This window comes from Xyrauchen texanus, chromosome 18 (genome assembly GCF_025860055.1).
Source record: "Xyrauchen texanus isolate HMW12.3.18 chromosome 18, RBS_HiC_50CHRs, whole genome shotgun sequence".
In the NCBI taxonomy this organism is placed as follows: Eukaryota; Metazoa; Chordata; class Actinopteri; order Cypriniformes; family Catostomidae; genus Xyrauchen; species Xyrauchen texanus.
This window is the reverse complement of record NC_068293.1, coordinates 1,912,194-1,973,141: the sequence shown is the minus strand read 5'-3', so window position 1 is coordinate 1,973,141 and position 60,948 is coordinate 1,912,194. Positions and strand designations below refer to the sequence as shown.

The following is a 60,948-nucleotide window of genomic DNA, read 5'->3' as shown; positions in this document are numbered from 1 at the left end:
ACCTTTTTATTCAGATAAGCTTTTAATTAGAGCTCTATGTTTGGATTGTATTGCATGTCTTTTCTACCGTTTTTTTATTACTTTCTGATGTTTTCTTTATTGTGATTTATGTTTTGTTTTTTGTTTTATAGTTTTATTTCTCTATAAAATTGATAATAAAAAGAGTGCATTAATCAGTATTCATAAACTACTATGATTGGCCGATCCCACCCGGCGCTATGAAAAGTAACAATTATCACGTGACAACACCATATGTTCTGCTTTAGCAGTGGTCTGAAAACGAAAATGACAAACATTAATAGACATTGACGTGAAAGTATGCAGTGTAGAAATAAAATAGGAAGATTATAATATAAAGACAACGTCTGAAGTGCTAAGCCCCGCCCGTTTTTGAGGCCGTGCTTCATGAGAATAGTCCTTCAGTGTGAGTGGTCCAGACTGACACGCCCTGCCTCCGCCGCATCCCTCATGAGTCATGACAACAGCAGTATCCTCCGCTATCACATCACTGCGAGTGCCGCTTCACAACAACAACAACAGCTATTCGATTTACAGGAAAATCCTCATAAATATCAAGAACAATATTTAATAGCTGTAAAATAGTATTAATCAAAAGATTTCAGGAGCATTACATTCTTGTTTCGACGATCAGCCGCCATTTGCTTGAGTTTAGGCCTTTGCGCTATCATATTCTGCTTTAATATATCTTATGTTTAAATAGTCAGATAATATAGCCCATCGAACAAGATCATGACGGACGCAGTGTCTGAGTGTAATATTAAAGTGCTCTGTCGCTTCAGGCCCTTGAATCAGGCCGAGGTCCTGCGCGGGGACAAATTTCTACCCACATTTCAAGGAGACGACACCGTCATCATCGGAGTAAGAATGAGGCTTTATCTCACAATATAAAGACATATGCTGGCTTGCTTAGATTGAACGAATAATTACAGTGATGATAAGCAGGTTGTGTCACAGTATGACATCAGCACAAATAGAGGCTGTGAAGGGCCCGTTTCATATTATAAAAGAATTATGCTTCTAAGGCTATTAGGCTGTTTTCTTTGTGATTGATATGTATTAGCGTATAGTATAGGGTATATATAATATAATTTTAATGTATAGATGTGGATGTAATAGATATCAGTTAAGCTGTGGCCCCAACAGACCTTTATACATACATCATCTGTATGTCAGATTTACATGGCTGACTTTTTGCTCTGACCAAAAATTTAATAAGCAGTTACACAGAGTAACACATTGCCTAATAAAAGAACAATATTAATGGTAAATGTCACAAAACCTGTCTTGGAGATATTTGACATATTTAAAAAATATATATATTTATATATGTTTTTTTTTCTGAAATATGTTATTGAACCCCATTTTAAATCCATTAACATTACATAATTGTAATGACAATTATACATAGAATTGCCCCCCAACCCAGAAAAAAATCTATCTAGTTATTTTTACTGTAATGTTCATCATAAGATGTAATCATTGTGTGTGTGTGTGTGTGTGTGTGTGTGTGTGTGTGTGTGTGTGTGTGTGTGTGTGTGTGTGTGTGAGCGTGTATTTATCACTTTGTGGGGACCAAATGTCCCCATAAGGATAGTAAAACCCGAAATTTTTGACCTTGTGGGGACATTTTGTCGGTCCCCATGAGGAAAACAGCTTATAAATCATACTAAATTATGTTTTTTGAAAATGTAAAAATGCAGAATGTTTTCTGTGAGGGTTAGGTTTAGGGGTAGGGTTAGGTTTAGGGGATAGAATATAAAGTTTGTACAGTATAAAAACCATTATGTCTATGGAAAGTCCCCATAAAACATGGAAACACAACTGTGTGTGTGTGTGTGTGTGTGTGTGTGTGTGTGTGGTGAGATCATGGGTATACTTTGACTAAGGTGAAATGTGTAAATAAATCTACTGTAAAAGGTTTTGGTGAATGCTCAGTAATTTGATTCTTGAGTTAAATGTTTATAGTGACAGGACACATTGTGGATAAAAAGTTGATAAATCTGAAATAATGTGTCAACATTAATATTCAGTGTTTTGTGGGATGGATGATCACAGGGTGTGGTAGATGATGATGATATTTACATTGATTTGCTTATTATAAACTTTTGAATATTTCATTATGTATAAGGTGCTAATATCTGTTTGGACAAATAGGTGGAAATAGGCTACTGTATATACAGTAGATATAAATTTTATATTCTTTTTTTGTGTACTGTAGCATATATTTTAGGAAAGTGTCACAAAGTTTGAAAGTACTGTAGATAAATTGTAGCTATATAAAAATAAATCTAATAATAATTGATTACCACAAATATACATTTTGGATAATTTTTACTCTCCTTTTCTACAAAAAGAAAAAATCTGTCAAATTGGAAGTGAATGGGGTCAATCTGTAAATGTTAAAACACTCACTGTTTCAAAAGTATAGCCACAAGACATGAACAATATGTGTGTTAACATGATTTTAGTGTGATTCAGTCGCTTGCTAAACTTTTCTGTGTAAAGTTATTACATTTTACAACTTCACAGTCATGACGACGTAAAGCTGTAAACCCTAAAGCCCTAAAATTACCATTCAAATGATTTGAACATGAGTTTTAAAAGAAAAAATTATGTTTTATAAAATTATAAGCTTAACATATCTGACTTTAAACCCTCCAAAAATTGTCCACATTCACCTACACTGTAAGTGCCTCACTGGAACCTCGATTTTTGCCTTTTTAAAGAAAATGAGGGACAATTCTAAATTAAGTTTTGTGGTAATAAACATTATGCCACAAATGCTGTCAGTTGAGCTTAACTTGTATTGAACCCAGAATATTCATTTACATAGGAGTTTACTGATACAATTGTAGCAGGTTTAGCCCTGGATCAGCCATATGTATTTCTGTGTCTGTCTGTGTAATATACAATATCTGAGATATTAATATTAATGTTGTCTTTTAGTTTTGTCCTCCCCCAACCCTGTCTCTATCTCATTATCTAATTTCACCCAGCTCTTCCCGAGACCCAGAAACAACCTTCTCATTTCTTCTTCTCATCTTCTGTGTGTGTGTGTGTGTGTTAAATATATCTGCTTTTCGGCCGCAGGGTAAATCTTTTGTGTTTGATCGTGTGTTTCCCACCAACACCACCCAAGAGCAAGTGTACAACACCTGTGCTAAGCAGATCGTCAAAGGTCAGTTTGTGAGGCCATATCAAATCTGAGCAATAATCCACTGTATATAAAACTTTTTTTGGCTGTTTGAAGTTTGGTTACATTAAATGTTTCAACACATTAATGAATTTGCATATCAACATTTGCATACTTGTCATTTAGCAGAATATTTTGCTGAGAAATTAACTCACTGTTCCCCTTCTGTCACTCACTCGACATTATGTCTCATTGGCCTTTTCTCAAGTTCAGAGGTACGCGAGACTCCCAAGGAAGACCCCTTGTGTCTCCTTGAGTCTAGTTCCCTCCCTCTGGGAACGGAGGTTACAACAGTAACCGTGACGTTGTTTACTGCATGTGTGTGTGTGTGTGTGTGTTTGTGTGTGTGTAGATGTGCTGGGAGGTTATAATGGCACAATCTTTGCATATGGACAGACCTCTTCTGGAAAGACCCATACCATGGAGGTAAAAGATTTCCACTCATCTCCTGATTATATTTATTTTATAGTTTTTCATGAAATTGTATAATGACATTACGTTACATTTATCTAGTGCTTTTCTGACACTACACTCAAAGCACTTTACACAGTGAACAGGGGGTTCTCCTCAACCAACACCAGTGTGGAGCATCCAACTCGATGATGCAACAGCAGTTATAGTGCACCAGTACACTCATCACACACCAGCTATTGATGGAGTGTAGAGAGTAGAGTTAGAGTTGTAGTGCCAATTAATGGATGGGGATTATTAGGAGGCTGTGATCAATAAGGGGCTAATTTGACCAGGACACCAGGGGTTACACTCCTACTCTTTATGAGAAGTGTCCTGGGATTTTTAATTAGGACCTCAGTGTAACATCTCATCTGAAAGACAGTGCTTTTTTTAACAGTATAGTGTCATTATCACTATATTGGGTTATTATGACCCAGTGAGCACCACCTGCTGGCCTCCCTATTACCTCTTCCAGCAGCAACCTTAGTTTTCCCCAGGAGCTCTCCCATCCAGGTACTGACCAGGCTCAACCCTGCTTAGCATCAGTGGGAAACTGGTCTTGAGTTACAGGTTGATATGGCTGCTGACAATGATGTTCAAAGGTAATTTTTAATGGACAAAATGACTGATATGGCAAATAGCTAGAGATCAACCAATACTGATATATATATATTTTTTATTATAGCCAATCAGGGGCGATTCAAAGATTTCAGTCTTTGAGGGGATTAGCCCCCAATGACACTATAATAAGTGCACATTGACGTATTCCACTCTGTTACATGGATCGTGTTCCCTATCTGTCACTCACTCGACGTTGTGTCGATGAGTTGACACTATAGGCGTCACCCTTGGGAGCCCAGACATCTCTGATCTTTGAGGCAAATGAGAATTTGCATGCTGCTCCTCCGGACATATGGGTATAAAAGGAGTACACAACCGTAAGGGGTCTGGACATCCACAGTGCGGCGGCGTGGGTATTCTCGTTCCCATAGCGCTAAATCAGCGCAGCTTCAAAATGTAGCTTTTTGATAGGGAACGTCTTGGGTTACTTAACTGTAACCCCTGTTCCCTGATAAAAGCGGAACGAGATGCTGTGCTTCATTGCCGCACTGAATGCCCCAGGACTGCTCTTCAGACAAAATACCTGATGATGCACCTGTGGTGCATCTATTTATAGCCCCTTTACCGGCGCATCCTGATGATGTCACCGGCAGAGGCTATAAGTTTCGTCAATTTCATTGACGTGTTGCACACATATTCACAGCGGGTCACTCCTAAAGACGTTCCCAAAGCGCTAAATCAGCACAGTATCTCGTTTCGCTTTTATCAGGGAACAGGGGTTACAGTTAAGTAACCCAAGACGTTACTGATGTAACCTCCGTTCCCTGATGGAGGGAACGAGCCGTTGTGTCCCTCTTGCCACAACACTGAACCAACCACTGAAATGGCTGGGTCTTTGGCTCGGTTCCTCAGAGCGAAATGTGAGTGTGTTTTTGCAAGCGGCACTCCTTTTATAACCGTATGTCCTGGGGAGTGGCATGCAAATCCCGCACGCCAATTCTCACTGGCCTTTTCTCAAAGATCAGAGATGTCTGTGCTCCCAAGGGTGACCCCTAGTGTCAACTCATCGACTCAACATCTCATCCCTCCATCAGGGATCGGAGGTTAAATTAGTAACCATGACGTTTTGTTTTTAAACTGTGTCATTCAAAATAATTGACTAATTATTATTGCTAATATTAATTCAGAATAGTGCCATTTGTTTTTATAATAAACACACTTATAATGTTGTAAAAAAAATACTTAAAGAATATTTTTCATTCTCTTTTTATTAACAAAACATTGCTGAACATGAATCAATAATTTCACAAATTCTATAGACTAAATGTATATCAAATACCACAAAAATCTATCATTACAATACATTTCAGATCTAAAAATAAGTTTAAAGCCTATTAATATCTTAATAAGAATCATAAAAGAAATGCCATATACTATCGGTCAAAAGTTTTGAAACACTTTTTTTTTTTTTCACAATTTAGAATAATAGTGAAGTCATCATAAATATGGAATAAAAGAAATGGAATTATGGGAATTATGTTGTGACTAAACAAAATGCAAAATAAATCCAAACTGTGTTATATTTTAGCATCTTCAAAGTAGTCAAGCCTAGAATTTGCAGACTTGAGGTATCACCCTGAGATGCTTTTTAAACAGTATTGAAGTAGTTCCATTCTATGTTGGGCACTTATTGGCTGCTTTTCTTTATTATTTGGTCCAAGTCATCGTTTACATTTTTTTTTTTTTATAAAATTTTAGTTTTATAATGAAATAAATGAATATGGAGGCACAATAATATTTTTGTCTACAAAACTTTTAAGCATAGGTCTTCAGATCAAAATATTTTTTTAAGATCATGAGAAACATTTCAGTCAAGTGTTTCAAAACTTTTGACCGGTAGTGTGTGTGGGTCGGGAGGGTTACATTTGAAATGTATTGCAGTACTGATTACAAAATACATGCTGTAAAATGTAATTTGTAATGTTAGATTACTCAAGGTAATTTGTAACGTTAGATTACTCAAGGTCAGTAATGTATTCTAAATACTTTGGATTACTTCTTCAGCGCTGATAAAAATTTAAAAAAAATTACAAAGGGGGACTCCATAGTGATGCTGGGTGACTTCAACGCGCACGTGGGAAATGACAGGGACACCTGGAAAGGCGTGATAGGGAGGAATGGCCTTCCCGTTCTGAACTCAAGTGGATGTTTGTTATTAGACTTCTGTGCTAGTCATGGATTATCTATACCCAGATAGCAATGAGTCGGCGGGCCGCTGGTGGTGCTCCGGAGGCAGTAGAAGCAGCACGTTTGACGGCGCACCGCCGGCGGCAGCCACTTTTTAAAAGCGGCAGCTGCCTTCCTACCGCCTTCGTTCCGCGGCCAGCCCGCTGGCCATCCGCCGTTCCGCCGCCGTTATATCGAAGGCGGACCTTCCGCGGGGCGTCGGAGGCAAACGCTATTTTCGAGCGATCTGCCGCCGCTTATTGTGTATATATATATATATATATATATATATATATATATATATATATATATATATATTTTTTTTTTTATATATATTTATAGCATGCAGTTTATCAAGAATAATGATTGATCAAACCAGACAAATTTCCATTTGTCATTTTAATTCCACATTTCAAAGTACAGTAACTGTCATTGAAACAAGATGTCAGATCACTGAAATATAAATAACAGAAAAATACAAACATTATATATATACACACACACACACACACACACACACACACACTAAAGAACATGCAGGTTTCCAATTCAATTTTGGTAAAAAAAATTATAAAAAACACTATTGTAACAATTACAATAATTGTTAATAATATAATCTGTCATTAAACATAAAGTCAGCTCTGTGATGAAAAGAATTACCAGTAAACATAAGCAATGAGGATATTTGGTACCAAATAAAGTGCAGGATACCAAATAAATTGAGGTATAACATCATATTTACAAGTCATTTCTAACAATAGGATAAGTGGCAATAATTTAGAGTAAAGCTCTGGAGTAGAATATACCATTATAACTGCAATACTGACCTGTGGCACAAGGATTTACAAGCTATACAGGTGAAACTCGAAAAATTAGAATATCGTGCAAAAGTTCATTAATTTCAGTAATTCAACTTAAAAGGTGAAACTAATATATTATGTAGACTCATTACAAGCAAAGTAAGATATTTCAAGCCTTTATTTGATATAATTTTGATGATTATGGCTTACAGCTTATGAAAACCCCAAATTCAGAATCTCAGAAAATTAGAATATTGTGAAAAGGTTCAGTATTGTAGGCTCAAAGTGTCACACTCTAATCAGCTAAACACCTGCAAAGGGTTCCTGAGCCTTTAAATGGTCTCTCAGTCGGGTTCAGTTGAATTCACAATTATGGGGAAGACTGCTGACCTGACAGTTGTGCAGAAAACCATCATTGACACCCTCCACAAGGAGGGAAAGCCTCAAAAGGTAATTGCAAAAGAAGTTGGATGTTCTCAAAGTGCTGTATCAAAGCACATTAATAGAAAGTTAAGTGGAAGGGAAAAGTGTGGAAGTAAAAGGTGCACAAGCAGCAGGGATGACCGTAGCCTGGAGAGGATTGTCAGGAAAAGGCCATTCAAATGTGTGGGGAGCTTCACAAGGAGTGGACTGAGGCTGGAGTTACTGCATCAAGAGCCACCACACACAGACGGGTCCTGGACATGGGCTTCAAATGTCAAACGTCTTACCTGGGCTAAAGAAAAAAAGAACTGGTCTGTTGCTCAGTGGTCCAAAGTCGTCTTTTCTGATGAGAGCAAATTTTGCATCTCATTTGGAAACCAAGGTCCCAGAGTCTGGAGGAAGAATGGAGAGGCACACAATCCAAGATGCTTGAAGTCCAGTGTGAAGTTTCCACAGTCTGTGTTGGTTTGGGGAGCCATGTCATCGGCTGGTGTTGGTCCACTGTGCTTAATTAAGTCCAGAGTCAACGCAGCTGTCTACCGGGACATTTTAGAGCACTTCATGCTTCCTTCAGCAGACAAGCTTTATGGAGATACTGACTTCATTTTCCAGCAGGACTTGGCACCTGCCCACACTGCCAAAAGTACCAAAACCTGGTTCAATGACCATGGTATTACTGTGCTTGATTTGCCAGCAAACTCGCCTGACCTGAACCCCATAGAGAATCTATGGGGCTTTGCCAAGAGAAAGATGAGAGACATGAGACCAAACAATGCAGAAGAGCTGAAGGCCGCTATTGAAGCATCTTGGTCTTCCATAACACCTCAGCAGTGCCACAGGCTGATAGCATCCATGCCACGCCGCATTGAGGCAGTAATTAATGCAAAAGGGGCCCAAACCAAGTACTGAGTACATATGCATGATTATACTTTTCAGAGGGCTGACATTTCTGTATTTAAAATCCTTTTTTTTTTATTGATTTCATGTAATATTTTAATTTTCTGAGATTCTGAATTTGGGGTTTTCATAAGCTGTAAGCCATAATCATCAAAATTATATCAAATAAAGGCTTGAAATATCTTACTTTGCTTGTAATGAATCTATATAATATATTAGTTTCACCTTTTAAGTTGAATTACTGAAATTAATGAACTTTTGCACGATATTCTAATTTTTCGAGTTTCACCTGTATTTAACAATAGAATAACAGTTAAGCATTGTGATGGAATGAAAGTCGACTTTTTGGTACTAGTTAATGTGCAATATCAAGTATCAGAGGTATGAAATAGGATTTACAAACTATAATAGAATCGTTAAGCACTGACGGAATGAAATAAGCCAATATTAAAGTCACGGTAAGTAGAATATTTTATAGCAGGTAATGTGCAGATATCAAGTATTAGATGTATAATCTAGGATGTACAAGCTATATTTAAAAATAGAATAGTTAAGCACTGTAACAATGAAATAAGCAGTAAATTGTATATTAAATAATTGGGATCTTTGGTATCAAAGAATATGCAGGATAACAGGTATAAAAGCCATACAAACCATCCCATATTCATCCAAGGAGCTGCCCTCAAAGCAGGGTCACGAGAAAAAAAAAAAAAAGAACAATTTCCACAGTGAACGGTGTGGATTGGGTGAGTGTAGTCTGACACTTTTAGCAGTGGGTCCCTCTAAGCAGTGGGTCCCTCTAAGCTGTGCGGCGCCTTTTTCCACCTTCACGTTCAGATGCTCCTTTCAGGTAACGCGTAACGCCTCATCAGTTGCATCCTGGGTTGCCGGGTTCTTCCAGATGGCTCCTGTAGAAAATAAAGATCTGTCATTCCATTTGAATGGCATAAGGTCATACACATCTACTTAAATATAAAAAAAAAAATATCCAACTTACTTTGAACAATGGTCTTCAGGAACATGTCTCTAAAACATGCTTTATCCCCTACACCAGTCCAGGTTGTATTGATGGAAAGGTGATTAGAGAAAATACTCTGAAGCATTCGCCACACGGTTGTCTTTAGGTCCCTCCCACATTTGATTGCCAAAAACCGAAGCTGAAAATACAAAAGAAAACGTGTTACAAATTACATTTCTCTGAAGCTTCTCATAAATTTAAAATGTGACAGGCTGTGGATTCAGACTGTAGAATATGCAGTGTACAATCTTAATTTTACTTTTTAGATTACCCTATGGCGTTATAAACGAAATCGGCACACTTACAAATCGTTGCTGGAGCTCTTTATCCTGCCTCAAACTGTTGTCAAGCAACGCCAAATCTTCCTGGGTGTCTAGGGGGGAGTAACAGATCCCCTGGCAGGGATAACTCTTCAACAGACACATTGGCACTGAAATGTTGCAGCATAGCTTCCATTTTGTTGTCCATGCTACGCACAACATCGCCAAACTCTCCAAGACGCTGCAGCATTAGGGTCTGACCTGCTCCTACACGGGTTCCCAGAATAAAAGAATAAAGTAGTCAGTCCTGGTCCTTCAACTACTAAACTATGACATTTATATCTAGGTCTACTACATGTACAGGTGGCCCCAGTGGGAATTAAACCAACAACCACAGGTGTTGTTTGCAAGTTGTACCTGATTGCCCAGTGCAAGCAAACGTCTTCAACATTGTCCCAACTTGCGTCACCTGCTCTATAAGTGAGCCGCTGTCACCTGGGAAGTAACAATATATTGATTAGCAATACACTAAATATAATAGTAATATAATATAACCACAATTATCATACCAGTAACTTTCCCTGTAATTTCTATCCACAGTATGTTATGCATGGCATACAAGTTCATAATGAAGAACCCTTATGATAACATCAATTTCATTTTTTTTTTTCTTTGAAGCAGAATATTTGTTTGTAAAAGGGGAGGGAAAAGAAAATAATGAAATATTGGTATACAGATTTTTGGTTGATATATCATACTGTACAGTGAAATTTGCTATTGTTATATCCCTACTCACCTGAAGGACGGATAGATCAGGCAAATCTCCAGTCAGGCCTTTGTAGAGAGTGTGCTCCTTTGAATAACATAAAACTTTCATGAGTGGGAAGTTGCATATCCACAGGTATTTTAATTCAAACATGCAACATATTGTAATAAATCTACAATATTCAGCCTTTACCTTACACCCTAGGTTGTTTCTCTACACTTTTATTATATTAAATACTTATTTATATAGCTTGCTCACTGTATAATCATGATAGCCTAATACTTATAACACAAGATTGCATCTTAAACGAATGACTGAGTTGAAAACTTGAATAAGAACTCATTTTACCCGGAGGGGACCAGCTAGGGAAACTTACCTGCCTACAATAACTGTTTTCATTTGAGTTTCATTAAACATGAATAACCTTAGCCATCGGGCTATTAAAGTAACAAGCCTATAACTGAGGTCTTATCAATTCTAGCTTCACCATACACTCAAACTGTGAGGTTTCTCCGTTTTCCTCATGGACCTGTAACACAATGCCCTGCCGGCACACCACATTAGATTAAAATACTTACCCTTGTACTTGTGCAGATAACTTGATATGTAGAGTTTAAAGCCCTTGTCCCTCTTGCTTGTCGGAGCAGGGGACCAGGCATCAACAATGCGATGAACATCGCTGACGCTAATTTTCAGAAGATCATGGGAGACATCGAGTAAAAACACATTTTGGGCGACGCGCAAGTAAACCGTAAAAAGATATGCCGACTTCTGGCGACAGCGGAAGTTCGTCACTAAGCTTGTGCAAGTAGGCTATTCAGTACTCCACAGTCTTTGTAATGTGTTTTAGCTATTTTTATCCCCTTTTTTAAGATTTTTTTTTTATTGCCTTTACAGGGACTTTAACACTTTCTTAAACATTTGTACAGGTCATAATTGCAAATGAATCCCTTACCTGTAAAAGGTAAAATAACTAAAAAAAAAAATCGAGATTGGAAAAAATTTAAAGACATAAACGAAATTTCTGCGCAACTGTGAATCCAGAGGATAATTTAGATTTTTCATCGAGTTTATCCTTCACGTCAAAACGGGGCTTTTCATGTTTATGATAGATATCACCATGATTGCGAATTAATAAAAAAATATATTAAGTATACCCAAGATTTTGGCCATGTTGCAGATGTCTTTCACTGTTCACCGATACAGGCATTGGTGAAAAGTCTAACTTCATCAATTTATTCTGCTAAATTGTTCATACCATGGATTAAATATCTATTTTAAAACCTAATCAGAATCAGAAAGATATTTATTGCCAAGTAAGTTTTACAAAAGGAATTATTTTTGGTTTATTGGTGCATGTCTCAAATGTGCATCAATCAAAGAAATGTAAACAATTTTCACCTATGTGCATAACATAATTCAATATATTTGACATATATTACTGTATAATCGCTTCAGAGTTTCAAAGTAATTTAAATGTAATTTCCTAAACCTTACCTTATCATGGAATCAAGAGTCAAGACTATGTTATAAACCCTAATGGCTTTGGAGCAAAAAATAATAATAGCCAACATGGCTGGTCGATTTTGAGAGTCTAAGCTGTCCTTGTATTTCAAAGCGGCTTGCCGCCAGCCGGCCGCGGTCGATTAGCCCGAGGCAACCGCCAGAGAAAATGAAGCAGGCGGCCCGCCAGCTTTTCGCGGGCAGCATCTCGCAAGATATGGGAGGGACGAATTCGGCAGCGCTCTCAGTGTTCGTGACAATAAATGTTTTCCATCTAAAAGGAATAAATATTAAATTAAACAAATGACAATAAAATGCAAAGTAATCTCTTCAGTAATCAAAATACTTTTTGAATGTAACTGTATTCTAATTACCAAGGATTTAAATTGTAACTGTAGTGGAAGTTACTTATATTTTGTATTTTAAATTCGTAATCCTGTTACATGTATTCCATTACTCCCCAAACCTGTATACAGTATATATATATATATATATATATATATATATATATATATATATATATATATATATTCAACTGATAACAAAGTATAGTCAGGACATTACTGGTGTAAAAAAACAGCACCATCACTGTTTGAAAAAAGTAATTTTTGATCAAATCTAGACAGCAGCCATCACTCCAACACCTTATCCTTGAGTAATCATGTTAAATTGATAATTTGGTACTAGAAAACTTGCCATTATATCAAACACAGTTTATTTGGTTCATTAAATTAATCTTAACATTGTCTTTGTGTTTGTTTTTGAGTTGCCACAGTATGCAATAGACTGGCATGTCATTAACGTCAATATTAGGTCAAAAATGGTATCTCTAGAAACTCGTCAGTCAATCATTGTTTTGAGGAATGAAGGAAATTGCCAAAAAACTGAAGATTTCATACAAAGGTGTACACTACAGTCTTCAAAGACAAAGGACAACTGGCTCTAACAATGACAGAAAGAGATGTGTACAACAAAATAAGAGTATTAGTACATCAGAGTCTCTAGTCTATAGATGCCTCACATGTCCGCAGATGACAGCTTCATTGAATTCTACCTGCTCAACACCTGTTTCATGTACAACAGTAAAGAGAAGACTCGGGTTCAGGCCTTATGGGGAGAATTGCAAAGAAAAAGCTACTTTTGAAACAGAAAAACAAAAAGAAAAGGTTAGAGTGGGCAAAGAAACACAGACATTGGACAACAGATAATTGGAAATGAGTGTTATGGATCTTAACCCCATTGAGCTTTTGTGGGATCAGCTAGACTGTAAGGTGCATGAGAAGTGCCTGACAAGACACCCACATCTATGGCAAGTGCTACAGGAAGTGTGGGATGAAATGTCACTGGAGTATCTGGACAAACTGACAGCTAGAATGCCAAGGATCTGCAAATCTGTAATTTCCGTACGTGGAAGATTTTTGCTTTATGTGGAAGAAGTAGTTTAAGTATTTTTTTTTTTTTTTCAAACTGTAATAGTAATTTTTGATGTTATTAATGTCCTGACTATACATTGTGTTCAGTTGAATGCCACTTTGGTGAATAAAAGTACCAATTTCTTTCTATAAGAGCAAAATCTGTACATTATTCCAAACTTTTGGCTGCCCATTTAGTTAACATTTAGTAACATTAAAAGTTAATTTACCTGTGAACACCCCTTTTTCCTGCTGAGCTCAAAATACTCTAATGGCATTTTAGGCAATATTCTTTGAAATAATCGATTAAGCAGAAATCTGTAAATATTGGTTAAAAACATCAGACCATCGTTCGATCCCTATGCACAGTCTAGTATATGCCTAATATGTTCAAGTGCCATGAAAAATGGATGAATAAGAAACTTTTTCTGTGGCCCCACCCACAGGGCAGCCTCCATGACCCACAGCAGATGGGCATCATTCCCCGCATCGCTGAAGATATCTTCAACCACATCTTCTCCATGGATGAAAATCTGGAGTTCCATATCAAGGTAAACGCATAGAAACATATGAAGGTACAATTTGTCTGGAATACAAATTGTTCAAATAAATACAAATGAATCCGTGTGAAGTGAATGGAATATTGACAATTTTGACCACACACTCTCTCAAATGTGTGTTTTCTCAAAATCAGTGTTTGCCTTTTTCAGGTCTCCTACTTTGAGATCTACATGGAGAAAATCCGAGATCTTCTGGATGGTCTGTAAAATCAAACGTTGTGCATACAGAATTCAGTACAGTGATATTTATTTCCCTCACTGTGTTTCCTTCCTCTTTCGTCTGTTTTTAGTCACTAAGACCAACCTGTCTGTGCATGAGGATAAGAACCGCGTCCCATATGTGAAGGTGACTGATTGTCATTGTCATGACGATGATAAAACTTTATATTATTTACTTTATAAAAATGATTTAATGCGAAACCAAGTAAAAACTGCGCAGTTTAAAGGTATTATGTTGATTGTGTCATGTGATTGTGTGTGTGAACTGTTGTGTAAACAGGGCTGCACCGAGCGCTTTGTGTCGAGTCCTGAGGAGGTCATGGATGTCATCGATGAAGGAAAGTCCAATCGACACGTCGCTGTCACTAGTGAGTAGGGCTGCAAGTAACTAACGATTTTTTGATAATTGATTATTAGAATGATTATTTGACTATTCAGCGATTATTGCAAGCTCTTAACCGATTATTCAGCTTGTGCCCAAATTAAAAGTTTGTATTAAACATGCTTACTGACAATAAAGTGGACAAAATCATTTTTTAAAAATACCTCTAAATGACATTCACTGAAATAAAGGAAAAATAATACTTTTTATTAAGCTTAATTCAGTAGAAAATTCACTGCAAACAAATACTATTGTTATCAAGTGTCTTATCAAAAATGTGTAAAAATCCTTAAAACAAGATACATTTAATTGAGAAGCAACATATATGATATTTAGACTTGCTTTAAGAGAATGTATCTTAAATATAAGTGTATTTTAAGTGTATTTTTGTACATAAGTGTATTTTTTATATAAGTGTATTTTTTACTTGGTTATACTTATGTGAGTGCAGTAAAGACAAAATATACTTACGAAATATCATATATGCTGCTTCTCAGGTGAATACATCTTTTTTAAAAGGGTTTTTAGATATTTAAAAATATTTTTATTTTTAATATTATTTTCTCTAGCTGCTAAAGTAAATGGATGTTGTTTTAAATTAGTTTTTTATATTATTTTTGGAAAACAAGCCAAAACAAAATCAAATCAAAAACATATTTTGCTGCAGTGTATAATGGGGTGAAGACTACCCTCTCTCACCTTTCTATACACTTCACTCCATCTTTAACTCACAAAAAACAAACTCTCTCATATTAATAAAGCTAAGTATTGACAATTTTCTTCATGATAAAAATGCAGAGTGACATATATTATGATTCAATAAGTCGTGAGCCATCCTGTTATATTCTAGCTGCAGCAAGCGCACGTGAGGGGGACGTGTGTCCCCGCGACAGAGTGTGCATCAGCCGGGTGCAGTTTCAGTCTCTCCCCCTTAGATCGGGACATTCATGCAACTCATAGAAGAGGCGCTGACCGCACAGAAAAATGGCAGTTTTGGAGTTTGTAGTTATTTACATGACCTGCTTCCATACTATTTGAACGTTAATAAAGCTATAAAGCATTAAATATAACTGCATTTAAGATATAACATCGGGGTGTTTCCTTTAAAGACGCTTCAGCTTTTTCTTCAGTGGAGCAGCAGCTCCAGCTCCACAGCGAGAGTGCTTCTGTATTTTCTTATTTTGTATTTTTGCATTATAAATCCCTCATACTTTGTGATCTACATCACCTGAAGCTGTTTGGAATATGGAGTGATTCTGGACTTTGAGCTGTGTAATTCTTCATCTCTTTATTCAGTCGTGAACTGCAGTGCACTCACAAGTCATCATTAGAGTTTAAAGTGATCTCATGTTATGTTAAATGAGATCAAACGATTATTCAACAATGAACAATTTTGTCAACAATTATTTATTGTCGATGTTGTCAATATCATTGACTAATTGTTACAGCTCTACTAGTGAGTGCTTTGGACATTGTGAACTTTTCCCGGCACCTTTGCTCATGGTGCTAGCACAGTCGAATTTGAGTTCGAATTGACATAATATTCACCAAACATCACAATAAACATAAGAGTACAGTACATGTCCCTCAATGTGACAACAGAGAGAAACTGTCTGGTTCCAGAAGTATAAATCCCATACATTTTCTATATGATTTTTAATGATAATGAAATACCTTTAAAGACAGACCTACCGTGATCTCCGGGGTTGTTCATAGATGGTATATGATTCTGTTGATGTCATCAGTCCGTGATATTTAATCTTCATTAAAAAAAAAATCATGTTTAATAGTGAAAATTCACCTCAGAGCTGGTTGGTTTGGTTCATAGCTTAGAACTCTTTTATGAAGGATTTTATGGAAAAATACCTCTGTTGCACTCCATACAGTCACAATACTAAAGCACAGCACATCTAAATCCAATATCCTCTCTCTGGCAGATATGAATGAGCACAGCTCTCGCAGTCACAGCATCTTCCTGATCAACATCAAACAGGAGCATGTGGAGACGGAGCAGAAACTCTGTGGAAAACTGTACCTGGTGGATCTGGCTGGCAGTGAGAAGGTCTTGAGTCTTTGTTATTATATGAACAAAAAAAGAGAATATGCCAGGATAAAATAACACAAGGAATAATGTTATTAATAAGTGGTAATCTACCATCGGCATGTCCCTGTCCCCTCGCGTCTTCACGAAGGTCACAAGAGGCAGCCTTTGCCCTGCTTAGGGAAGTGAGCATCTGCATACTCAATTACCTCAATGACTGGCTCATCCTAGCCCACTCTTGAGAGTCACTGTGCACCCACGGGAACCAGGTGCTCAGGCACCTCAGCCGTCTAGGGCTTCAGGTCAACTGGGAAAAGAGCAAGCTCTTTTCTCAGCATGGAGTTAGACTCAGTCTCAATGACAGCGCGCCTCAGCAATGAGCGTGCGCAGTCGGTGCTGAAATGCCTCATCTTGTTCATGCCAGGCACAGCATTTCCTCTAAAACAATTCCAGAGGCTCCTGGAGTATATGGCATCCTCCGCGGCTGCGGTTGATGCATATGAGACTGCTTCAGCACTAGCTTCAGACTCGAGTCCAGAGATGGGTATGGCGCCGTGTCACATACCGTGTTCATCACCCCTGCCTGCCACCAGACTTTCAACCCCTGGACAGAGCTCTGTTTTTTGCAGACAGGAGTCCCCCTACAGCAGGTGTCCTGACACGTTCTGGTCACCACAGATGCCTCCAAACAGGGTTGGGATGCCGTGTGCAAAAGGCATGCAGCCGCTGGCTCCTGGACAGGGCCCCGGCTGTGTTGGCACATCAACTGCCCTGAGTTGCTGGCTGTAATCCTTCCCCTGCTAATGGTTTCTCCCGCTATTTCGGGGCAAGAACGTCTTGATTCGCTCAGACATCACCACCACAACAGCATACATAAATCACCAAGGTGGTGGTCACATGTTGCAACTCTCCCACCATCTCCTCCTTTGGAGCCAGCAGTGAATTGTTGCGTGCCACTCATATCCCGGGCAACCTTAACACAGCAGCTGATACGCTGCCGCGACAGGGCATGCTCAGCGGAGAGTGGAGGCTCCACCCCCAGGCAGTCCAGCTGATTTGGGAGCTTTTCAGCAAAGCACAGGTAGACCTGTTTGCTTTCAAAGAGATCTCCCACTGCCCACTCTGTTACTCCCTAGCGTAGGCTCCCCTCAGGATAGACGTGCTGGCACCCGCACCCAGACCTCAGAAACCTCCGCGTCTTGCCCCTGGAAGGGATGTGGAAGATCTAAGTGGCCTACCACCTGCTGTCGTAGACATGATCAACCAAGCCAGAGCTCCCTCTACCAGGCAGCTTTATGCCCTGTAGCGAATTGTGTTCTTCCTGATCTGAAGACCAGCAGAAGTGCGTAGTTGAATCAGTGCTCTCATTTCTGCAGGAGAGGCTGGAGGGGAGGCTGTCCCCTCCACCTTGAAGGTTTATGTAAATGCCATATTGGCTCACCACGACGTAGTGGACGGTAAGTCCCTATGGACCCTCCCAGGTCATGCCTGTCTCCCTCCGTGGTCCTTTCAGGCCTTCAGAGAACCCCCTTGAACTAGAATCAGTCGAGCTCAGAGCCCTCTCCTTGAAGACGGCCTTCCTGATTGCGCTCGCCTCCATCAAGAGGGCTGGGGACCTGCAAGCATTCTCTGTCAGTGACACTTGCCTGGAGTTCAAACCGGCAGACAACTATGTCGTCCTAAGACCGCGACCGGGTTTGTGCCAAAGGTTCCTACGACCCCCTTCAGGGACCAGGTAGTGAACCTGCAAGCACTGCCCCGGGAGGAGGCAGACCCAGCCTTTTCGTTGATGTGTCCGGTGCGTACTTTGCGAACATATGTGGACCACACGCAGAGCTTTAGATGTTCTGTGCAGCTCTTTGTCTGCTTTGGTGGACAGCAGACAGGATTTCCCACTGGGTCGTTGACGCCATCGCTTTGGCCTATCACAACCAGGCCATGCCCGCCCCCTTGCTGGTTCGAGCACACTCGACGAGAGGTGTGACATCCTCGTAGGCACTGGCCAACGGCACCTCCTTAGCAGACATTTGCAGAGCAGCGGTCTGGACAACACCCAATACTTTTATGAGATTTTACACTCTCAGGTCAGAGCACGTATAACTTGGGAATGCAGAATGTCTGACCGGATGTTCCGCTTGCACCCGCGTCTCCCTTGGGCAGTCCCCGCTGCCCCCTTGTCGCCATGTTTGTAGCAACTCCTCCCTCGTAGCAGGTAGGATCTACCACCGCGCCATTTCCACATGTGGCCTGAAAACCCATGTGAAGTATTTCGCCACACTTTACCTCCGCTGGGTCTTTTCCCCCTGAAAGAATAGGAGTTGGAAAAGAACACCTTCCCCGAAGGTGCATTAGCTATAACATTAGTGTTATAGCATTAAAATGGCCCCAGCCCCCGAGAAACATAGAGAGAGAAAAGGCGAGGCTGGCGCAGCCTGCTCCCATGCTTGGTACGTCACTTTGTTCCCCCCCTTCAGGATGCCAGGAACCTAAAAAGTTTATGACGTTTTTTATGGGCCATTGGGGAAGTCTGACGCAGCCTGTTGCCTTGGCACGCAACCACCTGCCCGCACCTGCATCAGCAGCTCACATACACGGTTCAGTGCACGGTGTGATTGAATGCATGCTTTTGGGGAGAATAGAACATATTACACATGTGGAAAATGTTGTCAATACTTTTTGAGGTCCCGAAGTTTTATTCTACACTGTATATATTCCCTTGTGTTTACCATAGTTCTTCCATTGTTTAACTGTGTCATTAATGCTGTAACCACAGGCAAGACCATGGATGGAAACTCCTTAGTGTGGTTTGATCATTGAAGTTTGTCATTCTATACAAATAATTACAATTTTGCTTTAGGTTTGCTATAGGTTGCTAAGTTTTGAGCAATATCGAGGTAAAAAGTCTGGTTGACACACACTCCAACATGCTCCAGCATGTGACACTTGCGGTAAACAAGATTTCAGTTGACCGCATAATGAATATCATTAAATGTGTTTTAAATTTTGCTTGGGTGGCCGCTGAAAAATGTTAATTATAAACGGGACGCATAATTTCATCGTTTGATATGGGATGGAATTGGTGGCAACCCTACCTGCTGCGCTGAGACAACGGATGTTGCACATTTTATTTGAATATTCCATTCATGTCCCTAAAAGGACCTTTCTTTCTTGTCTAAATGAACTTATACTGTGTGCTATCATTGTCTCATATTATGTTTAAAAAAATTAAATTTAGGAATTTTAAAGATAATTTTTTATTTAAATGAAAAATGATAGATGTTTCTAAAGATCTGTCAAAACTCAGTCTGGAATGAAAATTAAATATATAATATGAGTTAAGCTGAATGTTAAAAGTGCTAAATGTTGATGTGTAGGTGAGTAAGACTGGTGCAGCTGGAGCTGTTCTGGATGAAGCTAAAAACATCAATAAGTCTCTGTCTGCGCTCGGCAATGTCATCTCTGGACTCGCTGAAGGAACTGTAAGTACACTCACACACACGGGGGGGGCATTCACATTTTTGCAATAATCTTACCTAACTCTCACAAAGTGATTGTTTTTCTCAGTGCTCAAATAAAATTTTATTGGTGGAATGATTTTTAAAGAATATAACCTCCATTCCCTGAGGGACGGTTGTAACCTCCATTCCCTGAGGGACGGAACGAGATGTTGTGTCGAATGTAGTGACACAAGGTGTCTTCCTTGGTAGCGTCCCGTAAACTTGAGACAAGGCCAATGAGAAATTGGCAGACAGAATTTGCATGTCCACGGACATAGAGAAGCGGGCGTGCGTCTGTCAGTCAGGTTTTTGCACTGAGGAGCCGAGAATAAGGTACGGCTGTTTACAGGGGTAGGTCTAGTGTCGTGGCTGAAGGGACACGTCTCGTTCCCTCCCTCAGGGAACGGAGGTTACAACAGTAACCATGACGTTCCCCTTCTGTCACTCACTCGATGTTGTGTCGAATGTAGTGACACAAGGGATCCCATTCAAAAGCGCCATGCACTTGACTGTGTTACGTGAACTGCTGACACAGGTGCAAGCAGGCTGCTGCATGGTAGAAGCAACTGTATCGGCCGCACGTTACCCGCCCCAACACCCCCAGAAAAAGGTGTCATATACAGACCGTAGGTTCCCAGCACCCCTAAGGGGGGAACAGGCGCTACATGACCATCATGGTAGCAAGCCCGGCAGCCGCGGCCTTTTCTATCTCTATGTTTCTCGCATAGAGTGTAAAGCGGCTTAACACTATCTAGGGAAAAGATCCTGTGGAGACCACATCCTGCCCAGACTAGGGGAGGTGATATGTGGCCAATACACCAAGTGGGTTGTCAAGCCACACGTTGGAGCAGCGCGATGATAGGTCCTACCTGATGAGGGAGGAGCTCTACAAACACAGTGTCCGGGGGCAGTGGACTGCCCAAGAGATGCGGGTCCGCCGACAAGGGGACCATACCATGGAAAACACATCATAGGGAGTTCCATGAAAAGGGAATTAAGCCTCTTCCTACAAAGAATTCCTCCACTGAATTCGCAGGCCAGAAGGCTAGGGAGGAAGAACATTCAGGAAGCGAAAGATTAGTGGCTAACCTGGGAGAGAAAGCGCACTGTATAAACTTGGTGAAGGGTGCTAGGTGCAAGCATAACACCCGGTCAGCTGTTCCATATTACCGAATTCTACCGGCTCGGAATTGACAAAACACGGGATGAGACCGACTCAACCCTGAGATTGTAGAATCTCGCAAAGTGAGTGTTGAGTGTTGCCCAGCCCTCTGCTCTGCAGATGTGTGATAGGGAGGTGCCGTTGACCATTGTCCACTTCGAGTGTGCTCGAACCCACAAGGGGGCGGGCACGGCCTGGGTCTGGTAGGCCAGAGATAGCGTCAACGACCCAGTGAGCTAACCACTGTTTGGAGATGCTGTTCCCTTTCCGCCGTCCGCCAAAGCAGACAAAGAGCTGCTCAGAACATCTAAAGCTGTGCGTGCGGTCCAAATAGATACACAAAAGGCTGGGTCTGCCTCCTCCCGGATCAGCGCTTGCAGGTTCACAACCTGATCCCTGAAGGGGGTCATAGGAACCTTGGGCACGTAGCCCGGTCGCGGTCTTAGGATGACGTGAGTATCTGCTGGACCGAACTCTAGGCAAGTGTCGCTGACAGAGAACGTTTGCAGTTCCCCAACCCTCTTGATGGAAGTTAGCACTATCAGGAGGACCGTCTTCAAGGAGAGGGCCTTGAGCTCAACTGAGTCAAGCGGCTCGAAGGGGGGTCTCTAAAGGCCCTAGAGGACCACTGAGAGATCCCAGGAGGGGAACAGGCTTGGCCGGGAATGATTCAGCATTCAGCATGGGCGCGGATTCCAGAGGGTGCCCCGTTCCTGGGAAAGAAGGTCCTTCCTGGAGGTGCTGTCACGAGGAGCATGACATCTGAGAACCAAGTCCGAGTGGGCCAGTAAGGAGCCACTAAGGTGACTTGTTCCTCATCCTCCCTGATTTTGCACAGCACCGGTGCAAGGAGGCTCACTGGGGGACCAGCTGTGTGCCAGCGTGTCTGTCCCGAGAGGGGCTTCTGTCAGGGAGTACCAGAGCGGGTAGTGAGAATTGTCTTGGGATGCAATGAGATCTACCTGTGCCTATGCCGAATTGGCCCCAAAGATGTCCGCAACCCACAGCCTTTTTTGGGTACGATGAAGTAAGGGCTGTAGAAACCATTCTTCATCTCGGCTGGAGGGACGGGCTCTATCACATCTTTGAGTAGCAGAGTTTTAACCTCTGCCCGTAAAGCGCTGGCTTTGGTGGACTGAATACCGTTGAAATGAGGCGGGAGCCTGGCGAATTGAATCGCATAGACGATTCGGATGGTCCTGGCCAACCAACACAATGGGTTGGCCAGCGAAAGCCATGCCTCCAAGCTCCGCGTGAGGGGCACTAGAGGGATCATTTTGATGAACGATTTTGGGGCTTTGCAGCGGGGGTAGCAGGTTGTAACGTGTCGGGAGGCAAAAACGCATCCTTGGGCTTGGGTGTTTAGAAAAGGCTCATAGCACTTACCTCGCTCTGCGCACACAGCAGGGGGCGGTTTAGAGACTGAGGAAGAGGTCTTGGAGAGGTGTTTTCGGAACTCGTCAGCGCCGGCCTGCCGGGAATGGCCAGTCGTGGGTCCGGAGGCCAGTTTACTGCATCCGGGGAACCGGAACTGTAGTATTTTGGAGCTGGGGTGCCTTGAGAACGGCACACACCTGCTGGATGACCCAGGAAGTGAGGAAATTGCTTTTATTGAGAATGTGGGAACGGCAAAAGAAAGTAAGGAAAATAAAGGTTTTCCTCCCGGTCCTCCACCGGGGGATGGAGTGGTCCTGATTCCAGCTAAAGAGCGAACATCTGACTGCCCATGTCTTCGGTCTCAAGAGCACATATGAGCTTTGTGGGTCCTAGAGGTGGTCCTGGAGAAGGGGGACATACGCCGCCTGTGGGGTGCGCGACGTTGGGGCTGAGAGCTGGGTTGAGGTAGAACTGGCATTTATTTGGGCGCAGGGTGACGCCCTCGAGCCTGGCATGGACTGCGCTGGAGCGGCACCGCAGCATGAAGTGAGATATAGCCTCCGTCTGGCTCTTTTCCGCCTAAAACTGCTGGACGAAGTCGATGATGGTGTCGCCGAAGAGGCCAAGCTGGGAGACGGGGGCGTTGAGAAAATGTGCCTTGTCAAAATCGCACATCTCGACCATGTTCATCCAAAGGGGGTGTTCCTGGACCACGAGGGTGGCCATCGCCCATCTGAGTGCCTGTGCTGTGGCCTTCGTAGCTCTGAGAGCGAGGTCGGTGGCAGAGTGCAGTTCCTGCAGGACATCGGGGTCGGGACTACCCAGGTGCAGTTCTTTAAGTGCCTTGGCTTGGTGGACCTGCAGGAGAGCCATGGCAAGCAGGGCGGAGGCGGCCTGTCCGGTGGCACTGTAGGCTTTCGAAGTCAGCGACAACGTCATTCTACAGGCCTTGGAGGGAGTACCAGGCGATCACACCAGGTGGCGGCATTCTCGGGGCACAGGTGGATCGCAACCGCTCTGTCCACCTGGAGGACCTCCGTGTACCCGTGGGCTGCCCCACCATCAAGGGTAGTGAGAGCGGACGAGTGAGGAGGTCAGCTCTGGGCAGTAAAAGGTTCCCTCCTGACCTCGTCAGCTCGTCATGCACCTCAGGGAAGAAAGGTACTGGAGGGGGCGTGGTTAGGACCTGAGGTATCAGTCGTCGAGCCGTGAAGGCTGTGGGGAGGAAGGAGGGTTCCATTCCAAGCCCACACTCACGGCAGCCCAGGCAAGCATGTCGGCCATCTGCGCGACGGCCTCAGACTGGGCGGGCTGACCCAAAGGCGGGAGCCCAGTATAGTCCTCTGTGTCAGACGCCTGAACGCTCTCCGATGCAGCGGCGACGTTATCACCCAATTCTGTGGGCTCAAGAGAGAATGCAGGCAGGCCTTGAGGGGAGCCGCACTCATCCCGAGCCCGGACAGAAGCAAGCGAACGTGCCGGGGGGCGGGTAGTTTGTGGGGATTTACATGGTGAAACCGAGCCCACTGCAACCCCAAATCGCCTCCATCGCCAGCCGGTTTGTCCTCAAACCCGTGGGAAGAAGGATTGATTCGGGGGGCAGCTGAAGTGGTGTTCACTTTAAGAAATGAAAGCCGCAACCGTGAGTACATGAACCATCCACAAACGCTGCCTCAGTGTAATCGCTGCCCAGGCACATGAGGCAGCATCTATGACCGTCAGTCTTGGAGAGATATCGACCGCATCCAGGAACTACACAGAGGCGGTAGGTATCTTTAAAAAGACGCATCCTGAAAAGGATGTTCAACGCCTGCTGTTTATGCTCTTCAAACTCTTTTAGGAGGGAAAACACTCTTTTATACAGAAGCGCTGTCAAAGTGCCCAGGGTGTGGACTGCACAGCGTGCAGAAAGAGAACGCCGCTGGAAATGCAACATAGGATCCAACAGCAGTGCTCTTGCCAACAGAGGTGAGTGGAACAGTGGAAAAACTTCAGCTTGCTGCTGTACAACCGCTCGGCTCCGAAGAAAAGCAGACGCACTTCCGCTTCCCTTTATACCCGTATGTCCGGGGGCGGGACATGCAAATTCTGTCTGCCAATTTCTCATTGGCCTTTTTCTCAAGTTCAGAGGTACACAAGGCTCCCAAGGAAGACCCCTTGTGTCACTACATTACATGAGTGACAGAAGGGGAACAACTTTTAAGAATTATTTAAATAGTCAGTTTAATTTACTAAGTCAATGCTCTCCAAGACACATTAAGCATATTTACAAAAAGTGTGAATCTGAATGATTTGGACCAGTAATTAAATTGTGATTATTTAGAAAAATATTGTGATTGCGATTTGAATCACACTATTGTTATTATATACAGTGTGATAAACATTTAAACACCCATGTTGCCACAGCTTAGATATAATTTATAAAAGAACAAAATGGCATAAAATTACATTAAATTATATTAAATCAGCAGCTCACATGTTGAACAAGGCATTAAAATAAAGTGATTCCTTTTGACCAAAACTAAGTCATGTTTCACCCATGATTTACTGCCTGCAGGAGTTACACTGTGGGGAGTTCACACTTGAGTCCTCTTTGAAAGAACCAAATTCAGACCTCTTTCACATGACTACAAAATAAAACAAATAAATAAATAAAACACAAATAAAGACCAACTTGGTGATAAAGTCTTTGCCCTCTTTTCACTTTTTTTTTCTTCTTTTTTTTAATCTGTTATGTTATTATAATATAGATAATGATCTATTAAACAATTAAACTATTATAAAATACAACTTGATTATGATTCTTCTTTTTATTATTATTATCATATTAGTATATATTATACACATGCATATATCTGTAATAATTTCTTAACTTGCACAAAGCATTGCAATGCAGTCTCGAGCCTTTATATTCCCATTTAAGTTTCTATGTGTAGTCAAGTTCCAAACAGGGTTAAATTATCTCATCTCCTCTTCTGGTCACAACACTTCTGTGTTATTAGATTTGCAGTGGCCATACACATTTATTATGACACCAATGTACAATTCAAGTAAATCTGGAGCGCTTTCAATACAATGGCCCGAACTAGTTTGAGAGCTAGTTGAGCTGTTCTGTTTATAGTGTATAAAACAACCAGAGCATGAGATGGAATAGGTCTATAGCACAGAACTGTTCTGAGGCAGTTGAAAACACTGAATCATTAGCATCATGTGTGCTTGGTAGGTTGTGTTGTTGGTAGTGATGTGTGCTCTCAAAAATTCCCCTTACAAAAAAGAAAAATATTCTGACAACATTTCTGACAAAAAAATTTGCCACTCATTATTTTGTATTTATTGATTCACCGCAAATGTTTACCAGAAGTTTGCAGCTCTATACCGGTAGTGGTGAACCTGCAGCAAACCTTTGGCGACAATGAAGAATTTTCCGCAAACCTCATTTGCATGTGAAAATAATAAGTTGCGAATTTGCGTCAAGTTTGTAAGAACTTTAAAAAAAATTTAAGGGTTCTTCAAGAAGCTTCAAAACATTTATGAATCTTTTGTTTCGGACCAGTGCTTCTGAGCATGTATCAAACTTTTTCCTTCTTTTTTGGCTGCGTATAGTATATTAGCATTAACATTAGCACCATTACATTCTTAGATGCAGAATGTAAACATGACAGATAACACATTATGTACTGCCAAGATCTTGCTTTCAATCATCATCTAATGGTTCAAACAACTTACTGTAATTTACATATCTTTGTGTGTGTGTGTGTGTGTGTGTGTGTGTGTGTGTGTGTGTGTATGTGTGAGCGTGTATTTATCACTTTCTGGGGACCAAATGTCCCCATAAGGATAGTAATACCTGAAATTTTTGACCTTGTGGGGACATTTTGTCGGTCCCCATGAGGAAAACAGCTTATAAATCATATTAAATTATGTTTTTTGAAAATGTAAAAATGCAGAATGTTTTCTGTGAGGGTTAGGTTTAGGGGTAGGGTTAGGTTTAGGGGATAGAATATATAGTTTGTACAGTATAAAAACCATTATGTCTATGGAAAGTCCCCATAAAACATGGAAACACAACATGTGTGTGTGTGTGTGTGTGTGTGTGTGTGTGTGTGTGTGTGTGCGTGTGTTTGTGTGTGTGTTTGTGTGTGTGTGAGCAGAAGACCCACGTGCCATATCGTGACAGTAAGATGACCAGGATTCTGCAGGATTCTCTGGGGGGAAACTGCAGGACCACTATGTTCATCTGCTGCTCCCCCTCCAGCTATAATGATGCCGAGACCAAATCCACACTCATGTTCGGACAGCGGTAACACACGTACACACTCACACACACACTCATATGTACATAACTCAGGATTTTTAAGGATGTACAGCTTTGTCAAGAAAACGAGCAAAACTGTAACGATAAAAAAAAAAAAAATGGCTTATAACTGAAAATTTTCTTTTTCGTTTTCAGTCACATTACTTGCTGCAAAACAAAATCATCCCTGAAACATCGCATTCCTTACAAAAATCCAGAGTTCTGTCAAATGTACCAGTTTACCAGTTTAGATTACAGTAACTAATAATTTTATAATAATCAGATACATCCAACTATGTTATAAGTGGGATAATGTACAGTCATGTCCACTGTAAAATTGATTACACCAAATCAACGAGCTATTGTAAAATACATTTATTTTGTGCAGTGTTTTATTGACTTCCCCGTAAGTGCTCTCTCAGTCTTATAGGTGATACTGAGAACTCTGTGTGTGTGTGTGTGTGTGTGTGTGTGTGTGTGTGTGTGTGTGTGTGTGTGTGTGTGTGTGTGTGTGTGTGTGTGTGTGTGTGTGTGTGTTTTAGTGCTAAGACAATCAAGAACACTGCCTCTATTAACCTGGAGCTGACAGCAGAGCAGTGGAAAAGGAAGTATGAGAAGGAGAAGGAGAAGAACAAGAGCTTTAGGGACACCATCCAGAAGCTGGAGCTGGAGCTGAAGCGCTGGCGTAGTGGTGAGACCCAAGAGATCCTCTCACCAGTCCACAAACACAATAATGGCTAGCAGTCTACTAAGAAAATCAACACATTCATTAACTATTTTGAATTTAAAAAAAGTCAAATGGGTTAACCTACACTCTCAAACTTCATGAAACCTCAAGTCTGCATCAAATGTGCCATTTGTGGCAGGGTCATTAATAATTTATAAGTAAAAAAGATGATTATTATTTCAGTTGTAAATTTGTCCACTTGGTTCTCTTGAGGTGGGACTACTTTTCAAGATAGATGACCTTCTGGTCTGAGTTTGCTCCATGTAAGCAGTGCTTTACAGACCAAGTCCCTTCCAGGATCCTTGTGTGAAAATTAAAAGTAACTCAGTTTAAATTACTAGCTGGATATGACATGAGTTGAAGGACTGACTTTTTAGTAAAAAAAAAGAAAAAAAAAATTCAATTTAAAATAGATGTTTTGTAATCAGATTACAGTTACTCACTTTCAATTAAATTAGTGACAAGTACATTACTTGGGTTACACATATTTCTAAAATAATATTTAATAGTAACATTTATATAGAATACATTCAAAAATATGTATACAGTATGTTTATCCATCTTCGTCGTATAGCACTTTTCACAACACATCGTTTCAAAGCAGCTTTACGGAAATCATGCTGTAAAAGAAAATTACGCTGTAATGTCTGTAATGTCTTAATGTCTTCATTGTGCGGTTTGATAAAAAATGTGATTGTAGATTATGCCTTAAAATATATATTTTATATATTATACATTAATTGGAATTGTTATGCAAAAAAACAAATACTTTTCTGTGACAAGTATTTAGAAAGTAGCTTAAAGTGATTACTTTTTCGATAACACAATCAGTAAAAAAATCTAATTTTAATTTTAGGGGACAATTTATAATTTGTGGTGGATTACTTTTTGTTCTTTTGAGTTACTTACCTAACACTGGTGGTAAGTGATTTAATCACAGACTCATGCTAACATGTTTAGCCCTTAATCACTGATTCGATGACTCTGTCTATCAAACAGTCCTCCTTTGGGCTGTTCGGGTCAATTTGAACCGACATAGGAAATGAAAAGATGAGACCATAACACAGAGCATTTTTTATCAATTTGTCCAAAATAAAATAATAATAATAATAATCAGACACAGTGCAGAACACACACACACACACACACACACACTTTGTTTTATGTTCGATTTTGTTAGAATTGTTAAAGCAATTTTAAGAAATCAGGATGGGGCAGATACATTTCAACAGCTTTATTATAATTTATATATATCTTGATAATATCTAGAAATTAAGTTTGTTACAACATTGGCTTTCAGGGATCAGCCAATGCAGGGAGCACTAAAGCCATTTATTTGTCATAGTTGTCATTTCGTGTAATTGTTTTTTTTTTTTAAACAGATGTCACCAGAGACACCCAATGCATGACATATTTTGATGTTTTGACAATCTTTCAACTTAAGTAAGGATAGCATAAAATGTGCTTTTTTTATATGAACATGAATGGAGTAATCAAGTAATTCAGATGTTAATAAGATCAAAAATGCAATAAAATCCAAAAAGTAATGCAGAACTGTAGTGTTCCCTTTCGGCCACTCACTCTACATTGTGTCAAATGAAGTGACACAAGGGGTCTTCCTTGGGAGCCTCGCATATCTCTGAACTTGAGAAAAGGCCAATGAGAAATTGGCAGACAGAATTTGCATGTCCTTCCCCCGGACATGCAAGTATAAAGGGAAGCGTCTATCAGTCAGATTTTTTCTTCGGAGCCGACCGGTTGTGCAACAGCAAGCTGAGTTCACCACTGTTCCACTCACATCTATTGGCAAGAAGCACTGCTGTTGGATCTTACGGTATATTTCCAGCTGGCGCTATCTCTCTCTGCACGCCGTGCAGTCCCCTGGGCGCTGACGGTCATAAAAGCCGAGCGCTTTTATGCAAGGCTTGACTGGAAACTTATGCAAGGCTTGCACGAGGCTTGACTGGAAACTTATGTCCCCGCCTTATAAATAAGCCTATAACACATGAGAGGACGGTATGTGTGTGTGTGTGTGTGTGTGTGTTTTTCTAACATGTTTTCATCCGTCATTCGACTCCGACTCGGTTCCTCGAGGCTCGGGTGATGACGAGGGGCCGTTTCCTCGCTCTATCAGCGGGTGGTACGGCTGCTGATTCTCGGCGGGCTGGTGGAGAAATCAGCGACGTCAACTTGATTGAAGAGGGAAGGGAATTCTTCTTTCTTCACTTCTTCAGGCAAACGGATGAAGGTTGCTTGACAGATTGCTCAGCGGTCTTCTTCGGATCCGTTACAGTGTTCAGTGGAACACAGAGTAATCCCAACTCGTCCAGCGAGATAAAGATTGTATGGCCTTAGTTTCAAGTTGCACGTTACTTCCTTGTGCAACGAGGCAACACCTGAGAGCAGCGATTAACTGCGTCTATGCACGGCGAGCAAAGTCACTGGAAGCAAGGTACAGAATGATTTTCGAGGTATTTCTACTCCAGATGACATCATAGTTGAGGTGCGTTCTGTTGAGTGCTTCATCCAATAGGAGTTGAGAGTTCGATCCTTTGGAATTTCACAGAGTTGTAAAGTGAGCAAGGCTTCTTGGGATTTGTAGTCGGTTTTGTACTCCCTTTGTTTGATTTTGGCGCAGTTTTTATCAGCAAGATTTATGACTTTGTTTTTGTGGGCCTCAGTCAGGCTTTACGACTGTGTTAGGCCTGCCTTTGTCTTGTATCTGAATACATGAGGCCCAACAGGGGCGTTGGGGAGGGTTACGTGCAGCCGATACAGTTGCCTCTAGCATGCAGCAGCTGCTTCAGATGTACACAAGGCTCCCAAAGAAGACCCCTTGTGTCACTTCATTCAACACAACGTCTCGTTCCCTCCCTCAGGGAACGGAGCTTACGACAGTAACATGACGTTTTTACTTTAGTAAAGTTAGTGTTATTAAAAAAATTGGGGGTTCCACATTTGAAGTTTGGAAAAGGGTTCTCTACTCTTAAGTGTACATGATTCATTTTAAAACAGTGTGATAGCTGCCTACTTTGAATGTTTATTCACAGTGCTGCACAAAAAACACAACAACAACAACAAAAGAACAATCGCATTTATATTGAAGTACAGTGTCATGTGTGGTTTCATTGTCTATGGATTGTGATGTTTTGTTTTGTAGGAGAGAAGGTTCCAGAGACAGAGCAAACTGATGCAGCTGATGCAGATCTGGTGAAGCTGGACGGCAGTGATGATGTATCTCTGGATAATGAGAGATCATCTGAGTGTCAGCATGACAGAGAGAGAGAGTCTGACTCGACTTCTATTGTGGTGCGAATCTCTGAAGAAGAGAGGCAGAAATATGAAGAAGAAATACGCAAACTCTACAGACAGCTGGATGATAAGGTTACAGTCAGATTATTACTGATGCACACACACACAGTCAAAATGGTGTATGGGTATTTCTTCAACTTCCGGCACTCTTAGTGCAGGAGTTCTAAAAAAGTTTAGAATTGCAGAGTGTAAAAATGCTAAGTTTTTTGTGAGTGTTAGGTTTAGGGGTAGGGTTAGGGTTAGGGGATAGAATATATAGTTGTACAGTATAAAAACCATTATGTCTATGGAAAGTCCCCATAAAACATGGAAACCCAACGTGTGTGTGTGTGTGTGTGTGTGTGTGTGTGTGTGTGTGTGTGTGTGTGTTGTAGGATGATGAAATTAATCTTCATTGTCAGCTGGTGGAGAAGTTGAAGGAGCAGATCTTGGATCAGGATGAGGTAGGTGTTTGTTGTTAATTTCCATATATGTGAACATTTCATTTGACAGATTTTTACCTTTTAGTTTAAATAAATTCAACTATAAACAGATTTCTATTCATCACAATACAGTATAATTCCTGTGGAGGACATGCCTTTATGCTGTAATAAAGCAGTAAGTCACTCAAGGCTGTGCATGACATTGATTTAATAAAAAACACTGATACATATCTTATTTCACCAAATAAATCCAACTGAGAACTGCTCACTCCTGAAACGATCCTAAAAGCCCACAGCAGGTAGCTCAGTAGCTCAGTTGTTACATAGGAGAGACTTGAGGTGGGTGAAAGGGCAACACAAAAACTACCCAACACTGAAAATAACCCATGAAAATGACCCAACAGGCTCAACCCAGCGTTTGTGTAGAAAACATAACTCAGCATTTTTTATAGCGTGCTAACACATCCTTGAGTGGCTTATTGCTTCTGTGTGGAAGCAAATTGCAACTATGGTGCATGAAAATAGAATTTGGTTGTGCGTCTGTGTGTGTTAAAGCTGTTGGCGTCCACAAGTGGCGATAGTGATAAGGTGCAGACGGAGCTCGGTCACTTGCATACAGAGAGTGAGAGTGCTAAAGCAGAGGTGCGTGAAGTGCTGCAGGCACTGGAGGAGCTGGCGGTGAACTACGATCAAAAGAGTCAGGAGGTGGAGGAGAAGAGTTTCCACAACAAACAGCTCGCAGAGCAGCTCAGCCATAAGATGGTGATCACTGTCACATCATACAGCCATAGATATGTGCACAGAAGGTGTTCATGGTGTGCTCAAACTGCTTCAACTCTTTCCAGGCCAGTCTGATGGAGCTGGAGGCGGAGCTTGCACAGATGCAGGAATTGAGCTCACAGCAGAGGAAGCGCATCGCTGATGTATTGAATGAGCTGATGAAGGACCTCAGCGAGTTCAGCACCATCGTGGGCAATGGAGAAATTAAATTAGTAAGCCGAGGGACAAATCAGAGGTTCTCAAACTGCTTATTTACACCACTAAAACGTAAAAATTAACTTTTTTTATTTCTAAATTGTTTGTCTAAGACTTTGATGCATAATCAGCACCATCTGGTACTGATTTCAAATTATACAATGAAATCTGAAATCAGTAACGTGATTATGGATTACACTTTTTAGGTTCTGATCCGGGATTTCAAACTGGGGACCAAGGAAAGATTTGAGAGGAATTCTTTTTTATATTTTTAGGGCAATCAGAGTTAACTTGTTAACTTAAGATATTAATTAAATATATTTAATGCAATATTTCTTTACACACTTACTGAATTTGATTTCATTACTGTTTCATTTTGCTATTTTGACAATGATAGTTTTTAAACAAGAATTAGAAATAATAACTATCAAAGATAATATTCTATGTAAAACTGCTTTGTAATATGGTAAATGATCTGCACTTATATAGTGCTTTTTTAACCTTAGAGGTTACCAAAGTGCTTTAATCTGTGTCCAAATCACCCATTCACACACACAATCATACACCTGGCGCTAGCCTGCCATTGGGGTTCAGTGTCTTGCCCAAGGAGTCACGTGGGCCGGGAATTGAACCGCCAACCCTGCGATTAGCAGCCGACCCTCATACACAAGGCGCTAGCCTGCCATTGGGGTTCAGTGGCTTGCCCAAGGAGTCGCGTGGGCCGGGGATTGAACGGCCAACCCTGCAATTAACAGCCGTCCCGCTCTACCACCTGAGCCACAGCCGCCTCGTAAACTATTACTCTTAACAGTGTGTAGAAAAAAGATATGGTGAACTTAATACAAAGTAAGATTTTACAGATAACATTTTAATAATTTGCTTTGGCTTTAGTACAATAACTATAAAAGACAATTATTTCATATTAGAAACAACGTTATCTTTATAATATTATGCTTAATACTTTGCTCACACAGTATAAATTGGTCTTTATACATGAAAAAAATTATCTACCTTCATTAATAAAACAGAGAGCAGTATATAATGGACTAGAATACTTGTGGAATGTATTGTGAGCTTTCAAAACAATAATACATTTTTGGGTACCCTTTGATAAGGGGTTCATTTATTCACTTATTCAACATTAGTAACATATGAAAATGTACCTTCATGCAAAGCAAATCCATTTGAAGCACATAGTTACAATCATTCTTTTGACATCAACGTGACAAGAAAAGTGACAACACAAGTCATGAATATAAAACACAAAGCGGACTGTAGCAAAATTACATAATCTGTCCGCTCACTATCACTACAATAGTCTATTTTTGCTCCATTGTGATTTAAATAATGAATTAGGACATTTATGTTTTTGAATAATGTATTTAATAAGATTTATAACATGTAAATTAAAATGCTCACTATTTGACAAGTATGCTTGAAAGTCACCCTTTGTAAATACATTGTTATAATCGCACATCAATTAATTATAATGCATTTGTTAATGAGTCATTATTAATGAGGCCCTTAACACTTGAAGTATTATCTTTCTGAAGACATACTCTAATGGGACAAACGGTAATCAGTAAGTTGCTGTGAGAATGGTTAACTGCAGATTTTACAATATAATGTTGTCTAATTATATGTACTTTTGCAATCTGATTCCATAATCCAGATTGAATGTAGTCCATTACCACTCAAAACTGTGCTTAACCCACATTTTAAATTCGGCTATGCAAGATCCAAACTGCTGTCAAGTGTTGTTTCTTACTCTCTGTCTGCGTAGTACTACTGTGTCAATCCCATGCCTGTTAGTAATAGAGGCAGTGTCTTTGTACTTGATCACTCCAGCATTCTCAGGCTCTGTCTTTGTGTGTGTAGCCGGTGGAGATCAGTGGTGCGATCGAGGAGGAGTTCACCGTTGCACGTCTCTACATTAGTAAGATCAAGTCGGAGGTGAAGTCGATGGTAAAGCGTTGCAGGCAGCTGGAGAGCATGCAGCTCGAGTGTCATCGCAAGATGGAGGAGACCAGCCGAGAGTTGTCCTCCTGTCAGCTGCTCATCTCACAGGTGTGTGTGGTGTGTGTGTGTGTGTGTGTGTGTGTGTGTGTGTGTGTGTGTGTGTGTGTGTGTGTGTGTGTGTGTGTGTGTGTGTGAGTGAGAGAGAGAGAGAGAGAGAGAGAGAGAGAGCTCATTTCATATAGTCCCCATGCTCTTTTTAAATCAATACATCAAGCTCTTTGTTTATTCGGATATCAGAGACAGATCCAAGAAAACTCCACAAAGGTATGACGGCTGACCTCATGACCTCCACCTTGATTTGCAGTCAGCATGGACAGATTTGCATGACTCTTTGATCTCTCATGAACATGTGGGCACAAATCTACTGTTTGAATTCTGCTGTGTATCGTGTATGGCACTAACTTTGTGTGTGTATACCTGTGTGTGTGTGTGTGTGTGTGTGTGTGTGTGTGTGTGTGTGTGTCCAGCACGAGGCAAAGATCCGCTCTCTCACAGATTACATGCAGAATGTGGAGCAGAAAAAGAGACATTTAGAGGACAATTATGATGCTCTCAGTGAAGAACTTTACTTGCTGCAGAACTCAGGTAACACACAAAAACGTTTATCTAAATGACGACATATTTCTATTGGTTTATATAACTATAATTGACTTGACATAGCATTCTATAAGCACCATGCTTATAGCTAGAGATGCTGAAAATCAGTGAGAAATACACGCACACACACACACTGCTGTATTAATGGTGCTGTTTGTGTGTCTTTCAGAGAGTCATGGGACAGATGTGGATGGAGGAGAAAAGGCAGACAGAGAGGCTGATGGGAAGGTAAGAGTTATTTATACATCATGGTCCTATGGTCATATATTACCTGGAAATCAAAAGTGTAATTTCCAGCCCTGTAAAAGTCACGTACATTAGTTAAAATGGGTGAAAATTATAATCTTAAAAAGTAAGCCAGTGTAAAACACCATTCTGTTTCTTGAGGAAAAAGACTTATTTGGGTACAAATATTTGTACCCAAATAAGTAGAATAATTGAAATCATTATTTTGTCTTTTTTTTTCTGAACATTATTACTGTCTTTCTAATGGAAATCCACTCAGCAACATCTGTAAAATAGATAATAGAGATATTAGATAATAATAGAGATGTTCATGATGGTCAATCACTGGTTATGGGTTTATTTTGAAGAACTGAATTCACCTTCTCCACACATCTCTCTCAGTCTGTAGACTTCAGATGATTTTATATGATCATTGACAGTCAAGAATAGCTTTATACTATACAGTTTCTGAATTGAATATTGCATCTTACCACTGATGTGGAAGATCTGATTGTGTTGTTGTCATTTTTGTGTGTGTGTTTGTTTGTGTAGAAGGCCACTGGTCATCCTTCAGTGCATGCTGAGTCTCGACAGATGCAGCTTAGTCACCTACGTGATGAAATTAATGAGAAACAGCGACTCATCGACGAGCTTACTGAGTCAGTCTCCCTAAACTATTTCCTGTACAGATGAATATACTGTAGATATACTGTGCAGTGGGGTCTAAACATCTGAGAATTCAATTGAATCCATGCAATAAACAATGTTTTAGGGCTTTAAAAAAATGCAAAGTAATGAAAAATGCAAATCGATGATTATGATGCAGCTTTAGATTCTAGACTCTTTCCAGGTCATTAATCAAATGTAAGCACATTTGTGACATTGGACATGTTAACGTTATTTTTAAATGCTAATAACCAGTTAATAATAATTATTTCATTATGATAATTCTTTCATAAAAGACCAAAGGGTTTATCACAGTTACATTTTAGATTTACACCAGTGTGCATGCACAAGAGAGATAACTGATTGCTTTTTAAATGACCAGTTGTATATTACATTTTTTTTTTATTATATCTGGGGATATATTTAATAATAAGGACACATTTATTGAAAAAAACATTATTTTATATACTGTAGAACTCACAGGAAAAATCTGTTGCTTATTTTCACTTTTTGGGGAAGGCAAGTCCCTTATTTTGAGCGTATTTTTTTAGACCAGTTTGCTTGTGTGTCACCCTTAGCATAAGAGGACTGTCATTTTAAAAAGAACATCATTAACCGTTCTTTTATATAGTTGTAATCAGTTAACCTTTGGAAAGAAAGCCGTAGAACACAGAAACAAAAAACGTCACTGTTACTGTTGTAACCTCCATTCCCTGAGGGAGGGAACGAGAAGTTGTGTCGAATGAAGTGACACAAGGGGTCTTCCTTGGTAGCCTCACATACCTCTGAACTTGAGAAAATGCCAATGAGATAATGGCAGACAGATTTTGCATGTCCTGCCCCCGGACATACGGGTATAAAGGGAAGCGGGCATGTCTCTGTAAGTCAGGTTTTTGCACTGAGGAGCCAAGAATAAGGTACGGCCGTTTACAGTGGTAGGTCTAGTGCCGTGGTAAAGGGGTCCCATTCAAAAGCGCCATGCACTAGCCTGTGTTGGTGTGGTGGTGCGAGTGGTGGTGGTGTAGTGGTCTAAGCACATAACTGGTAATCTGGTAATCAGAAGGATGCTGGTTCGAGCCCCACACCCACCACCATTGTGTCCTTGAGCAAGGCACTTAACTCCAGGTTGCTCCAGGGGGATTGTCCCTGTAATAAGGGCTCTGTAAGTCGCTTTGGATAAAAGCGTCTGCCAAATGCATAAATGTAAATGTGTTACGTGAACTGCTGAAACAGGTGCAAGCAGGCTGCTGCGTGCTAGAAGCAACTATCGGCTGCATGTAACCGTCCCCACCCCAGAAAAGGTGTCATATACAGACCTTAGGTTCCCAGCGGAACCTTCCTGAGGGGAGAACAGGTGCTGTTAACACTATGAAATCTTAATACTATGAAATGCATTGGGGAAGCAGGTCTTTCCCGATCCTATTCTTTCAGGGGGAAAAGACCCTGCAGAGGCCACATCCTGCCCAGACTAGGGGGAGGTGATATGTGGCTAATACACCACGTGGGTTGTCAAGCCACACGTGGGAGCGGTGCGGTGGTAGGTCCTGCCTGATGAGGGAGGAGCTCTACAAACACAGTGACCAGGGCCAGTGGGACACAGCGACCAGGGCCAGTGGGACTGCCCAAGGGAGACGCGGGTCCACTGACAGGGGGACCATACTGTGGAAAATACATCACAGGGAGTTGGCTGAAGAGAGAATTAAGCCTGTGGAGCCCTACCCTAGTACGGAACACTTGTAGCTCATAGTGGGTCTGGTCGCAAATTACTCAGCTGAATTCGCAGGCCAGAAGGCTAGGCAGGAATACATACAGGAAGTGACACTTAGTGGCTAACCTGGGAGAGAAAGCACACTGGATCAACTTGGTGAAGGGTGCTGGGTGCAAGCGGAACACCCGGTCGGCTGTTCCGTATTACTGAGTTCTACCAGCTCGGACCTGACAAAACACGGGACGAGACCAACTCAACCCTGAGATTGTAAAGTCTCACAATGGTATTGGGTGTTACCCAGCCCGCTGCTCTGCAGATGTCTGCTAGGGAGGTTGCATTGGCCAGTGCCCACGAGGATGCCACACTTCTCGTCGAGTGTGCTCGAACCCGCAAGGGGGTGGGCACGGCCTGAGTCTGGAAGGCCAAGGAACCCTGTGCATGCATAGTAACTCTCGAGAGTGAGCTAGAATGAGCCAGTCGTCAAGGTAATTGAGTATGTGGATGCCGCCTCTGCAACCTTGGTGAAGACGCGAGGGGACAGGGACAGGCTGAAGGGGAGGACCTTGTACTGGTACACCTGGCCGTTGAACGTGAACCGTAGGAAGGGTCGGTGTCGAGGCAAGATGGAGACGTGGAAGTATGCGTCCTTCAGGTCTTAAGCAGGTTCTGCATGAGCATTTTGAACGGGACTTTTACAAAGCCCGGTTGAGAACTCACAAGTCCAAGATTGGTCGCAACCCACCGCATTTCTTGGGTACGTTGAAGTAAGGACTGTAGAAACCCTTCTTCATCTCGGCTTGTGGGACGGGCTCTATCGCATCCTTGAGAAGCAGAGTTGTGATCTCTGCCCGTAAAGCACTGACTTTTTCGCCGCGTACGGAGGTGGAGCAAATACCGGTGGAGCAAATACCACTGAAAGGAGGTGGGAGCCGGGCAAATTGAATCACGTAGCCAAGTCAGATGGTCCTGACATACCGGGTGGGGCTTCGCGGTGGGGTGGAGCAGGTAATAGCACTTGGGTACTGAGAAAAGACTAAAAGCACTTACCTTGCTCCGTGCACACTTCCTTCTGCCTCCTTACTGCTGAAGACTGCTGGGCAAAGTCATCGACAGTCTCACCGAAGAGGCCAAGCTTGGAGACGGGGACGTTCAGAAGTGAGCCTTGTCAACGTTGCGCATCTCGACCACTTTCAGCCATAGGTGATGTTCCTGGACCACCAGGGTGGCCATCGGCCGCCCAAGTGCCTGCATTGTGACCTTCATGGCTCTGAGAGCGAGGTCAGTGGCAGAGCGCCATTCCCGTGGCATGTTGGGATCAGGACCACCCAAGTGCAGATCTTTAAATGCCTTGGTGGACTTGTAGGAGAGCCATGGCATGCAGGGCGGATGCGGCCTGTCCAGCGGCGCTGTAGGGAAGTCAGTGACGACGTCATCTTATAGGCCTTGGAGGTGAGTACCGGACGATCCCGCCAGGTGGCGGCGTTCTCAGAACGCAGGAGGAATGCAACTGCCCTATCCACCTGGGGGACCTCCGTGTACCTGTGGGCCGCCCCACCGTAAAGAGTAGCGAGAGCGGATGAACGAGGAGGTCGGATCTGGGCAATGTGCCCTCCACAACCTCGTCAGCTCATCATGCACTTCCGGGAAGAAAGTAACCGGGGGGTTGTATGGCTTGGGGGAGGAAGTTTCTAGTCCAGACTTGCGCTCACGGCGGCCCGGGAAAGCATAGCGGATAGCCTCAGACTTGGCGAGCAGTCCCGAAGGTTTCAGCCCAGATGAGTCATCAGCATCAGACACCACTGTGACGCTCTCTGATGCAGCGGCGAAATCATCATCCAGCTCGTGGGGTTCGAGGGAGTAAACAGTCTGGCCGTGAGGCGAGCCGCCATCACCTTCAGCCTGAACGGAAGCAAACGAGCATGCTGGGGAAATCGCCTTCATCACCAGCCGCACTGGCCCCAATCCCGTAGGAAAGAGGCGTGGCACAGGGGGCGGCTGAAGTGGCCTTCTCTCATGAGGAAAGAAAGCCGCGACCGCAACGTTGCCATGGCTATGTTCTCACACATAAAACGCTGCCTGCATGTGATTGCAGCCCAGGCACGCGAGGCAGCTGTTATGACCGTCAAAAATGGAGAGAAATTGATCGCATCCAGGAACTACACAGAGGCGGAAAGACATCTTTAAAAAGACGTGTCCTGAAAAGGAAAAAAACATTTAGTTTTGAATTCCTGCATTGGAACATTGACAGATCATGCTGGATAACATGACCATCAGCTTTTGTAAATGGCAACTCAAGTGCATGCTGTTATTAAAGCAAAGGATGACATACTGTACCAAATACTTCTCAAATTCATAAACATTTTTCAATTCTACTTTTCACTTAAATGAAAATACAGTATGATATGAGAACAATTCAGAATATTTACTTGTGTCTCAGACTTTTAATCCCACTGTAAATGCATTCTAGTAACAGTACTCATTTCAGTTGAATCCTGTAATATGATAAATGTCATGCAGTGCTGATGATGTCGTAACTGATCTTCCAGTAAGAATCAGGCTCTGGAGTTGGAGTTAGCTCACGTCAGGTCCAGTTTCAGTAATCTGAGGAGACAGGACAACACCAAGAACGCATGTCTGGAGCAACTGTCGTACGTTAAATTTCACACAAATTCACAAATACAAACTATTAAACACAAAGTGTGTGCATGAGCAGTGTGTGAGTTTATAGAGAACAACAGTCTGGATCCAGATGTAAAAATACCATTAATTTTTTCATGGGCTTATTTATTTGTTATGATAGCTTATAAATCTTTCAATGGCATGCATTTTTTTATTGGATTATTTTCCTTAAAATTTACATATAATGTTAGTAAAGTCATAATATAGTATTACATGGTCTTTTTCCTCCCTGTCTCTGACCTCTGTCTGAAATGCTCAGTTTTTTTGCTTTATCCCCTTTAATGCTTTAATATAGTGTTATGACTTTCCAAGAGTTAAAGTAGGAAAACATGCAAGAGATTTACAAAATCACCTGAAAACACTCAATCAGTGATAAATATATGTCCCAATTTATTTGAAGCACTCAATTAAACTACTGCAGTTGTTTGACAGAAATAACATTTGAAAACTGAAGAAAGGGTTACATTGTTTCTCACGAATTCTTATATTGTTAAGCATAAAAGATTTAGAGATAGAATAATGCTATTTAAAGCTGACAACAGTCAAAATAGTCCAGACTAACACAAGCTGTCAATCTGAAGAGTTATAAAGTATGGTCACCTGGAGGTTTGGCTCAGTCGTTTCGGTGCTTCAATACACATCCCTTATAAGGAAATATGGGATGTTTATCAGGTGGCGTGTCCACCTCGATCATTTTGTCGGCGGAACGGAGCGGAGGGGATCCCCCGTGACTGTTTCACTGATTAAATATGGGATAATGAGTGTCTTGACATGTTAATTTTGGCCAAAATATGGGATGTCCTGGCTAATATGAGACAGTTAAGACAGCTGGCAAGCTTACTATCGAACACTACACAACTGTCTTTTGTTGCACTCCAATCTATGCATTCTTCTTGAATAAAATAATTTAATCTCAAATCAATATTTTTTGATCAATTATATATTTCTTTGGTTGGTAACCATGTGCTAAGCACGATCCGCTCCATGTTGGAGTCCTGATCATGGATTATTCTTTTAAAACAGCTGACTATACATTTCCTTACATATCACACAAGCACAGATGAAACATTAGAATTAAATGTATTACTCAATGGCTACTTACGCTTTCAGGACTTTCATTTAAACAAATTTAAGCTGATCAGGTTGGAATCCTTCGAAAGGCTTGCAGAGATGCAGAGATGCAGTTTTTCCCCAACCAAGAATATAACATTTGGGGACCTGACTCGACATCTAAATCTTTTCATTGGTTAAAACCAAACTATAGTAACAATATCATCACTTTCAGTATGTGAGCGCCATAGCCGTTGGTGGAAACACATTTCCTATGTTGTGGAGGCGGGAACTATTCAAATGACATTGCACTGTGATGACACAATGCAACCGATTTCGAAATGAGCCATTTTTGCAGAGTGGAAACAATGAATGCTCTTTTTGGACTGGACAGGAAGTTTTGAGTTCTGAAACTTACAGTATGTTTGTACAATTACCTCTTGTCAAAAGGTGAAATTCTCTGGAAAAACATGACCCCTTTAAATGAACATGCTAAATAAAGTCTTAATGGAAATGTAAAAATGCAGAGAGATTTGTGTGAGGGTTAGGTTAAGGGGTAGAGGTAAAGTTAGAGATAAGAAATATTTTCACCAACGATAAATCCTCATCAATATAAAAATTGTGTGTTTGTAAAGGGAGGGCTGCAGTGTGCATTGAGTGTGTGTGGATGATGTTTGTATGTGTTTATCTCTCTTCAGCTTTCAGCAGGAAAAGCAAGAGCAGTCGAAACAGGACCTCAAGGGTCTGGAGGAGACCGTTGTAAGTCTCACATACACACTTTTTGTATCTTCCTTTTACAGTTTGAAATCATATCCTTTTACATTCTAAGCAAATGAATTTCTGCACTACAATTAAAAAAAAATACTTTTTCAAAATGTTTATTGCAAAATTGTTCCTTTTCATTTCGATAAAATACCAAAATGACCATTAAACTGGATTGATGTGCTTCATATTGTAAAGAGCGCAAGCCACAGCTGGAACATGATGTCCATCTGTTGTCTGTGGTGATCAAAACCATTGTTTTGTTAAATATTTTTGTCGATCGGTTTAATTTAGAGTGGATTTATACAGAATTAAATTAAGAAAACTTTTTTGAATTGTTCAGAATGTTCAATAACTAAATGTTATAATTAAAAACAGCCTACACAATTTTGGGGATGTCATGAGAGGGTTTGGTCTTAGATTCATGATGAATAAGTCTGAATGTGACAAAACTGTAAAATTATGAAAAGCATCAAGACGTTGCATACAATCTGCCTTGAAGTGAAACCAAGTGCATATTGCAACTAAATAAATACAATAAACAGGATTATTCGATTTTATATGATCAGATCATAAAAATCAATAATCAATCAATAATTTATTTATAGAGCACAAGTAAAAACAACACTGTTTGACAACATCAGCAAAAAGAACAAACAATTCTTTAAGACCATCAATATAAATGTTACGATGAGCAGGAAGGTGTAACGATTGAGCAGCGAGGCAGACGAGGAGATGCGGATCCAAATGCAGTTAGACTTTATTAAATAAGCAAGCAAGTAAACACAAAGGAACAACCCTCAATGGGGAAATAAAACGTAAAACTGAAAACTAAACACGATGAAACCAAACAGAGAACTCAGGCAACAAAACAGAGAACTCAGGCAGGGAACACATACCAGGCTAACAACAAACAACGATAGACAAGGACTGAACAAAGAACCGGGGTATAAATACATAAAAATGGGACAAAGGGGCCAATGAACAAACAGAACTCAAACAAGATAACAAAGTGATTAACAGAAGCAAAATGGCAAATTAACGAGGGCAGGTGCAAACAAAGAACGGTGAACACGAAAGCTAACAAAGAGACTATGGAGTTACACAAGGGACAAAAGTGAAAACTAAGGAATGCAAAAGTGACAAAAATGGCAAACAAACGGGCAACAGTGAAACAAGACAAGGTATACATAACAGAAGGCAGACGAGGGGCGAGGATCTATTTGCAGTGGGTTTTATTGAAAAAATGTGAAAACAGACAAAACAGGAACAAAGGAAATCTCCACAATGGGAAAATAAAACAAAAACACGGAAGACACCCAATGGGTACACAGGGATTAACATTGATGGAAAGCACGGGTGAAAATAACGAACAAGCATCCATAAACATCGACATTCGACAGGGGAATGAAGAAACAGCAGGGTTTAAATACACAGGAGACATGATGATGACAAAACGAGACACAGGTGAGTACAATGATGCAAAGATGGCAGTGATGAGATCAGGGAATTGTGGGAAGTGTAGTTTTTAGACAGACAAGTGAAACACGGGGCAGACAACAAGGAAAACGTGACATGGAATGTGATCAGTGACGAGTGAAACAGAAAACATGGGGCAGACAACAAGGGAATCGTGACAATAAAACACCCAAAGAAATGAGAAAGACATCCCATCACATGATATGTCGACCAAGGATAGACTCTGAGATTATTTGTAAGAGATCAAAAGGTCATTTTTAAATTTAGATTTAAATGTCTCAATATTTGCAAGATATACTGGCAGACTTTTCCATAGTTTTTGAAAGAAATGTATGAAAATTATGAGTTAAAAGTGGTGAATATTAACAGACTGACTTGTACTTGTTTGTGGTCATGTGTGTCTCACTCTCTCAGGCCCGTGAACTCCAGACCCTCCACAACCTGCGCAAGCTGTTCGTTCAAGACCTCACGACTCGGGTTAAAAAAGTCAGTTCTACATTTGAACATTATCTGACTGACTGATGTATTGTCTTTATTTTTGACACTATTAGATGAATATAAGGTTTAACAAATGTTCTTTCTGACATGCTGTGTATGTACGTGTAGAGTACAGAAATTGGACCTGATGATAGTGGGGGGTCTAACACCCAGAAACAGAAGATTTCCTTTCTTGAGAACAACCTGGATCAGCTTACAAAGGTCCATAAACAGGTCAGGATGCACACACACACAGATTGATTATTGTGAAATGGAGACATTTGTTTAAACAGAAAATTATAAAGTGTGTCACTTTGGTTACTGAATAGAGTTGCTCAAGGGCCTTGGTTGTGGAGGCCCAACAGTGGTATCTTGGCAGTGCTTGAACCCCCTACCTTTTGGTCAGTAACCCAGAGCCTTAATCCTCTGGAGTCTGAAGGTGTTTTGGGCACTGGAGAAGTTTTGACATGCCTTGACATTTGTGCTTTTTTCAGTTGCTTAAAAACACATTAATGGCTAAAGTCTGATAACACTCTATTCAGCACAAACTGGGCTACAATAATATGTGAGCAACATTTGTGTACATGTTTGTATTTTTGAGCAAGTAACGTTTATGCATGGTTTTTTTAAAAACTAAAGTTTGAAGTCATTGAAATAAGGCCATATAACACATACTCAACATTTGTCCACAAGCCTTTTGAGAACTGGATCTTATAGCCTACAGTTTTTGCTACAAAATGATGTGAAACCATCCTGATCACTTATTCATACAAAACAATATAGTACTTTAACTTTTGTAAGACACTTTTAGTGTTGAAAGCACGTATGCGTGAACTATAATAAATATTGAGGTAATTCACACCTGATGACACAAAAGACCCCTCCTCTGGGCCTATCAATGAGGAATGTGACAGAAAGAGAATGAATGTGAGGAGACTTAATGATCAAAATCAAGTTTTAAGTTAAAAGAAGTTACATAAAAGTTACATCTTTACATAAAGACTTTACTTAATTTTATACATACACTACCATTTAAAAGTTTTAGAAGAAGTCTCTTCTGCTCACCAAGACTGCATTTATTTGATCCAAAATAGAGTAAAAACATTGTGTGAACTCATTTTACAATTTAAAAGAACAGTTTTCTATTTGAATATATTGTAAAATGCAATTTGTGATCAAAGCTGAACATTACTGCTGTCTTCAGTGTCACATGATCCTTCAGAAATCATTATAATATGCTGATTTTCTAATATGGGCATTAAAGTGCATTTTACTCATTTAACCTGAACACATATTTGGAAGCACAAGCTTTGATGATAATGAGGCAGCATAAACACTAGATTAAATATATTCTAAACATTCATATAATTTTATATCATATTACTTATCATATTTATATCATACTGCATACAATTTAAATACCTGCTTTAGCCGAAACAACATTTACGTGTAACTAAAACTTGCTTATTAGGACATATTTCAAATGTCAATACTCTGAATCCTGGCTGCCAAGTCTGGAAACAGTCCCACTAGTGAAATATGTATAAAATATGTCAACTAATGAAAACTAAATGACTTACTCGTCCAAAATTGTATCCTTGGCTGGAACAAGTCTCTCTACAAAATACAAACGTTCATTGGAGTCCCGCTCTTCTTCTGAGGAAAATGTTAATTCTTCCTTCCTATCCAGGAGTTTCATCGCCTGTGTATTGTTACAAACGCGCAATAAATTGAATTAATTACCATTTGCATTGATCGTCTCAGCACATTAGCGTATGAATGGCGCGCTCTGCTGGTGGGTGTGATCACATTATCTATAATTAGATTAACCGGTAAAAACTGTACGTGGCTTTGTTTCATACAGATTACATTGCAGGAGAATATTTGTTTTAAATTTGAATTGTTTTATTTAAAAGTAGACATTTTAAGCTTTCTTTAAACATATGTTTCATGTTTATGTGATAAGTATCCACAGAGTTTCAGTTCATTTATGTGACTTGTTTCAGAAATATGAAATATCGTGAACACGGAGACTGCTGAAAGCTCACCCTTTTTTATTTTCTTTATTTTACAAAAGCACAAGGTTTTGTTGTTATTGTGAGTGTACACAAATAAAATTAGACCCTTTATAGTCTCTAATGATGTCTTACACTTATCTGTATGCCCCAAAATGACAAGAGTATTTTAAGTTGTCTCCTGTAATGACGTAAATATCCAGCAGGACGCGCCGGCGCGTCCGTCGACCCCAGAGGGTTAACCGCTGAGCCTCCACTGGCCTTTAGAATTCTCATTCTCATTTGTTAAGGGTTTAGAGGGGTTCATTTCCACTAATAATCATTTACAAATGCATTATAAATTATTGATTTGGAGTTACAACTATATGATTAAAAAGGTTGAAGTTTATGCTATATTTGCCAATTAATTTACATGTTATCAATGCTTAATATATACACTTTTTCATACTTATAGTAATCAAAAACATAAAATGTCCTAATTCATTATTTATATCACAATGCAGCAATAAAGTTTATTATTTTGAGATTAAAATGTTGTCATTTTTCTACAGTTCGCTTTGTTTTACTGTGACTGTAATGTCTTCTTGACTCACTTGTGTTGTCACTTTTTTTGTCATGTTGATGTCAAAAGAATGATTTTAACTAGTACTAGTGACCTAAAGTCCTCTGCAAAAACACTTTCCAGCTCTTCATGTCATTCACAGCATATATCATATAATAAAGCTTGATGACCATTAAACCATGCTGAAATTTATGTACGTATATAGGTTTCTGATGTTGGCAGCTCCTTGTTAAAATGCTGTACAAGTGTCCACTTAAATTCAGGGTACATTTCCATAGGTTACTAATGTTGAATAACATTGGCGTAGAATAACATGGTGGCGTAGTGGGCTAAGCGCATAACTTGTAACCAGAAGGTCGCTGGTTCGATCCCCACAGCCACCACCATTGTGTCCTTGAGCAAGGCACTTAACTCCAGGTTGCTCCAGAGGGATTGTCCCTGTAATAAGGGCTCTGTAAGTTGCTTTGGATAAAAGCGTCTGCCAAATGCATAAATGTAAATGTAAATGAATAAGTGTTATTAAGCATTTATAACATGTGATGTAAAATTGCGCATTATTTGGCAGGTATTGCAAGACAGTCGCCCTTTTGATTTATATTGTTAAAACTGCATATCAATAATTTATTATGCATCTGTAAATATGTTATTGGTCATTTTTAAACCCCTGTATAAGCCTTTAACAAAGGAAACAATAATGTAGAATGTTGCCCACTTTTTTTTTTAAGAATTATGAAAATGTTCCACTGTATTCGGTTTGAATTGTTTTGGTGTAAAACAAAAGGGGGGTGTGCAAATATTTGCATATTGCAATATCGTATAGTTGTATCAGGCTTTGGTTAAGTTGATGGCACTGATGTGAATTACACTCGAAAAAAATACTGATACACACGTTGTTTCTTAATTCTGTATCCAACTGTTTGTTCCATTAATAATTGCTAACCCAACACCAGTGATAAATTACTCAAAAAATAATCCATGACAAATTCCTAATTTCTTAAAAAAAAAAAAAAAATATTTGTTTGAAAAGTAATCACATTACTAATTACTTTACTTTCTAAAACACTTTTCATATTTTTTTTTTCATTCAAAACATTTTAAATGTTTATATTTCCTCCATTTTTATTGTTTTAGTTCCTTCAGCTGTCACAGAAACGCAAATAGATGTACATATCAATCCATAATTTACATATGTCCTACATAAATATTATTATTTTGGAAAGATATGTAACCAAAGCAATTACCTTATTTGAAAGTCAGTAACTGTAATCAGATTACAATAAGGTAAAATTTAAAGTATTGCACTACTTTTTGACTAAAAGTAATTAGACAGTAACTAATAACTTTGTAATCAGATTACACCCTAGACTGAACTGTGTTCTCATTACTCTCTGTTTGCGCAGCTGGTACGTGATAATGCAGATTTGCGCTGTGAACTTCCAAAGTTGGAGAAACGTCTTCGTTCTACGGCTGAGCGTGTTCGGGCGCTGGAGACAGCACTGAAAGACGCTAAGCAAGGTGCGATGAACGACCGCCGCCACTACCAGCAAGAGGTGGAGCGCATCCGTGACGCCATGCGTCTGCGTTATCCTCTGCGTCGTCCCAATGCTGCGCAAATTGGTACTGCCACATTTCATTTAACAATGTAATCTGTGCAGTTTTTGATAGTACAAAATTGAGGTTTCAAGTTCAGCAAATTATCCCTAGGAAAAATCTAGACCAGTGTCTGAAATGAATTTTTTATGGGCAATAATTGATTTTCAAGGGCATTTTTATCTTTATTAGCTCATACTTTAGTTGAATCAGTTAATTAGAATAATATTTTAATACAATCACTGTTTCAAAAACTTGAAGATTGTTTTCTTTTCAGTATTTTCAATACTTCTCGGCAAAGGCAAAGTGCAATAAATACACATTATTCAAAATTGATTTACGACCTTAAAGGAATATTCCAGGTTCAATATGAGCTAAATTTAACTTTATACAGAAAAGGATAGTAAGTCATGTTAACATGTGTAATGTTTACGTCTTGTGGCTATACCTTTTAAACTGTGTATTGTAGCATTTATGATCTTGCCCTATTCACTTCCATTTTAAAGAGTTCACTTTAACCATTATGTCCAATTTTTTATAAAGGTTTATAAAGTTCAACCTGTATTGACCCCAGAATATTCCTTTTTTTGTCAACCTAGAATTAGATTTAACCTTACCTGAGCACACTTATGAACCCTAAAATGTCAAATGAGACACCCTACTGTCTTGTGGGCTTCCCGGGCATGCACAATAAAGGTCACCAGACCACAAGTCCGCAACTTGTTTACCATTTGGGACAGGGCCACAGTCTAAGATAGACGTCTGCTAGCATTTAGCTGAAACAAGAACGCAAATAGAACACTCGGTACAAACACAAAGTATGGTTTGTATTTCATCACAGCTAAGCCCGTGAGACCTGGACACTCTGTTGCAGCAACATCACCCATCAGTCTCTTGTCCACACGTGCAAGTAAACCCGTCACCTCCTATAGCAACGCACTGTTCCAGCAGGAGGAGAAACCCACTCTCCAAAAAGCCAACACGTGAGTGTGTGTGTCTGTTTGTTTGTGTGTGTGTGTGTGTGTGTGTGTGTGTGTGTGTGTGTATATATATATATACAGTCCATTGTCTGTCTCCCTCTCCTGTCTTCCTCTCATATGGTGTGTGTTTCAGAGTCGGCTACAGCACTGTGAGATCAACAGATATACTGACCTCCTGTCCGCTCGACGTGGAGAATGGTGGGTGTTAGAGTGTGTAACTTTCAGCTGTGTCTCATGAACATTACGTGAATGTGGCAAACTTTTTGCAAAACTAAATTACTCGTATGGTAACTTCAGTTTTCCAGTGAAGTGTCCAGTGTGGGGTGCCAAAAGCTAGTGAAATGGTGTCATAATCAGACTAGGTTTTATAGGTGAATATTAGATGGAGGTTCTAATGAGTAAAACATACCTAACCTGAAACTTTAACCTAAAGCTAACCAATAGTGATCTAAAATAAAATGGCAGGTACACACAAAACAGAAATGCTTAACCTGCTTAACCTCCTACTTAACCAACGCCTAAATCTAACCGAAAGTGCCCAAATTCTAATTGCAAAAGGAAAAGCAAAAAGGTAATCTCGTGTCGCTTCTATGACACTCTTGTCTCAGGTGTCAGCTTACGTGTTTGTCTTGGCTCGATCTGCTGGCTTCTGAGTTCAAAGTCCAACACCCTCTCAGATGAGCTACTGCGCAAGCTTATCTCATTGGAATAAGTATGTACATGTAGGTGAGTCTGTTATAATATCGTTTTTCAAATGATGCGTTAGAGTAAAAGCGTTTTCATATCATAACATATCAGTGTGTGAGTAATAGTTTAAAAAATAAGTGTTTATAAAGTCATAATCAGCCGTTGTAGTCGTGATTTGTGTGAAAGTGAATCAAACACACAGTTGTTGTAGTGCCTCTAGTGTCCATTTCATCAGGAAACTGCGACATAATGTAGAACGTGACACGAGTTTGCAGAAAACTGTATAGTAACATTCATTTTGTGAGACTAAGTTGGTAAACTCTATGGCTGCTTTCACACAGTCAGGGACAAATTCACAAAACTGTTATTCAGCGCAAATTCACTAAACTGAAAACAGCTACATTGGTTCTAGAATGTGTTTTTCACCATAAATATCCATACGACTGCATGAAAAGAGGTGTATCCGGACCAGAAGATATCCTGTATAAACCACTGAATTTCGGACATATCAAATAAAATAAAATAAAATCACTTTATTGTCACACTACCATGTACACAAGTGCAACAGTAGGTGAAATTCTTGTGTGCAGTTCCGAGCAACATAGCAGTCATGACAGTGACGAGACATATACCAATTACAGTAAACAAAATATTTACACAACAACAATTTACATATCAAATGGACACATACTTACACAACACAATAATTATATACAATGTACAGTAAACAATACACACAATATAGGATACACAATAAAGTAAAGAGTATATGAAATATATATATACTGTATATATATATATACAGTAGTTGTATTGAGGAGAATATGTTGACAGTCCAGTGTGAGATTATGGATTATAAAATGCAGTGCTAATTATTGATCCTGATAGATCAAGTGTTCAAAAGTCTAACTGCTTGGGGGAAGAAACTGTCATGTAGTCGGCAGGTGCGGGTCCTGATGCTGCGCTACCGCCTGCCTGATGGTAGCAGTGAGAACAGACCATGACTTGGGTGGCTGGAGTCTCTGATGATCCTCTGAGCTTTTTTCACACACCGCCTGTTATATATGTCCTGGAGGGAGGGAAACTCACCTCCGATGATGTTTCTAGCAGTTCGCACCACCCGTTGAAGGGCTTTGCGGTTGTGGGCGGTGCTATTTCCGTACCAGGTGGTGATGCAGCCAGACAGGATGCTCTCTACAGTACTAGTGTAGAACCGTGTGAGGATGTGGTGGTTCATTCCAAACTTCCTCAGCCGTCTCAGGAAGAAGAGGTGCTGGTGAGCCTTCTTCACAACGGCCTCAGTGTGGACGGACCATGTGAGTTCCTCAGTAATGTGGACACCAAGGAACTTGAAACTGCTGACTCTCTCCACCGGTGCTCCATTGATGGTGATGGGGCTGTGTTCTCCGTCTTTCTTCCTGAAGTCCACTACAAGCTCTTTGGTTTTATTGACGTTGAGGGAGAGGTTGTGCTCCTGACACCAGCGTGTCATACTGGCTGGGAGTGTCAGATTCCACGTGTCCTTATACATCCGGAACTGGATTGTTACCCTTAAATTGAACCTGTCCCTAAATCTTGACAGCTATTGGCAACAGCAAACACTGCCTTTTATTTTGTTGGTTTCAATATACTTAGGCCGTCCATAAATCTTTAAAAGCAGTTGGGCAACTGCATGCATTTCCTTTCATTTTATTGGTTAAACTTCAAATGTAGCCGACCCAAAACTCAAATAGCACTTACGCCCCTTATAACAGAATAATAATCAATGTTGACAAAATATTAATGCTGATAGTAATATGGTTCAAATATCTTTATTAAAAGGAAAATGTGAAATATACTAAATTTAACAATAATCATATTAATAAAATATACAATAATAGTGTGTGTGTGTGTGTGTGTGTGTGTGTGTGTGTGTGTGTGTGTGTGTGTATATTAAGGCGGTCAATCGATTAAAATGTTTAATCAAATTAATTACATGGTGTCCCGCATTTAATCGCATATAAGCAAATATTTGATTATATATATAGATATATATATCTATATATATAATTAAAAATATTCAGATAATTAAAATGCATTACATTCTTGTTGCAGAAGAGTTAATCACTGATAAGACAAAACAAAAAGCAGCTTTAGAATACAATGTATTGTTTACTACCATATTACTGAAGATAAGCTAATCATTGGTATACAGTTCACAGCAATCCATTTCACAAGTGAATTTGTCAATCAGTTCGAGATTTATTATGAGGGCTTGTTTAAGGACCCGTCAATGTACACCTGCATCAGACATGCTTGTGTAGCGTTGCGTCATAAACATAAAATTTTTAGGTCACTGCGTCGTTAAATATAGTTTAATACTTACAACACATCTTGAGATCCCTTAGTTCAAAGTTGCGCTCCATCAAGTGTTTTGAAGGCAAGAATGTAATGCATGTTTGTGTTGTGCTGCCTGCTGAAGGGTTGTTAATATTTTGTTCACTGTATAAACTGTGCATTGCCCATACAGCTGAAGTTTCACTTTCTGCCCTCTGGAGTAAACAGGTGGTACTACAAGCTTGCATTTCTCAGGAATCTTCCTTATTACGGTCCGGGGGCATTGCGATTAATGCGAATAACACAGTGTGAAGCTTCAATAAGGGTTCAGTAATTAAACTGTCATCTGACTCTGTGTCACTTGCCATCACACAAAAGCGATTATTCCCAGAATATTGTGGGTCTGCATCAAGTCTCTTGTGTAGTGTACTCTTCACTATCTTTGCTTGATTTTGCCACAGCCTTTACAGAGTGTCTTAAGAAGTTCTATTCAGGCTGGGCCATGGAATATTTCCTCAAAGTTTTGTAATCCATCTTGCAGGAAACTGCAATAGATTTACCTCACTGTCTTTTAAAACCAAACTGTAAATAAGAAGAAGCGTATGCAGCACTCCAAACAGGACTGACAACCATATTCTGCCACTGTGTTAATGTAGCTTCTATTTGCTTGACTGCACTATGTAACAATATGAACAATGAATTAACTTGTGAAGTGAATTGAGGCACTTGTAACATTTGAAACCTTTCATTCTGTTCCTTTATCTTCTGTAGGAAACAGCACAGATATTAATGATAACAGGTGAGCGATCTCCTGTACCATGACACAATATCACAAGCCCTTTCCGCATTTAATCACATGATCACATGATATGTTCCCTGGCGCTTTGGGAACAACTTTAGGTGTGACCAGCTTTGAATATGTGTGCAACACATCAATTAAACTGACCAGAATTTATAGCCTCTGCTGGTGACATCACTGGATGCACCTGTAGCAGGGCTATAAATAGAAACATCAAAGGTGCATCTTCAGATCATTTGTCTTCAGATCATTTTGTGTGTTGTGCTTCTTGACTGTCAGAACTTTCTACTTTCCTCTGTTAGGAGTTTGTTTGGCAGTGCGCAGAAACCTTTCTCTTTCTCTTTTCTTAAAAAAAAGAAGAAAAAGAATGACTTATAAACAAAGCAAGTGGTATGTGTTCCCATGTTTACGCTCTATGGCTGAAACGGACTCCCACCAGTTTTGTTTTGTGTGTTTAGGGGAAGTGCCCACTCTTTCATCGTGGGGCTCTCGCATAGATCTGGTTGAGGAGCGAGAGACGGGTATGTCCCTATCGTGGGTGCCGAGGCACGGGGGTATTCAGTGATGCCGCCGGTAGAGGAGACACTTGCGGGTTATCTCTCGCCTGGCTCAGCATCATCACTAAAGAGACCCACTCTCCCCACAAAGCCGTGAAGGACCACCTCCACGCTTGTGGGGAAGGCTTATCAGGCAGCAGGTCAGGCTAGTGCTACCCTGCACACTATGGCAGTGTTACAGGCGTACCAGGCTAATCTGTTGAAGGACCTGAGTGCGGGCGCCACGGTCGACTAAGAGGCTTTCTCTGAGCTTCGTCGAGCCACGGATCTGTCTTTCTGTGTGACCAAGCAGACGGCTTGCGCCATTGGCTGGTCTATGTCTGCTTTAGTCAGCACGGAGAGACACTAATGGCTCAACCTGTCGGGCATCAGAGACAAGGACAAAGTTTCCCTTCTCGATGCCCCAGTTTCGCCTTCTAGGTTATTTGGTGATGCTATGAATGTAGTTATCACCAGGTTCCAGGAGGCAAAAGAGTCACCAGGAAGCCTTCGGGCAATTCCTTCCTCGCCGCACTCAGGGGGAGGGGCCGTCAGCCACCCAGCCCCACCCCAATCCTTCTAGAAGGGAGGTTCAGAAACAAAGCGTGGCGAGTCGTGCTCCCCCTCGTAGAGACTGGGCACTGGCTCGTCGCCCTCAGCAGCCTCCAAAGCAAGACCTCAGGGAAGTCCTTTCTAAGAGGAAAAAACCCTGACCGTCTTGCGCCCAGCCTTGTGGGGGTAGCCCCCCTCATGTATCATCCACTTCGACCCTCCCGATACCCCCACGAAACCTCTCTATTCCCACCGCCTCTGGTGTTTCGGGAGTTAGAGGCTTCCAGCGAAATGTTGGGTGTACTGTTGCTTCCTGCCTTAGTCCAGGACACGGAACACTCGACATCCCCTCAACAGGAAGTGTCAAAATGAATACCCATCTCAGAGAACCTGGCAGCGTGGAAACTTCTGCCAGGTATTTATATGTGGGTCCTAATAACAGTAGAAAAGGCTACAGAAATCAATTTGTTCGCCATCCTCCACTTTTCAACTACATAGTTTCCAGTACCGTGAAACCGGAGCAAGCATGTCTACTGTGGAAAGAACTGCAAAATATCTTGGTCAAAGGGGCCATAGAACATGCTCCTTCCAGAGAAAGAGTCAGGTTATTACAGCAGATACTTCCTGGTTCCCAAGAAGGGTGGGGGGTTGCGTCCGATCTTAGATCTTCAAGGCTTGTATCGCTCAGTCAGGGCATTCAAGTTCAAGATGCTAACTATCAAGACAGTCGTGTCCCAAATCCAACATCACGATTGGTTGGTCACGATCGATCTCATGGACGCATAATTTCATACAGAAATTCTGCCACAACACAGGAAGTTCCTGAGGTTCGCTTAAAGGGGCGAAGCCTTCCAATAGCCTCGGGTTCTTCCACTCGGCCTAGCCCTAGCACATTCACAAAATGCATGGCTGCAGCACTGGCTCCTTTGCAACTCCGGGAGATCCGCATTATGAATTATACAGACGACTGGCTGATACTAGCCCAGTCTCAAGAACTGGCAGTTCAAGCACAGGGATATCGTCTTAGCTCTTCTGGTTTCTTTGGGTCTGAGACAAAAAGAGCATTCTCTCTCCCACTCAGGGAATTACCTATCTGGGCGTTGTATGGAATTCGATCACGATGTGGGCACAATTGTCTCCTGCTCGAATCGTGTCTATTCAGAACACCCTGAGCAAAGTAAGGCTAGGCCAAGGTTGCACTGTTTGTCAGTATTAACGAATACTAGGTCTCATGGCATCTGCGTCCTCGGTGACCCCTTTGGGCCTTCTGCACATGAGACCATTTCAGTTGTGGCTCAAAGCCAGGGGATTTCATCCAAGGGCCAGTCCCCTAAGGCCTATAAGGGTTACGTATGCTTTGTAATCTTTCTATTTGGTTCAGACCCCGGTTCCTTACTTTGGGGCCCACTCTAGGTGCGTCTTGCCGTCGCAAGTTGCGAACAATAGACGCCTCCCTGACGGGCTGGGGAGAGGTCTTAAGTGGTCGTCCAGCTCAAGGGGAATGGGACGGTCATCAGCTCAATTAGCACATCAACTGCCTCGAGTTGATGGCTGTAATTCTGGCCCTGAAATACTTCCTCGAGCATTTGAGAGGCTGCCAATTCCTGGTGCGAGTGGACAACACAGCAGCAGTCTCTTACATAAATCAAGGAGGTCTACATTCACGCCAGCTGAACACTCTGGCATGTCAGATTCCCCTTTGGGCCCAGGGCAAGCTCCTGTCAGTCAGGGCAGTTTATATCACTGGATGCCTGAATGTGGGAGCAGATTTACTGTCCATACAGAAAATACAGATGGGGAGAGGAAACTCCACCCCGAGGTAGTGGAACAAATCTGGGTGAGATTTTACAGGGCAGAAGTGGACCTCTTCGCCTCTCAACAGACAGCACAATGTCCCCTCTTCTTCTCTCTGAGTAACCCACCCCCCCGTGTCTGGACGCGATGGCGCATACATGGCCCAGAATCCGCCTGTATGCATTTCCCCCGGTTTCTCTGCTCCCAGGAGTCTTGGCCAGAGTTCGCCAGCAAGGGTCCTGCCTCTTACTTATAGCGGCGCACTGGCCGAACAGTGTGTGTTTCTCTGAGATAATGTCTCTCCTCGACGGCTCGCCTTGGGCGATTCCGGACAGGAGGGACCTTCTGTCTCAGGTGCAGGGGACAATATTTCATCCTGTGGAACCTTCATGTTTGGCCCCTGAAGGTTACCAACTGAGGGACACTGGGCTTTCACCTGAAGTTATCGAGACCATTCTAAGTGCTAGGGTTCCCTCTACTAGAAGAAGTTACGCCAATAAATGTGATGTATTTTAAAGATGGTGCAGTGCACATAATGCAGATCCAGTTAACTGCCAGATTCCTTCAGTTCTGGACTTACTGCAGGACAAACTGTCAGCAGGCACATGCCCCGCCACTCTCAGGGTTTACGTGGCCGCTCTATCGGCTTGCTACGCCTTGATTGATGGGGTGCCGTTGGGGAGACAAGGGGGTCTCAACAGTCCTTGAGGGTTTGGATGAGACCCCTTCGAACATCTAGAGTCAGCGTCTGATAAACTTCTGACTCTCAAGATGGTTTTTCTTATTGCAATTACTTCTAAAAAGAATTGGGAATCTACAGGCTCTGTCTGTCTTGCCAGCCTGCTTAGATTTTGCCCAGGAATGGCTAAAGCAATTTTGCACCCTCATCCTGACTACCTGCCTAAGGTTCCTTTCTCCACTGTACATCCAGTCTCTCTCGAAGCCTTCTGCTCCTGGCCATTTACAACGCTGGAGCAGGAAAGACTTCACAGACTTTGGCCAGTCCATGCCCTTCAGACTTATGTCCACCACACTAGCCAGTTGTGTAAGTCAGGGCAGCTATTCGTTTGCCATGGGGGCCGCAACAGGGTGGCGGCAGCCACCAAGCAGACAGTGTCGCATTGGGTGAGGTACGCTATTGCCCTGGCCTACGAGGCGCTCAGTCAATCTTCGCCAGTTGGTATCAGGGCTCACTCTACCAGAGGGGTCGCCTCCTCTAAAGCCTTGCCTGGAGGTGTCCCTCTGCAGTATGTTTGAGATGCGGCAGGCTGGTCCTCATTCATAAGATTTTATTGTTTGGATGTTCATGCCACTCCAGGCTCTCATTGAGTCAACATCACAAGCTCACATCTGAGACATCTCACGCTCTTTTGAGCACAACTGCACAACCGTAAGGGGTCCGGACATCCACAGTGCAGCGGCGTGGGTATTCTCGTTCCCAAAGTGCTAAATCAGCGCAACATCAAAGTCTAGTTTTTGGACAGGGAACGTCTCGGGTTACTTAACTGTAACCCCTGTTCCCTGATAAAAGCGGAACAAGATACTGCGCTTCATTGCCGCACTGGGATGCCCTAGGTCTGCTCTTCAGACAAAATACCTGATGATGCACCTGTGACGCATCTATTTATAGCCCTGCTACAGGTGCTTCCAATGATGTCACCAGCAGAGGCTATAAATTCTGGTCAATTTCATTGATGTGTTGCACACATATTCACAGCTGGTCACACTTAAAATTGTTCCCAAAGCGCTAAATCAGTGCAGCATCTCGTTCCGCTTTTATCAGGGAACAGGTTAAGTAACCCGAGACGAATTATAGATATTTCAAATTCACACAATTGAGTTAAAATGCTCATTCTTGATATCAGTAAATACATTTGCACTAGTTAAAACTTTCTGATATCAAAAGTGTAATTTCATCTAGTGTAAAAGATAATAAAAAAATATTAAAAAAAATAAAAATAAATATAATTCTTTTTTATATATATATCAGGAATGGACATCAGCACTAGTAACAGTGTAGTTTTTTATATATTTACATAGCTGATATGTGTACTATTAAGAAATGAATGATTGACATCTGAATACAAATAAATTACATTGAGATCACTGTGAAATTACACTTGGGAAAATGCAGTTATTATTGACATAATATTTTTTATAGTTGAAATTAAATTTTTGATACTAAGAATATTTCCATTGCTATCAAGAATTAAAACTAGTGAAATTTGAAAGATTTGTTTCTATAATTCAATGCTGCACAATGATAACTGTTGAAAAGGTTTGCGATAGATTCGTGAATGTAAGTGTCATCTTACGTGCAGTGGAAATTCAGAAATTTGTGAAATTCAGAAATGCAGTGGAAAGAGTAGTTTCATCAGCTCCTGATGTTGATTGAATTGATTGAAGTTTCATACAGAACAGTTTGTGCACATATAACAGGTTTCCTTCACAAATTGACGTTTCAGGAGTGAAGTTCAGTGTGGCAGTGTGCTGGATGATGCTTCACAAATCTACATCATGCAACAGCAGACTGCAGCCAGTTAATCATTCATTACAGGTGCACACACATACACACACACACACACACACACACACACACACACACACACACACACACACACACACACACACTTTTATGAGCTTAGAAACAATGATTTCAGTCAATGCGCTCTCTATAATTTCTTTTTGCTCTGCTCTCTCCAGATGTTCCAGTTCTCTGCATGCAGCCATTCAGTCCTTCCCATCTTCATTCCCACAATCTTTTGCTCTGTACTGTCTTATATTGTAAAGAATACTCTGTCTTTCTCCATTCATGTCATGTATTCTGTCTCGTGTAGCTCACTGTTGCATGTTGGTCCTGTTTAGTAAGAAAATGGCACATAGATATTTGAATACATCTATACTGCTTGCATTAGAATGCAGGAGAGTGCTATAAACAATTTCTCTTTAGTCTTTGAAAGGCTGAGCCTTAAAATCAAACTGTTCATCATTGTGTACACAATTACACACTTCTAGATTCACATACAACACAGAATATGCCATAGTGTAGCTTTTGATACATATTATAAGTACTGACTACCTCCAGTGTGCATAAACCAATTGACATGGTATTTAATTTGCATTGTGTATATGTTTACACAGAAACAATGAATGAGGATGATATTGTTTGTGATATATCAACAATACATATCATAGAGAGGTTAGTAATGAACTACAGTTGCTGGAGTTATAAAATGTCCCAAATTCTTTTCTGCTGAAAGCTCTGACCATTCACAGCTGTGAATTCTCTAACAAGATCCTGATCAGCCAATCAGGATGAGAGAATCACAAGTGTTGGTGGTCTGTAGTGCTGCTTCTCTGGAGAGTCTCTGGCATGAATACGTGAATACATTTCCTCCTCTTCTCAATTTTTATTCAGACTGACACAGATTAATTTGTATATTTAGCAAGACAATGCCTGAGACTGTATAAATTGCATTATTATGATGAAGTTTAATCACATGTTTAGTTGGCACCAAAATGTATGTTATTCACTCGTTCCCTAACACAAACCAGTACTGTCATGATTAGAAGAGAAAATACTTGGATACCAGATAAAGAGAGTGTGTGCAATAGCTGATGTACCCAAGATACTGTATCTTCATTCAAGGCTGTTTTATGTTATTTGTACAGTTTGCTGGATGCCCGTTCAAAAATAAATAAATAAAAGTAAATCCATGAAAACTGTGATCTAGAATATTTTTTTCATCCTGAAGATGTGAAAAGAAGATTACACAAGTGTATGAAGATTAGTGTGTATGTAAACATGACAACACATTTGCTGATTTGTAGAATATTAAGACATAATGTGTAACACTTCAGAATAAGGTTGTAATTGTTAACATAAGCGGCTAGGGCTGTTGTAACGCTATGAAATGCGTCGGGGAAGGTGGTCTTTCCCGGGCCTATTCTTTCAGGGGGAAAAGATCCTATGGAGGCCACATCCTGCACAGTCTATGGGGAGGTATCATGTGGCAAATACACCACAAGGGTTGTGAAGCATACGTGGGAAATGGTGTGGTGGTAGGTCCAGCCTAATGACGGGGGACTCTACAAGCATGGCGACTGGGGCAGTGGGAACGTACCACGGGAAAAAAGATCACGGGGAGTTTGCCTGAAAAGGGAGCTAAGCCCGTGGAGCCCGTAGTGGGTCTGGACTTGAATTGCTCAGCTGAATTTGCTGGCCAGAAGGCTAGGGAGGAGAACATCCAGAGAGCAATGCTTAATGGCTAACCTGGGATAGAAGGCGCACTGGATTAACTTGGTGAAGGGCGCTGTGTGCAAGCGGAACACCCGGTCGGTTGTGCCGTGTTACCAAGTTCTACCGGCTCGGACCTGACAAAACATGGGACGAGACCGACTCAACCCTGAGATTGTAAAATCTGGCAAAGGTATTGGGTGTTGCCCAGCCCGCTACTCTGCAGATGGCTGCTAAGGAGGTGCCATGGGCCAGTGCCCACGAGGATGCCACACTTCTCGTAGAGTGTGTTAGAACCCGCAAGGGGGCGGGCACGGCCTGGGTGTGATAAGCTAAGGAAATAGCATCAACGACCCAGTGAGCTAACCTCTGTTTGGAGATGGCATTCCCTTTCCGCCATCCGCCAAAACAGACAAAGAGCTGCTCAGAACATCTAAAGCTCTATGTGCGGTCCAAATAGATACCCAAAGCACGTACCGGACACAGCAACGAAAGGGCTGGGTCTGCCTCCTCCCGGGGCAGCGCTTGCAGGTCCATGACCCGGTCCCTAAGGGGTCGTAGGAACCTACCACGTAGCCCTGTCACGGCCTCAGGATAATGTGCCGGACAGAACTCCAGGCAGGTGTCTCTGACAGAAAACGCTTTCAGGTCCCCAACCCTCTTGATGTAGGCTAACACGATCAGGAGGGCCGTCTTCAGGAAGAGGGCCTTGAGCTC

General features: G+C 41.1%; 1 protein-coding gene across 2 annotated transcripts; it reads left to right on the top strand.

The window, feature by feature from the left end:
- Positions 1 to 488: 488 nt before the first annotated feature.
- LOC127659341 (kinesin heavy chain-like) lies at positions 489 to 59,925 on the top strand. Of its 2 annotated transcripts, none has more exons than XM_052149119.1 (29): positions 489 to 879; positions 3,112 to 3,199; positions 3,567 to 3,640; positions 13,980 to 14,084; positions 14,244 to 14,292; positions 14,384 to 14,439; positions 14,593 to 14,680; positions 16,632 to 16,756; positions 20,110 to 20,214; positions 26,923 to 27,071; positions 27,608 to 27,756; positions 30,953 to 31,176; positions 31,479 to 31,547; positions 32,082 to 32,288; positions 32,372 to 32,518; positions 34,380 to 34,568; positions 34,988 to 35,105; positions 35,287 to 35,345; positions 35,895 to 36,001; positions 40,263 to 40,364; positions 42,144 to 42,204; positions 44,101 to 44,172; positions 44,293 to 44,397; positions 48,141 to 48,255; positions 49,172 to 49,313; positions 49,444 to 49,508; positions 53,085 to 53,112; positions 58,460 to 58,551; positions 58,698 to 59,925. In XM_052149119.1, the coding sequence occupies exons 1-28, from the start codon at positions 751 to 753 to the stop codon at positions 58,536 to 58,538; spliced, it is 3,006 nt and encodes a 1,001-aa protein (XP_052005079.1). In that variant the 5' UTR covers positions 489 to 750; the 3' UTR covers positions 58,539 to 58,551; positions 58,698 to 59,925. The 2 variants fall into 2 exon arrangements, with proteins under 2 accessions (XP_052005079.1, XP_052005078.1); XM_052149118.1 differs by having other exon boundaries at positions 48,141 to 48,357; positions 58,698 to 59,923.
- The last annotated feature ends 1,023 nt before the right edge of the window (positions 59,926 to 60,948 follow it).

What these genes read in the sequence shown, in the direction of transcription:
- LOC127659341 (XM_052149118.1), top strand. Translation starts at nt 751, where the DNA reads ATGACGGACGCAGTGTCTGAGTGTAATATTAAAGTGCTCTGTCGCTTC. An exon ending in ACTCTCCAAAAAGCCAACAC is followed by an intron (nt 49,314 to 49,443) that starts GTGAGTGTGTGT and finishes TGTGTGTTTCAG; the next exon opens with AGTCGGCTACAGCACTGTGA. An exon ending in ACAGATATTAATGATAACAG is followed by an intron (nt 53,113 to 58,459) that starts GTGAGCGATCTC and finishes TTGACGTTTCAG; the next exon opens with GAGTGAAGTTCAGTGTGGCA.